At 36.9% G+C, this 55,576-nt stretch overlaps 1 protein-coding gene across 1 annotated transcript; it reads left to right on the forward strand.

The window, feature by feature from the left end:
* The first annotated feature begins 10,149 nt into the window (after positions 1-10,149).
* On the forward strand, positions 10,150-48,988 carry LOC149919153 (protein lin-12-like). Its single transcript, XM_090136212.1, has 7 exons — positions 10,150-10,294; positions 19,856-19,960; positions 20,241-20,380; positions 28,441-28,607; positions 35,238-35,491; positions 45,707-45,811; positions 48,839-48,988. Exons 1-7 carry the CDS (start codon positions 10,237-10,239, stop codon positions 48,841-48,843), a joined length of 834 nt encoding a protein of 277 aa, XP_089992338.1. The 5' UTR covers positions 10,150-10,236; the 3' UTR covers positions 48,844-48,988.
* Positions 48,989-55,576: the final 6,588 nt, after the last annotated feature.

The following is a 55,576-nucleotide window of genomic DNA, read 5'->3' on the forward strand; positions in this document are numbered from 1 at the left end:
TGTTCCTCTGCTACCCCAAAAGATGCTCAAAAATTGCACATTCCTAATTTCCCTTTCTCACGTATAATTAATTATTAATAAAATATCTTTATTTTATAAAATCTGATGATTTTATGAACAATGCAAAAAATAAGTTTCTCCCCTTTTTTCTAAACAAGATGTGGATGGAAAGAATTTTATTTGATCTGAAGGAATATTTGCTATCATAAGAATAGTATTTTCTGCTTTACTCCTTGTCCACTTGAAAAATTGGATAAACTTCTAATTCAATTAATTGATGTTATGCCCTTTTGTCTGCTCAGATCTGGACTAACTTCATTTGAATTCAGAGTTTCCCATGAATGAGTGTATCGTATTAGAAATTATGCATTTCAACCCTTAATGTCACTGGAATATGAATGAGTAGCAAAAACCTTGACCCATTATAGAGGGGATGGATACCTCCTATAATATTTGTTGTTGTGGGATGCTAAATTTCATTGGAGTAGTTAGCTTTGCTTATTTTTTTTAATCTATTGCTTTATATCTGTATGTGCATATTCATTACATGTCATAAGTGGATGCTTATAACAAAAAATCTAGACCTTCCAAGGTGTGAATGAGATATTCCCAAGGTGAGAGAGGAAGAGGAAAATATTCTTGTGCTAGAGTAGATCTGTTGAAGGGGCTCTGACTCTCCTAGAAGAAGTTAGAATAAATACTCTTAAAAGATAGAGGAGAACTCACTTGTAAACTGACTTCTGCATAAGCTGCGTTGCCTAAATGTGAAATAAAATGTCTTTTGGACTGTGTATGCCAAAACATCTGAGGGGTTATGAGTAGCAGATACAATTAACGCAGCAAGCAGGATGCTGGAGTAGCAGGAAGCTGACCCACATTTGTGGGTCTCTTACACAGACCCGGGATCAAACAAGTAACAGAGGTCAGATGCTTAGCAGCCATCAAGAATTAATACTGTGATAAAGCCTCTTGTCATAGAATCCTAGAATGGCCTGGGTTGAAAAGGACCTCTGTCTCAGTCCCTCTGCTATGTGCAGGGTTGCCAATTCTGCACTAGACCAGGCTGCCCAAAGCCAGCTCTAGCCTGGCCTTGAATACCACCAGGGATGGGGTATCTTGTAGTATAAAAAGGATGTAGGAAACTTCCATTTATGTATGCTGCCAACTTTAATATCTTTCTACTTAGATACAGAGAAACCAAACAAAATAATCTTCACTGAATCCTTGCTGTCTGTGACCAGGGAGAGAAACTCAGATGTTCTCACCCTAGAACCATTTGAAATAGAATTTGTACCCTTGGAATTCAGGGAGAGAGCTTCCAGAACTCTAATACTGAGGGATTTGTTGAGTGGGATGCCCAAGATGCAACTCATACAGTTTTAAACAGCAAGTTAGAGTAGAATTTATAAGAACGTGGAAGCTAACTTTAAAAACTTCCTGGGTGTTTTCCTTTTTTTCTTCTCATCAGAATATTTTGCAAAACAATTCCACTGCCTAAAATGACTGGTATGCTAAGTCGCAATGAGTTCCTTTTCTCTTTTTATCTGAAAAGGTTATTCAGGTTTATCATAGGATGATTAATGTTATGGAGTTTTAAATCTTTAGCCAGGCCTGGCCTGGCTAAACTTTTTTACAGCTATAGAAATATTCTTTTTATAACTTCTGTACACAGTTTGAAGGCAAATAAATCATAACCTTCTATTTCATTCAAAAAACAAAGACTGGAAGGAAGTGATTAAGAAGATGTCCATGAATAGCTCCCCCAATCCAGTTCACTAATTAGTGAAGTTTGCTAACTATGCACTATTTTTCGGTGTTCCTTGCAGTTATCTTCCCATTTTGAGTGACTGAGGAATTAACTTCACATACTGAAAAGATTGCAAGTAGATATTTTTCCTGATTGTTAGATAAAGATTTCTCTTTTTTAGAGTAACATTTGTCATGGCTGCATTTACATAGAAAGAGTGTTTCTTTTCTGTCACTTGGCAAAATGGTATGTGCTGAGTTGTTTAAATTTCATCATAAACAAGTTGCTCAATTTCCTTGTGTTGAGCATAACTGTAGGAAAAGAAAATAAGGAGCAGTAAGAAAATGCACATCATTCATACTGTATTTGTGGCATGAATTTGGGAGGGGGATTGGGGAAGAGAAAAGAAAAATAAGGATATTGAAAAATGGCATAAGTGTATGTAAAACATACCAAAAATTGAAAATATTCATACCTAGCTTGGTGGCTTGATCTGTATTTTGATTTGGGTTGGAGTTGAAAGCATTTGCTGAAGAAATGGGGGAAAAAAAACACACCTTTTTTAAACTCATCTTACTAAGCATTTGAAACTGATGAGGTGAGGAAAAAAAAGGCTGCTATACTGTCTTACCACAGAAGTACCCGTCTGTTATTAGGGTGATTTCAGTTCAGCTTAAAAATATGGTTTAATATTGCTGGAAAGCACTGGCTTAAGCAGCTGTGAGACAAGTCCTTGAGTTATCCTCAACACAATTTGCGTAAAATCTGGAAACAGTGATTTAGTTTCTGAATATTAATTTCTCTATAGAGTACCTCCAGCAGCAGGAAAAAATAAAAACGATAATGTATGCCCATTGTTGAATGAGGTATCTTTTAATGGCAATATTTACTTGCAGGTTTCCCAAGTCCCTGTATCTGCTGGCAAAATTTGGAGGAAAGAAGTATTATCAGTGATAATAGAATGTCAATTTAGGATATCCTTGGGCAGAGGAGGTATACATATATCCAAAGAGCTGAAAAGGACACATCTGTGGAAAATGAGAAAGTGGAACAATCATGTGATTGAATGATGTTAGCTTGTATGAGTCTAAGATGGGGGGTGCAGAGATTGCACCCCCCAAACTGTGGTGGACCCTCTCCCTTGCTATAGTCAAACCAAGAGATCCAATTTGAGAAGAGAGGAGGAATGGCAGCATATCCCAGCTCAGCGATGCCCATCCCAATTTACCTCGGTTCCCCAGGTGCCTCTATGTAATAGTTTTGAAGCCCTGAAACTGGAGGGTGAGGTGGCTGAGGATGAGGTGGGAGGACTGCCTCCAAGCTTTTTTAAGGAGAGGCAGTTGGTTCCACGCCTGAAGACTGCCTCCTCCAGTAAAGAAAGGATGGTGATAGTCATAGGTGACTCCCTTTTAAGGGGAACTGAGAGTCCAGTATGTCAGCCTGCCCCTACCCGGGGGAAGGCATGCTGCCTCCCTCGGGCCTGGGTCAGGGATATTTCCTGAAAACTTCCTAGTCTGATCCACTCCTCTGACTATTATCCTCTATTGATAGTCCAGACTGGTAGTGATGAGGTCACTGACAGAAGCCTGAGGACTATAAAAAATGATTAAGGGGAGTGGGGAGGTCAGTTGATGAAGCAGGCATACAAGTAGTATTTCCGTGTATTCCTCCACATAGAAGAGTAGGAAAACCCACCTTACAAACACATGGCTGAGAGGCTCATGCAAAAGCAAGAATTTTGAGTTCTTTGATTATGGGGTGGTCTACTTGGCACCTGGCATGAAGTCTGTCAATGGGTATCACCTATCTCAAAGTGGGAAACAGACCCTTGCCCAGGAGCTGGTGGGATTTGTAGAGAGGGCTTTAAACTAGATATGAAGGAGGAAGGGGATAAAACCAGGCCTAACAGAATTCAGCTGAGGGGCTCAGCTGAAGTGCATCTACACCAATGCATGCAACATGGGCAACAAACAAGAGTTGGAAGCCATTGTGCAGCAGGCTAACTATGACCTAGTTGCCATTATGGAAATGTGGTGGGACCAATGGGTTCCCATGACTAGAGTGCTACAATGGCTGGCTACAAACTCTTCAGGAAGGATAGGTGAAGAAGGAGGGGTGGTGGCATGGTTGTCTTTATTAGAGTGTGTTTTGTTACGGAGCTTGTGTCTGGGGATGATAAGATTGAATCCCTATGGGTAAAGATCAGGGGAAGGGCTGACAAGGCAGACATCCTGGTGAGTGTCTGCTACAGACCGCCGAACCAGGATGAAGAGACAGATGAGGTGTTCTATGAACAGCTGGCGGAAACTGTGCAGTCACCAGCCCTTGTCCTCATGGGGGACTTCAACTTCCCCAACATATGCTGGGAATACAACTTAGTGCAGAAAAAGCAGTCTAGGAAGTTTCTGGAAAGTATGGAGGACAACTTCTTAATGCAGCTGATGAGAGAACCTACGAGAGGAGCTGCCCCGTTAGACCTGCTGTTCACAAACAGAAGGTCTACTGGGAGACGTGGAGGTTGGGGGCTGTCTTGGACAGAGTGACCACAACATGGTAGAGTTGTCGATTCTTGGTGGAGTCAGGTGGGGGAACAGCAAAACAGCTACCTTGGACTTCCGGAGGGCAGACTTTGAACTGTTCAGGTGACTAGTAGGGGGAGTCCCCTGGTGTTCAGCCTTAGAGAATAAAGGAGTACAAGACGGCTGGTTGCCCTTCAGGAAGGAAGTCTTAAAGGCGCAGGAGCAGGCTGTCCCCCTGAGCCGCAAAATGAGCCGGCACAGAAGAAGACCGGCGTGGATGAATAGGGAGCTATTCTTGAGGCTCCAGGAGAAAAAGAGAATCTACCTCCTGGGGAAGAAGGGACGGGCAACCTGGGAAGAATACAAAGAAGTTGTTAAGATGTGCCGGGAGAAAATCAGAAAGGCGAAAGCCCAGCTTGAACTCAATCTGGCTGCGGGGGTAAAAGGGAACAAGAAACTCTTTTCCAAGGATATCAACAGGAAGAGGAGGACCAGGGAGAATCTTCATTCTTTATTGGATGAGGCTGGGAATGTGACCACTGAGGATAAGGAAAAGGCAGAGGTTCTGAATGCCTTCTTTATGTCTGTCTTTAAAGGTCAGACCAGTTATTCTCAGGGTACTCCATTCTCTGACCTGGTAGTCTTGGCTGGGGTTCAGACCAAACTCCCTTGTGATTCAGGAGGACACAGTCAGAGACCTACTACTCCAGCTGGACTGTCAGAAGTCTATGGGACCGGATGAGATTCATCTGAGAGTGCTGAAGGAACTGGTGGAAGCAATAGCTGAGCGCTTGCCATTATCTATCAGTGCTCCTTGTTGACTGGTGAGATCTCAGAATACTGGAGGCTTGCAGTGTGACTCCCATCTACAAGAATGGCTGTAAGGAAGATCTGGGGAACTACAGGCCTGTTAGCCTGACTTTGGTGCCAGGGAAGGTTATGGAATAGATTGTCTTGAGGTCAGGTACTAGATTGGGCTGCTCAGGGAGGTACAGGGGTCACCAGCACTTACAATGTTCTGGGAACATTTGGATATTGTGTTGAGGAATATAGAATCATAGAATCACGAGGTTGGAAATGACCTATAAGATCATCTAGTCCAACTGTCTTCACACTGCCACTGCTACCACAAGCTACTAAACCATGTCTCGCAGCTCCTCATCCAGACACCCCTTGAACACTGCCAGAGATGGCGACTCCACCACCTCCCTGGGCAGGCCATTCCAGTGCCTGACCACTCTCCGAGAGAAAAAGTTCTTCCTTAAGTCTAACCTAAACCTCTTCTGGTACAACTTGCAGCCATTTCCCTGGGTTCTGTTCATTGTCTGGGAGAAGAGGCCAAACCCCTCTTCATCACAACCTCCCTTCAGGAAGTTATAGAGTGCAATGAGGTCTCCCTTGAGCCTCCTCTTCTCCAAACTAAACAATCCCAGCTCCCTCAGCTGCTCCTCATAGGATTTGTGCTCCAGACCCCTCACCAGTTTTGTTGCCCTTCTCTGGACATGCTCCAGGGCCTCAATGTCTTTCCTGTAGTGAGGGGCCAAAAACTGAACACAGTATTTGAGGTGCGGCCTCACCAGTGCTGAGTACAGAGGGATGATCACCTCCCTGCTTCTGCTGGCCACACTATTTCTAAAATAGGCCAGGATGGCACTGGCCCTCTTGGCCACCTGGGCACACTGTTGGCTCATGTTCAGCCGAGCATCAACCAACACCCCCAGCTCCCTTTCCTCTTCACAATCATCCAGCCACTCATCCCCAAGCCTATAATGCTGCATGGGGTTGTTGTGGCCAAAGTGCAGGACCTGACACTTGGCCTTGTTGAACCTCATTCTATTCAGCCCAGCGATCCAGCTTATCTAAGTCCTTCTGAAGGGCCCCCCTACCCTCAGGCAGATCTGCACCACCTCCCAGCTTGATGTCATCTGCAAATTTACTGAGGGTACACTCAATCCCCTCGTCTAGGTCATCAATAAAGATTTTAAACAAGATAGGCCCCAGTACCGACCCCTGGGGGACACCACTTGAAACAGGTCACCAGCTGGACTTCACTCATTAACCACCACCCGTTGAGCACAGCCCTCCAGCCAGTTTCTTACCCAAAGGAGTGTGTACCTGTCCAGGCCACGGGCAGCCAGTTTCCCCAGAAGAAGCCTGTGAGAGACCATGTCAAAGACTTTGCTGAAGTCCAGGTAGACTACATCAACAGCCTTTCCCTCGTCTACCAGGCTGGTCACCCGGTTGTAGAAGGAGATGAGGTTGGTCAAGCATGACCTGCCTTTCATGAACCCGTGCTGGCTGGGCCTGATCCCCTGGACACCATGCACATGCTGTGCAATCTCCCCCAAGATGATTTGCTCCATTACTTTCCCCGGTATCAAGGTCAGGCTGACAGGCTTATAGTTCCCTGGATCCTCCTTACGGCCCTTCTTGAAGATGGGAGTCACATCAGCAAGCCTCCAATCCTCTGGGACCTCTCAAGTTAACCAGGAGTGCTGACAGATGGTTGAGAGCAGCTCAGCAATCACCCCCACCAGCTCCCTCAGCACCCAAGGGTGTAGCCCATCCGGTCCAATGGACTTGTGACAGTCCAGATGGAGGAGGAGTTCTCTGACTGTCTCCACCTCAATCTCTGGGGGTGCTTTCTGAGTAGCATCCCAGACTTCCAGATCAGGGCATAAAATGCCCAAAGGATAACTGGACTGGCTATTAAAAGCAGATGTAAAGAAGGCATTGAGGACCTCAGCCTTCTCCTTGTCCTCAGTGGCCACATTCCCTGCTGCATCAAGTAAAGGATGAGAATTATCCTTGGTTCTTCTTTTGCCATTGATATATTTATAAAAGGATTTTTTATTGTCTTTTACTGCAGTGGCCAATCTGAGTTCAAGTTGGGCTTTTGCCTTCTTAACTTCCTCCCTGCATACCTTGACTACTTCCTTGTAATCTTCCCAACTAGCCTGTCCCTTCTTCCAGAGGACATAGACTCTCTTTTTCTCACTGAGTCTCAACAGTAGTTCCCGGCTCATCCACACCAGTCGTCTACCCCTGCGGCTTGCCTTACGGCACTTAGGGACAGCCTGTTCTTGCGCCTTTAAGATTTCTGTCTTGAGGAGCGTCCAGGCTTCCTGGACTCCTTTACCCTTAAGAAGTGAAGAATATGGTTTATTGAGAACTATTGGTGATGGTTGGACAGTTGGACTGCATGATCTTGTAAGTCTTTTCTAACCTCAGTGTTTCTGTGATTCTAAGTATAGGTAGAAGATCAAGGAGAGACATACAGAAAGCCATCAGCATTGTCAAAGGGTTATAGCACATGATGTATGAAGAAAGGCTGAAGGATTTGTTTAGTCTTGAAAACAAACAGCTGAATGAGTGTTATAATTCTCTTCTTCAGTTGTCTTTTGGGTTGTGATAAGCAAGGTGGAGGAACACTTTTGTCTGATGTGAATAGCAACGGATTCTGCACATGTTGCAATGAGGAAAATTCTGAGTAGGTTTTAAGAGGAAGTTGTTCACAGTGAGTGTAGTTAAGCACTGTAGCAAGCTACCCAGAAACACTGTGGAATTGCCATCCTCAGAGCGCTTCAGACCGCAACAAGACATGATCCTGAGTAACCAGATTAAAGTTTTAAATTGATCCTGCTTTGAGTGAGGGGTTGGACTAAATGACCTCCGAAATTCCATCTCAACTTATATTGTTCTGGAATTCTAGGGGCTTAAAACATGTTAACATAAAAAATAATGTTTTCATAGGTTTGTTTGGGGAAGGTTTGTCTACTTAATGACAGAGGTAGATGTGGCAATCAATACAGTTAACTAAAACGTTCTGCTTTGCTTTCTTATATCTATAATAAGAGAATAGAATTGTTGAAATGGAACTACAAAGGGCATGAAGCCCAACTGTAGCCAATCCAGGGCTAAAAAAAAAAAAAAAGTTAAAGCATATTAATGATAGTATTATCCAAATACCTCTTGGTCACTAACATACATGGGACCTAAACCATGTGATGAGTAAATGCATTATTTCTAGTACTCAGTCTGAACTACTTCTGGTGCAGCTTTGTGCCTTTCCCTCATGTGCAATGGGTAGAGGCTGGCACCTTTCTCTTATTTTATTTCCTCTGGAAATTGTGAAGAACAATAAAGTAACATATTGGCCTCCACTTCTCCAAACTAGGCAGTGTTCTCATCCTCTCCTCTCCTTACAGGGATATGCCTTCCAGCCATTCTAGGAGCTAAAGAAATTGTTATTCTTTGACATTTGCGGTTAATTTAGAGTTTACAGTACTGTGAAGATGCCTAGAGTCTGTGTAGGTGGCTAAGTTCCTTGGCAGTTCCTGGTTCTTGAGATCAAGGTTATCAGTTTCATGAGCATTTTGAGGGAAATCATTACTGAATCAGGCTGGTCATTTCTTTTTAATCCGTCTTTGCTCTTCAGACTTAAAGATTTATGCTATTTTGCTCCTTTATGGTGGGGGAAGAAGGGGGAGAAGGGAGAGAGAGGAAGGGAAGAGAATCTCCTCGTAACATTACTTGCATTAGGGCTTTTTTTGTATTTTGCCAGTTATTATTCTGTACATATGTAGCAACGTATTCTTTGCATTTTCAATGCCTTTGTCCTTTGGGAACGTTTTCTTACTTGGATGATGTGCAGTTGCACACACCTCTGCCCCTTTGCTGGTCACACTGTGTACATACTAATGTAAAATATCTCTCACAGTATTAAAATAAAATTATTGTTCTATTTTTTATAGTGTTTTATTCTCCTTATATTTGGATTGAAGGGAAGCAAATATATACTAATCAAGGCACTTGAAATTTGAAGGTTGCACAGGACAGTTTTCAGAAGCTAATATGATCTTGTATTCCAGGAAAATATTTTCAGTGCTTTTTTTTTAGTTGTTTGTTTTATTTTACAGTACAAGCCAAGTCTTCTGCTGTTTTTTAAATGTTGTGTCTTCGTCCTTGAAGGATATTCTAGTAAAAAGACTTTTCCAACAGTTAGTGTTGTTTTCTCTTTTTAAAGACCATTGGACAACTTCCCTATACTGCTTGCTGTTAGTCACTCTCAATGATCTCCTAGTATGATTATAATATTGTGACATTTTGTTTCCAAATTATTAGGAGTAACAGAAAAGTACAACTAAAGGCGATTCTTGGAATATTAATTATCTGTTTGTTCTGATGTTCTAACTCCTTATTTTTGTAAATTAAGCTCTTTATCTTTAATTCTGTTGTCATTCCCCCCTCCATCCCCAACCCTCCAAAAAAAAGATATGTAATGGGCATGCGGTTTGTGCAGACTAACAAAAATATCTCCTTCACCCTAGAATGGTTTTTTAAAGGAACAGCTCCAGTCTTTTACTCAGATACTTCAAGTAGCTTCAAATCTTCCCATTCCTCTGAAGGAATTATTTGATTTATTTTATTTGAGATAGTCAGAGTATATAATGCAGTCTCCCGTATTATCTTGTCTCATAACTGGTTGGCCACCATGTTTATCTCATAGGCTGTCTTAGTATTACAGCCTGCTTTGACTTTCATCTCCATTTACCTTAAAATATCTTTCACATTAAGTTCTTCTCTTCCTGTGGTTCTATCATTACTGTCAGTAATTCAGCTTTTCCATTTACTCCCACTCACGTGCCTCCTTTTCCTACACTTTTTCAATATGGTAGATGTTAAAACTCTTTTGGCATTCCAGAATAATGGAGAATATTCTAAGCTGCATCTTTACCACTGTATTTTATTGTACTTTTAATCTGTAGCAACAGAGACGACAAACATATACGAACACACTGTGTTCCCCTTTCGTGTTTCAGGTGGTGGTGGTGTTTTTAACTCTATTACTAATTTTTTATTACCTAGTGTCTCTGTGCACCTGGCTGGACTGGAGAATTTTGCCAAGTTGCTGAAAATGCATGTTTAATTTACCCAAAGAATTGTTCTAATGGATCTACTTGCATTGATATGAGCCAACTGGGAGAGCAACCTTTGCTTCAGTGTTTGTGTCCTCATGGTTTCACAGGTAAGTATGTATTAGATAAGTAATACCTAATACTTCACTACCTAAGGTAATAAAATCAAATTGTTTAAATGGTAAGAATACACAGAGGAGACAGACTACAAACAAACTGAATGCCACTGAAAAACAACCTTAGACGGTTATAACTATCGGCCTGCCTTTTCACTTTGACCTTGTTGCTTGTATGGATTACTTTATTAGTTCTGTATTGGGTTAGTTTTTATTAGTGTGTTAACCTAAACTATAGTTTTGTTAATAACAATGCTATTTCACTAGAACACTTAGAGCTTTTGAGGTAACAGTAAGGCTTCTCTTGTACAACACAGTTTCCCAAACAGAGGTATTATAGTCTATTAAACATAATAAATGTATGCAAGTACTACAGTTTAATCTTGCTAAACACAGAGTTATGTCTGGGTTCAAGTAGAGGGGATTTCAATGTTCAGTTGTTGCTGGAGTCATATCTTATTTTGAGGACAATATTCTTTCTTTCACGGGATTACACTGTAAGAAGCTCTTTGCATTTTAATGAGTCTTTTTTTTCCTTTTTTTTTCTATTCATAAAAATTAAATATTCCATCCTTAATATTTCTTATTTATACATGTTTATATCATTTGTGTCTGAGACTGAAAGAAGGAAGGACAATTCAGTGATAATTTTGGCAGGACTATGCAATTCTGAATTATACAGCATCTGCAACCACAAGGGCCATTGCAGTTTCACATCTAATTGTTCTTAATTGTGTTTATAAATGATCAACAGTACAGCTGCAGCCTTTCCATTAACATTTATATCATATTTGGAGAAGACTTATCTTAGTGAAAACAAAGTATGACATGGTACAACATTCTCAGCTGCCAAATGCAGCACGTTTATTTAAAAAAGCAATTAAAGGCACTTCATTTTTGGTTTCATACTCTTTACAGAAGTCTTTACAGAAACTTAGTATATGCACCCAAATGTGATTTTTAAACTACTCTTTTTATCTGTTCATATGTAAAATATGCTTTGGATAACTAGGGGAAAAATACATATTTTTTTTTAAAGGAAAACAGGAGAGAATGAAAACTTATAAAATGTAGTTATTTTAGTGAATAGATAGCAGACTCATTTGATCTCGTTGTAAAGAAAAATAAAATGAACTACAATTATTTTTCTCTGAAAGGAGAAAAAAACATTTTTAATTTACAACAGCCCATGTAAACAACACAGATTATGACATTGAAACAATCCTTGTCAGCAGTTTATCAGGTTTTACACAGTAGACCAATAGTCCTTGAAGAAGCTTCCTGTAATTAATTACTAACTTTCTTTCTGTGTAGAGCAATCATATTGGCAGGAATTGATTGGGCATGTTGGATACTTCATTTAGTTAGTAGAAAAATCCTTTAATTAAAGTAATCTTACTACTGCTAAAATGGGCTGCACCCCAAGCAAACTTGCAGACAAGAATTTAAAATACTCTAATACTATACTTTTTACTTCAGTTTTTTTTTAGAAGTCTCATTTAAGTTTGTCCAGTAATTCATCTGCATTTTTTTCAAATTCCTACTAATTTCCACAGATTTATTGGAAATAAATATAAACAGATAAGAATGAAATTTGCACTACTGGGCTATGGAAGTGGTTTGAGACTCTCTTCCGTGGAAATAATCATTGATACCATAACTGCTAATGTCCAAAGGAAGACACTGGATGTCAAAGATCCCACATTTTTCACAATCTAGGCAAGATGGTGGTTACAACAGTGAACAAATCAATGATATGATTTAAGAAATGGGTTGTATTTGGTTAAATCCATATCTTAAAATTATTTTATTCTCCTGAATAGAACAACTAAATATTAAAATACAGAAATTGTTGGGAACAAAAATAACTCAGGTAATGCAATCTCCTTAATGGATGTCTAGAAATGTTTCCTCCCGTTTAAAATTCCTTTTAGAATAGGGTAGAGGTGAATAACATTAGTAAGGTGAAAGGCAAATAGTTTTAAGTTAGGGTATGGATTTTTATGGAGGTCTTATGCCTTAGAAGATACTAAGCTGAATTATGAGAAACACTGAAACATTAGTGTTACCACTCCATCAAAAAGATAAAACAGTCCAAAAATAAGAGGATGATGTTAAACCAGGCTGTCATACTTTGAGGCAGATGAACACTAGAAAACCTGTCACACAGAATGGCCTGGGTTGAAAGGGACCTCAAGGATCATGAATCTCCAATCCCCCTGCCCCATGCAGGGCCACCATTTAATACTAGACCTGGTTGACCAGGGCCTCATCCAATCTGGCCTTGAACACCTCTAGGGATGGGGCATCCACAACCTCTCTGGGCAGCCTGGTGTCATCAGCAAACTTGCTGAGGATGTACTCCATTCTGTCATTGATGTCATTGATAAAGATGTACCATACTTGTGAACACTCCAGGCAGACTGTGATCTAAAGCAGATAAAGTCAACTTCTTCCTCAACTTCTTTCCTTTCTGAAAGAAATATTTGGGCCTACTGAGTTTTTTTTTATGGTGGAAACACTTTTTCCCTACTTGTTTTGTCATGCAGCAATTGCATTAAAAAAAATTGAAAAACGGTCTGATATTTTAACATGAAATGCAGTATCAGTGTTTAAGTTCTGGCTGCTTTTTAAATAGGATATATCACTCCCAATGCACATTGATGTTTATAAATATGTTTGTATTTTGTAGTGATACAGTTTCTTTTCATTTCAGTGTACAGTGAATGTATTTGGTCATTATGAACAAGAAATAATTTTGACAATATTCTTGTTCATTGTTAGTTATATATTACTAACAATATATGTTTAACTTAAAGGTGCTGTAGTTTGTAGAAAAGCACATCATTGTCTATGGGTTTTTGATTATAAATTAGAATAAAATGTTCTATTGAAAAATCATGCCCTTAAACTTGACATACAAGTTACTCTAGCTGGTACATCTGCTCATGAACTCCAAGTATTATTTTTTTCTGTCTTAGGTAGTTGCAAAACAAACTACTTCTACCACTTTGTTCTCTTTCTTTTGGCATCCTATCAACCTGCCCTTTCTCATTTTCTTAAGGCATAAAACTCCTAAATTTATTCTCAGGGAATGTGTAGTGCTCTCACGGATATAAAGCCAGAAGAGATTGGCAAGGTAAAGAAACTCAGCAATGCATATTCTTTCCTTGTTTACTCCTTTGGAATAAGACTTAAAAATAAATTAAAAAAAAAAAAAATCTGGATCTCTTCTCCAGGGATAGTTTCATCAGTCTTTCAAGAAGAACAGCAATGTACTATTCATTCTTATTACGCAGCATGTAAGTCTGCTGTAAGTGACAAGGGAAACCAGGAGATTGCAGCTTACTTTCAACACCTAGGAAGACAGCTGGAGAGACAGTATGCTTTCAAATAGCTATACATCACCCAAAAATAATCAAAAACAGATGGGAAGTCTGCCTTTTCTCTGAATTCCATCTAAAACTTTTCAGAACAAATTGAAGCGTTTTTAAATGCTGTTACTGTATAATAGCCACAGTGATTTTTTTTGGCATTTCAGCTGAGCCTGTGTTGATTAGCTTCTCCAGTACAGCAGTTCAAAGCTTACCGAGGTGAAAAACTATTGACTGTTATAAAATCACCTGATGGCCTTAAAACAAGAAAAGATGTGTACTGTAGATGTAAAATGTTTAGAAGATGTACTGGAGAACTGAACAACACTATCACGCGGCCTTAGTGACAGGTTTACTTACACAGCTGATCTTTGTAACTCTATTTTATTTATTTAAAAGGTAATGGTCTTATTCATTTTTTTCTCCTGAATTCTTTCTATAGAGTGGAAGTACATTAGATGAGGTTTACAGTTCTTTGAAGAATTTATTATGAACATAGTGATACATGGAATTATCAAGTAGAATTCAGTCCCCTTTGGTATTCTTACATAAACACATACATAACACAAACACCACCATTTGACATAGTCTGTTGTATGTGCGCAGAAGCTAGATTTATGCTGATATAAGAACTAATTATTCTACCTTTTAATTATTTCTCAAGCTTTGTTCAGTTTTTTTAAACTTGAAATGAAATGCTATATGTAGTGTTACAACGTGGCAGATTGAAGGCATGGTTTCACCTGTTCTTATGTTTTTCATTTGATCTAAGCACTTTTCATAGGCATTGCGAGCCTGTCTGCTTTTTTAACTTCTTATCCATAACCAATTATCCATAACCAATCTACATTTAACCTGCATTCACATTGTAGGCTTGTACCCAGTAGCAACAGTTTTAATACTTCTGTCTTCACTCTACCAATATTATTTTCAGGGATTGTCTCTCTGAATAGCTCGGTTTTACTTTTCTTTTTCTTTTTTTTTTTTTTTTTCCAAATATATTTGCTTCTGCTTTTTCTTCCCAAGACATATCTGACTTTTAAAATGTTTAAAATATTTCTCTTCCTTAGATCTTTTTCTGTTCATATACCTTTCTAAGTGTTTCCTACCAATTCAGTATAAACTGTGTATATGATTATGTTGTTTAATCTAAGTCTAGATCATTTATAACAATATTAAATAACAGTGCTATGGCAACCCCCAAACATAGACTTCCATCCTAATGATGACATTCATCATTACTATAGATTTATAATCTATTAAAAAAAAAAAAAAACATAATTCTTGTGTCTAAATAATTAGTCAATATACTCAGGGATTTTTATAACACTTAGAAACTTCCAGTGTGTAATTCCTCCTGGATAACTAGAGAATAGGCCTTTTTAGGAGCAGAAACCTTGGCTGTGCAATTGAAGTTGGCAAATTTGGTACTCACATTAGCCTACTCTTGCCCATACCGCAGTTGTAACAAGAACACTGGGTGATAACTGGATTGTATGCTTTCTTTAGGCAACTCCAAGTAATCTTTCATTAAATAGTTTCTTACTGATCAATGTGATCTCTGGTCACTTAAGAGCTATCTCTACAGCTCCACACAAGTACAACAGAAAAATGTGTTAGAATACCTGGCCTATATTATGAAATCAAGGGCAAATGCTGTCATCCTCTAGCACAGTTAATCTGTATTCTTGACATTCCTCTGAGAAAGAGAACACTATTATCATTTTTTCATAGATGGAGGTTTGATATGCAGAGATTAAAATCCACATTAGCTTTGTCTAATTTTAAGTGGCCTAAGCTGAAAACGTGTAATAAACCTAGGAACTACACTTAGTTGTACAGTAACCTGAAAGAGAAAATAGAGAAAAAGGGGGAAAAAAACCTTTAAGTAACAAGTCTAATTGATATCTTCTAGTGTGAACATCTGGAAATACTATTTTTGAACATGTAATTTTTCCCTAAGAAAAAATTGTCAGCTACAAAACAGTGCTTTTCAACAGTGTCACCACATTAGCTATGCATTTTCACCAGCAAGGAACAAGAGCCTGTGTGTTGTGCTCATAAAAATATGCATGTCTTTCCAGAACATGGCTTGTCTTTCATGTCACTATTGCTGCTGCTGAATCACAGCACCCATTGATTCGTTGTGCTCACATCCACTTTTCATTCTTCATAAACATTCAGCATCAATGAATATCAATGAGTGTAATTTTTCCTGCATGTAGGAATTCAATTCCATAACTTTGCTTCATATGCACTTCCCTGAAATTAATTGAATTAGCATCCAGCCAGAAATATCAGTGCTCTACTAAATGCATTCTCTCCACCTTGCTCAGATAGGTGGAGCATCTTCATATCTTTTGGACTCTATGGGACAGGTGGGAGAGCTGCAAGATCTGGAGAGAAGAGAGACTGAAAGGATGGAGTTGTCTTTACCAGCTAGGTGGGGTGCTCACTCAGAAAGTCTCATTCTCTGTGAGTGGCTCTGTGTGTGGTGGTTCTGGATTTCTTCATAGATCTGATCCTAGAATCATTATATTCAACTCAAATCAATTAGCATTCCTGAGGAGCTAGCAGAAACCATTCCCATTTGATATTAACTAGAAAAACTATATCATTAAGAATTATTGCTATATTTTTCTTGGGCTTACTGTCTGTAATTCCTTTATCCCAGAAGAATGACAGCTTTTTAAAGTGTGCCCATATTAAATTCAAGTTTTAAAAGAAAAATTCAATGCTGTGCTATAAGATTTTGTAATTTCGACATTTAATTATCTACTTAAAAGCATATCATCAGAAAAAGGGTTTTAAAAATATTAGCTTCCAAACACAGACTTCAAATTTTAATAATTTAATAATTTAATAATTATAAATTATTTCTCACTCTCCCTACAAATTTCACAATCTAGCACTTACTCTTTGTTAAGAATTAATTTGAGGAGATAGAGGTCCTCCTTTATGAAATGTTTTGCAATCTGAGACTGAAAATCTTTGCTTCATTCTCCCTGTAAAAAACACTTAATCAGCCATTACTCAACTAGGGAGACCTCTACTGAGCTTCTAGAAACCTTAAAATATACATGATACTGATGCCAGATGTTTAGTGAAAAAACAAATAAAAATCAAGAGAAGACTTCTCCTCCCCCCACTCCCACTCTGGAATTTAATCTCTATAAAAACTGGATGTTTGCTTCATCCTTGTTAGTTCGTTCTTTTCAAAATATCACTTTCCACTCTTACCACAACTGTCTTTATTGCTCTCTGCACAGACCTATTGCCCTTTATTTTCCTCTATTTGTTTTATTCCCAAATAAATTATTAAAAACAACTTAAAATGGAGGCAGAGATTTTCTTTGCATGCAGCATTTAAGATTTCTTTGAGATGGTCAAAACTTTCCATCTAAGTAGCATTCAGTAAACTTTTAGGTAAAAACTCTTAAAAAGCAACTAAGAAATAAATATTGATGATTTTGTAGATAGCACCCTCCTTTCCAAGTATTTGTGAAAGCCAAAATTGGAGATGGAGGGTATTTTGGAAATAAAGTAAGCAGGACTTATATTAAGACCACATACTTTAATAAAACCAGTATTCACAGATTACTTCTATAATACTAGTGTAGAAAAATGTGCATTCTAAAATCTTTTGCCATTTAAGAAGGCAATATTATTCATTACCTTTTGTAACATTTTCTGAAACAATTCCTATGTTCTGAGAAGCATATATGCAGAAATTATATCTGCATCCAGGAGCTCACATGTAGAGGTCAACACTGAGTAGTACACATCCTATGTTGAATGCCTATGCCTAATAAAACTGTTCAAATGCTTTGTAATTAAATATTAGGATAGATAGTCAATGCTGTAACTAATTAAATATGATATATCTTTAGCAATTTTAAACTTAATTTAGTCTCAACAGATTGTTTAGATTCTATGTATAGTCAGTGGAGATTATCTAATTGTAAAATTCTCAACACATAAAACAATTAATTTCACCTATATTTGAAATTTCTCCTTCAATAACTTATTATTTGCTCCTCTTTTTGATGCTTACCTATATAGGGAGTCTAGAACAACAATACTTTTATATCAGAATTAAATTATGTGCTTTGGTCCTAAATAATTCTTAAATTTCATATTTCTGGTAACTACTAGGGACAGATTTTTCAAGGAGGCTATAATACAAATCCTGAATTCTAATGAAGTCAACTAATTTAAACTTGCTAGTTCAACTTTGTAACTTACAGACAGGAAGATGCTTTTACCATCTGCACATGTGAATTGTTAGGTCAGTTCTTTATTTCTGCTTTTTTTTTTTATCTCGTTCACCAATTCTACTTTATTTGGAAAAGCACAAAGATTAATTGCTATGTCTAGACTGATCTAAAAATACATTTACTACACAGTTAAACACAATTCCCAATGAGAATGAGGAAATATTTAGAACCACTGAATTTCTAGTGAGTCCAACAAAGGTTATTGTAAGTGAATTTAATGTCTGTCAAAATAGTTAAGTATAAAGTTGCTGGAAGTGGAAGAAAACATGTCTAATTTTTTAAAGTGCCTACAATGTAGATATCTGTATCAAGATTGTCAGTCTGTTATCTGCAGATCCTGTGGGGAAAAAAAAAAAAAAAAAAAAAACATTTTTAAGGACTCCAACCTTCTAATCTGATTTGCATCTAATGTTTAGGATGAGACATCAATTGCTAACAGTTCGGTTTTTTTGTGGCCTATAAATACATGGATATAAAGGCCAACATTTCAGCAGGCAAATCTTAAGTATTTGTGTCTGAAAAATGTATGTTTTGTTTAAAGTTCTGCAGGGGAAAGGAGTAGAAGATAGGAAATTGGAATAAATCAATCTCTGGCTTCTAACTTCAACTGTCACTAAAATATTTGCTTTCTTATGTTTCAGGTATTATCAAATTAGTAAAGTAGTTATAACTGCATGAGTTGCATTTGTCACTGAACTTGTTTTGTTCAGGGTTAAATTAAACCTTTAGTATATCAGTAAAAAAATGAATAAGGATATTTTAAAAATAAACAGTAGAGCAGTAAAATCCTTAACAACATTATTAACATCCCTCTTTGTTTCTTGCACCTGCTGAACTTATTCCTGATAGAAGAATAACATTCCTAATTGCACACAAAAATCTTGTTTCAGTTATATGAGTATTGAAGTTCTCAATTATTCAGCCCTCACTCACTATGAAGTGATAATTAGGCATTAAAAGCTAAGTGGATTACTGTGGGGATCTCTCCTGACATCCATTTAACACTTAATCAGATCTTAATACTATAAATTATGCATTTCTCAGCAGTATTCAGATTCTAATAAATTTTATAGCGGTTTGGAATTACTAGGTTTTCATGACCTCGCTGTGGCAGTGAAAATTTGCAAAGTTTGCTTAAAGGATTCAGTTTTTATAAGGATTTCAATTTTATACCAAAATAATTCTTTAACCTAGTTTGATCTATACTAATGTTTATTCACAGAGGCTTTTTGAACAATTCGATTTCACCTTCATGAATAAATACAAAAAATGGATCAAAAATTTCTATTGAATGGGGCCAAAGTTTACTTCCAGCTTTCCTTTCCCAATGTTACCTTCCTTACCTTAAGGAAATTAGTAGGAAAAAAAATAACATATTTTCTAGGAGATAACATAACTTCCTAGATACTTTTTTAGCCTTTCTTTTTGCCAGTTGTATTACATAAAATCATATTTTATAACTCTTATCCTAGATCCTTTTTTTTTTTTTCTTTTTTAAACTATTAATCACAGTAATACCAGATATGTTTAGTTACCTTTAGGATCAGTACAAAGTGAATAAATTGGAATTTTGTTAACATAAGATCAGGTTGTCCATAACTGTCTATATAATGTTAGTTATTGCACTATAGTAAAAAAACATTTGAAGCATCTAATTCCCTATTGTCTATATTTTTTAAATTTCAAAGCATGCATATAATTTTTTTATAAATGTTTAAGTTGTCTGGAACCTTATGCGAGGTTTTAAGCAATATTGCAGAAAAATGATTTAAAGCAATGGACATTTTATCAATGTTATTAGTATGGTTTGGTTACTTTGTTGCATTTTTGTTTGTATTTAAGTACATTAAATTCATTCTTAGCCTTGGTAAGATCTTTTTTTTTTTTTTTTTTTTCAACCCCAGGAGAATTCTGCAAGGTGCAAATTGATAACTGCAATTCCAGCTCATGTGAAAATGGAGGAACATGTGTTAACTATGAAGACCATTTTAAGTGCATTTGCCCCATGGGTGAGTCAATGTAAATTTATAGCATTTTCTGAGCAGAACAAGAAAATGCTATCAAAATATCTAAGTTTTAAAGGTAGAAATATAAAGATAATTTTAAAAATAGTGATATATCTGAATGTATGTAAATAATATTTTATGTAAAACCTCACTTTTTTGCTTTGTTTAGGGAATGAAAGTGCCAAATTACTTTAGTAGAGTGGTATTAACTTCCAACACCGCGAACAGACACAATGTCAATATTGTGAATGAACTGTGATTAAACATTCTCTTTGTGGTGTAGGTTTTGAAGGTGAAAGATGTGAACTGGATATTGATGTCTGCCTATTCTACAATATAAGCTGTGCCCCAGGAGCAGCATGCATGAATAAATCTCATGGATTTAATTACACATGTTTATCACCATGTATTGGAAACACAGAGGTAGGATAAAGTGATATATTCCCTCCAGTGTTTTTGGGAAACCAAACAGGTTATTCTAATTGCAGTGAGCTGACATTACCCCCAGCTTATCTAAACACAATACAAATACTCATTCTCATTATATTCTTATGTTAACCTTCTTTCCTATGTAACACGTGAAACCAAAAGTGCATGACGTGACTAATCTAACCACCACCAGACAAACTTCATGTTGTCTGAGCTCTGCCTGTCTTATTCATTATAGGTTTATTTATTGATGTCTCCTGTTCCTTATTTTACACTATGTAGTGAAACTTCTAAGAACTTGAGGCAAAAATTCCTTGAAATGTCCTGATGTGCTTAAAACATTAGAGAGAAGGCTGATGATGAATCGATGCACAGAGAGAAGGACAAAAAATGCATTTCTACAGACAAGATTAAATACCATGATCAGACAAACAACAACAAAAATTAAAACAAGACTACCTGTTCTGCAAGGAGAGATGACGAAAGGTTGAGAGATGACTGTCGGTTGATGAAAGACTCAACATGAGCAGGCAATGTGCGCTTGCAGCCCAACAAAGCCAACAGTATCCTGGGTTGCATCAAGAGTTGCATGACCAGCAGGTCGAGGGAGGTAATTCTGCCCCTCTGCTCTGCTCTCATGAGACCCCACCTGGAGTACTGTGTCCAGTTCTGTGGCTCCCAACACAAGAAGAACATTGAGCTGTTGGAGAGGGTGCAGAGAAGGGCTACAAAGATGATCAGAGGGCTAGAGCATCTCCCCTACAAAAGCAGGCTAAGAGAGCTGGGGCTCTTCAGCCTAGAAACAAGAAGGCTTATGAGGGGACCTTATAGTGGCCTTTCAGAACCTGAAGGGGGCCTACAGGAAAGCTGGGGAGGGACTTTTTATAAGGACATGTAGCAACAGGATGAGGGAAAATGGTTTTAAACTGGAAGAGGGTAGATTTAGACTAGATATTAGGAAGAAATTCTTCACCGTGAGGGTGGTGAGCCCAGTGAGGTTGTGAATGCACCATCCTTGGAAGCATTCAAGGTGAGGCTGGATGGGGCTTTGAGGAACCTGGTCTAGAGGGAGGTGTCCTTGCCTATAGCAGGGGGACTGGAACTGGATGATCTTAAAGGTCCCTTCCAACACAAACCATTCTATGATTATATAATATGAAAATGTAATTGGAAAACAAAATTAATCTTAAGTGCTGACAGAATATATCACTTCCCTTTAGTGACCCCTTCAGTTAAGTCACTGGTTTGGATAATATTCCTAATTCCACCGTAACAGGGTAGACTATATGCCCAGGCCCTTGAGTTACAGAGATTTTGGTATGTGAGCCCTTGAGTTACAGAGATTTTGGTATGTGATAAAATGAAATATTGTAGCTTCTTTTCATTATGATAGCTATTATACCAGCTATGTAGAGAATGCTATGTACCCCTTCCAAACAGCTGCTTACACATGATAACCAGTGTTTCAAAAGCTTAATTAATTCTTTTATTGAAATACATTCAACATAACAATATACTATATGAAGCAAGCAATGCATTTATGAAGAAGCAATCAACATTTATGTCACCTTGAAGTCTATGGGTACACCACTCACCAATGACTACAAAATGTATTACTGAAATACCCACCGGCTCAAAGGTTTGTATTTAAATTGTTCAGCATCTAGTAAATTTTAACAATTTCATAATTTAAATTGTCATATTGAGTGCAAATTTATTACACATGGCATAACATTATAATGATATAATAATTATTATGGCTAGTTAGGATGGAAAGCGATGGTGTGCCAAGGATGCTGATGAGAGCTACTGAAACATTTTATTGTAATACTTGCTTTAAAGCCCTCAGATATTTAATTTGTTCATACAAACATTACATAGACTGTATGGACTATACATACACAAGTATCTATCTCTTAATGTTCCCAACAGGCCACTTGTTTTAGCCCTAATGCCAATAATTAGGAAATTTTCTAATAGGAAAGGAAACTAAAATGAAGGAATTATATATCTGTTTTCTACTTGTTTTCTTCGCCTGTGGAATATACAATATTATATTTATAGTACTATTCTCTTGCTCGAAAAAATAAGTCTTTTTTTCAGTTCATTTCCATTTGTACCTTAGATATGCTGAACTGTTTTGACTCAGTTTGTGCAGTCAGCACAGTAAATCAAAAAGAATGTTAATATTCCTCATGTAAATCTAAGTTACCAGGTTCTTTTATCCTTTTATAAACATATAATAATAATAACATGATTTTTTTTTTTCCACTGGCACAATATTTAAAGTGTTTAGGTTATTTTTCTTTGAAATAAATGATGTCTACTCAGTATGACATCAAAAGGAAAAAAGAAAATATCCCTGTCTCATTAGAATGTAGGATATATGTTATATCCCCCACCATTTTTATTAACAGGAATTCATAGAGAATTGCTAAGAACAGTGGAAATAACAAATAACTGCAACATGCTAGTCCAAGGTGGAGTAGGCAGAAGAACAAGCTTTACTGTGCCTTACAGCATAGCTACGGGAATAAGGTAATGCCTTAATTAAAATCTTATATATATCTAAAAGAAAGAGACAGTTCCCTTTAGTATTACATCAGTTTAATTCTTTCTTTTGTTATCAAAACATACGACAACTCAGTAGAGAAACAGGCCAGTGAGTTGTCTGATTAAATTCATCCTTGGAAAGCATACAATAGGGATAAGCTAAAAAGACATTTACTATCAAAATCATTGTCAAAGCTGGTAGCCCTATCTCAGGTTTTAGTATGACAGCCAGTTAGTGAACTGTGTGCATTTTTGATTTTCCACATGCATTTAGTTGGTTGCTCACTACAGGCTAACAGCCAGAAAGATATTCATTTCTTCAGCAGAGGTTAGCATGGTGTCCACAGGACATTCCTGGTATTTATTGTTTGGGGTTCCGCCCTCACAAATTCGTCTATGTCAAAAACAGGCAGTGACAAACTTTGAAAAGATTCAGGCAGACATACAAGTGTCAGTAGATAAACAATGATACAGAGATTTTTTACTGGAAGCTAATTATGAACAAAACATTTAATTTTTTAAAATAAAGTGAAGTTTAACATAGGTGAATTTGAGATGGAGTTAAATCTATAAGAAGTTAAATAAAGCAGAATGCCTCCTTCCTACTAATTATATTTTTCCTTTTCTGTTTTTCATATTTTGGGGGAGGTCTTTTTAGCAAATATTTCTTGAAAATTAAATGTTTACATTTTAGTGAGTTTTTTGTTTATTGATTGGTTTAAGGAAATCATTTTATCTACCTAAAGTATCATTAGTCTAGGAAAGAGCACAGGGCAGATGAATCAAAATTACACTTAGAGAAAAATATGAGTATCTGTGTGCAGTTGCATTGCAGTAACAGTGTCTGAAGACTATAATAGCTATATGTCTGAAATGTAGATTAAAAAATAACAATCAGTTAAAAAAATAAAATAAAAATAATATAAAAATAACAAATAAAATAAAAAATAAAAATCAGTTTCATTTAAACTGTAAGGAAATCTAAGAAAAGTATTCAGGCAGAACTGTTAAGAAGTAATTATTGCACTGGGATGAGATTCCTCACTGCATTGTATCTAACAGTGGACAATAAGTGTCACTTGGAGAATACACAGCCATGTAAGTGGAGTTACTTGCCTTGCTAAAATAAAAAGAAGAATAAAAAGTAATTGTGTAACAATTATTTTCCCTTTCTGTAGTAACATTTCTTGTTTGAAGGAACTGATTCTGCTTACATTTTTTATCAAGGCAACATACTAAGGTATGTTTATTTACAGCACAAGCAGTATCATCACAGAAGTGTGATGAGACAGACGACCACAGTCCTTTTTTTATCATCTCTTAAACAGTAAGATTTGTGTTTAATTCTAGCTATGAAAAAGGTTGACTTTGGGGAAAAAAAGTTATTGATGGGAGTATATAATTCTTTCCAAAAGTGGTTGTTTTTTTGTTGTTGTTTGTTGGTTTGTTTGTTTGTTTTAATTTAAAAGTATGTACTCTATAAAAATGTGACATTTTCTGAGAGAAACTAGAAAAACACAATGTGCAGGCTTTTACTTTGATTTCACTATCAGATTAGTTTAGCATTAATTTCTCTTAAAATCCTGTATCATCTTAGCAGAAAGTATTCAAGATTTAAACTGATAGAAAATTAACTTTTTCAGATGAGATAAAAAGCTTTCAGATAGAGAAAACTTAAAATTAGATTACATGCAAAAAATATATTTCATAGATTTAATTCAAATTTAAAGCTGTTGCAGGTTGCACTAAGATCTTAAAGAACAGCAGTTTCACAGTATAAACTATTAAACAACATTAAATTAAAGTGGATGTTGCGGCAATATTGAAATATAACTTTAGTCTTAATTTTCTAAGGTTTTTCTAAATTATGTCATAGAATCATAGAATGGCCTGGGTTAAAAAGGACCACAATGATCATCTAGTTTCAACCCCCCTGGTATGTGCAGGGTTGCCAACCACTAGACCAAGCTGCCCAGAGCCACATCCAGCCTGGCCTTGAATGCATCCAGGGACAGGGCATCCACAGCCTCCTTGGGCAACATATTCCAGTGTGACATTTCCCCTGTCTTAGTTTAAAATCATTCCCACTTGTCCTGTCACCATGCACCCTTGTAAAAAGCTGTTCCCCCTCCTGTTTATATGCTCATTTCAAGTATTTGAAGGCCACAATTAGGTTTCCCCAGAGCCTTCTCTTCTCCAAGCTAAACAAGCCCAGTTCCCTCAACCTGTCATCATAGGAGAGGTGCTCCAGCCCTCTGATCATCTTAGTGGTCCTCCTCTGGACCCGTTCCAAAACCTCTGAGTCTTTCTTGTACTGGGGGCCCCAGGCCTGGACACAGTACTCAGTATATTAAAATATGTTAATATAAGGCCTGGGTATACTTCATAAAGAAGATATTTAGGATTTAAAAACTCTGTTAGTGTTAACAACATTTGTGCTAACAGTTTTGTGATTTTGTTCTACTCTTTACCTTCTTACAAGTGTCAGTACTGCAATGGATCGCAGAATCACAGAATCACAGAATGGCCAGGGTTGGAAGGGACCTCAAGGATCATAAATCTCCAACCACCCTGCCACATGCAGGGCCACCAACCTCCTCATTTAATACTAGACCAGGCTCCCCAGGGCCTCATCCAATCTGGCCATGAACACTTCCAGGGACAGGGCATCCACAACCTGTTCCAGTACCTCACCACTCTCTCTGTAAAGAACTTCCCCCTGACGTCCAACCTAAATCTTCCCTCCCTCAACATAAAACCATTTCCCCTCATCCTGCAGTTATCTAACCTTTCGAAGAGTTGATTCCCCTCCTGTTTATAGGCACCCTTTAGGTACTGAAAGGCTGCAATGAGGTCACCCTGCAGCCTTCGTTTCTCCAGGCTGAACAAGCCCAGCCCCCTCAACCTGTCTTCATAGGGGAGGTGCTCCAGTCCCCTGATCATCTTCGTGGCTCTCCTCTGGACACTCTCCAACAGCTCTCTGTCTGTCTTGTGCTGGGGGCTCCAGACCTGGACACAGTACTCCAGATGGGGCCTCACAAGAGCAGAGTAGAGGGGGAGAATCACCTCCCTGTCCCTGCTGGCCGCCCTTCTTCTTGTGGAGCCCAGGATCCCATTTGCTTTTCAAGCTGCAGGAGCACACTGCTGGTTCACGTTAAGCTTTTCATCTATCAAGATCCCCAGGTCCTTCTCTGCTGGGCTGCTCTCAAGGACCACTCCTTCCAGTCTGTATGGATGCCTGAGATTCCTCCGGCCCAAGCACAAAACCTTGCACTTTGCTGTGTTGAACCTCATCAGGTTCACCTGGGCCCACCTTTCTAGCCTGTCAAGGTCCCTCTGAATGGCATCCCTTCCTTCAATCGTGTCGACTGCACCACTCAGCTTGGTATCATCAGCAAACTTGCTGAGAGTGCACTCGATTCCATCACTGATGTCATTGATAAAGATGTTAAAGAGCACCGGATCCATTTAACTGAGTTCCCAGTTACTTACATTTTATAGCCCATCATTTATATGATCATCTTTTGCTTTGTTTTGTTTTGTTATTGTTGTTGTTTTTTTTTTTTTTAATGGAGGAAATCTTAGAGCTTACAAGGAAGTAGAAAGATATAAAAATTAAATCAATGGGAGTTGAATGTACTTAACTCCACAGTCAGTTTTTCACAGGTGCTGAAATTAAATATTGTTATCCTAAAGGAAAGATTAATGTTATACTTGACCGAGTACGTGCAAACATCAATGAGTGGAATAGGTTGTTAGAAGAATATTAGGTGTTGAAAACTGTTACTTTTTCTTGAGTGTAAGTTGGTGTTTTTTTTTTTTGTTTTTTTTTTTTATTAACTTTGATAAAATAGTAAGGCTCAGCTTTTTTATCTAAGCTTAATTAAGGTGCTTAATTAAAAAATTAAGGAGAGACATCAATCAAAAAAGTGAATACTTCTACGACTGTACGCATAGGACATTTCTTTGCATTTAGGTAGAGCTGTGCTCCTCTTCAAGTAGTTGTCCAATTGAAAAAGAATTCCAAGTTATGTCTGAAAATCAGTACTGAGAGCACAGCAAAAATCTCTCAATTTTCAGGTCAATTTAAAACTTAATCAAAGACAAATGAATTTTACAGGATTTCTGGCAAGAACTGTTATTATTACAAATCTTAATGGCATTTTAAAGAGATTCAGACTCAATCAAACTGAAGTACTAGTGCATTAGCTCGTCTTCTAGACACCGTTTTCTTTAGAAACCAATTGATTAGAAAGAGAGGTCTTAATTGCTTTGAAAAGAAAATGTAGTTATCCATTTTTACTCCTGCATATTTTTCATGGAAATGGAGCTACACCTCAAATGAAAATAAAGAAAGGAGTGTTCATTTCTACTTAGAAGTTTCTGTGATGTTTGGAGAATACAGTGGACACTGTTTTAGTAAGTGATGTTGGGGGGTGGGGAGGGGAAGCTAAGAGAGAAGTATTTTTCTGGCTTAGAGCTATTACTTTTTCATTATACACACACTGAAGGAGAACATCAAGATATATCAATACTATGATGCATTATACGAATATTTTCAAAGGAGGTTATGTGTGGGTTCAAAGGAGGGGTGAGCGTATGCAAGGCATATGAGGAGTGGCTGAAGTCCCTGGGGATGCTCAGCACAGAGCAGAGGAGCTGAGGGGAGGCCTGATGGCGGCTGCAGCTCCTCACAGGGAGCGGAGAGGCAGCGCTGAGCTCTGCTCTGTGTGACAGCAACAGGGCCCGAGGGAACGGCATGGAGCGTGTGTGTGGGGAGGGGCAGCTGGGGATCAGGGACAAGTTCTGCACCAGTGGGTAGTTGGGCCCTGGAATAGTCTCATCAGGGCAGTGGGCACGGTCCTGTGCTGATGGAGTTCAAGGAGCATTTGTGCAGCACTGTTTTTATTATTATTATTATTGTTGTTGTTGTTGTTGTTGTTATTTTGTTCCTCTTGTGTGAAGCCAAGAGCTGGAATCAGCAATACTTGAGGGAGTTTCCCTTCCAACACAGGATATTCTGTGATTTCATGATATATCAGTATCTATTAAAATAAACAGGTTCAAGGTTGTGAATCAGAATCATTATGACAATTATTGTCTGTTTTTCTTGATAACCACAAATTAAATTAAATTACATCACTGTTTTAAATGCAGAAACATCTGCAGATTATTTCACTATCACCTCTCCTAAAGTGTTTATATTCTAAAGTGAATTAGGATAAATGTCACTGTTAAAAGAATCATGAATGAGTGTTTCCAACTAATTAATTCATACATTGATTTAGTAACATTCAGTATTTTACATTCTTAGGATGTAAAATGTTTTGTGATATTATAATTCTTAATAAATAATAGAATATTAAATAGCAGTATTTGTAATCATTGGTTATTCAGCTAAGCTGTTTTGAGAAGCAAAGAAACTAAACCAACAACAAATCAACAACAGTCAACCTCTAGAGAAAAGCCTCTTCATATTTTCTTGTAATTCTTATGTTCAGGTGTGTGCAAATGGAGGTAGCTGTTTCTATGATGAAGGCAACCAAAGATCTCACTGTGTTTGTGCTCTTGGGTGGACAGGACAGACATGCCTGGAGAACATTAATGACTGTGAGATAAACCAGTGCCAACATGGAGCCACATGTGAAGATGAAGTGAATAAATACAGGTACTGATGTGATGTTAGAAGTTTATTAAGCACACTTATTGGATAAGATAGACTGTTTTGTCTGAACTATTACAAAGGAAAGCCTCACAAATATTTATATTTCTGGACTAAGAAAATAAACCAGCTATGCAAAATCTCAAAAAAATAAACCATCCACTTTAGCAAATGGTAAAGACTTTCAGGAGCCTGAGTGTGGCATGGAATAATTTTTCTTATGAAATCTGAATGATAATTTTGAAGAAAATGGTTGAAATTTTGTGACTTTTTTTTTTTTTTTTTTTTTTTTTTTTTTTTTTTTTTTTTTTTTTTTTTTGTGATATTGGCAAAAAAGGCTGTTGATGTGGTCTACCTAGACTTCAGCAAAGCCTTTGACACTGTCTCCCACAGTATTCTCCTGCAGAAGCTGGCAGCCCGAGGCTTGGATGGGTACACTCTTGGCTGGGTAAGGAGCTGGCTGGAGGGCCGGGCTCAGAGAATGGTGGTGAATGGAGTTATATCCAGCTGGCGAACAGTCATGAGTGGTGTTCCCCAGGGGTTGGTGCTGGGGCCTGTCCTCTTCAATATCTTTATTGATGACCTGGATGAGGGCATCGAGTGCACCCTCAGTAAATTCGCAGATGATATCAAATTGACTGGAAGTGTGGATCTGCCTGGGGGTAGCAAGGCCATACAGAGAGATCTGGACAGGCTGGAGAGCTGGGCTGAAGCCAATGGGATGAGGTTCAACAAGACCAAATGCCGGGTCCTGCACTTCAGCTACAACAACCCCAGGCGCCGTTACAGGCTTGGGGTGGAGTGGCTGGAGGACTGCGTAGAGGAAATGGACCTGGGGGTATTGATTGATGCTTGGCTGAACGTGAGCCAGCAGTGTGCCCAGGTGGCCAAGAAGGCCAATGGCATCCTGGCTTGCATCAGAAACAGTGTTGCCAGCAGGAGCAGAAAAGTGATTGTTCCCCTGTACTCAGCACTAGTGAGGCCTCACCTCGAGTACTGTGTTCAGTTTTGGGCCCCTCACTGCAAGAAAAACACTGAGGCCCTGGAACGTGTTCAGCCTGGAGAAGAGGAGGCTCAGGGGAGACCTCATTGCTCTCTATAACTTCCTGAAGGGAGGTTGTAGTGAGCTGGGGGTTGGCCTCTTCTCTCCTGTCATTAGTGATAGGACCAGAGGGAATGGTTTCAAGCTATGGCAGGAAGATTCAAGCTGGACATTAGGAAGTATTACTTTTCAGAAAGGGTGGTCAGGCACTGGAATGGACTGCGCAGAGAGGTGGTGGAGTCACCGACCCTGGCGGTGTTCAAGGAAAGACTGGATGTGGTGTTGAGGGACATGGTTCAGTAGGAGCTATTGGTAATAGGTGAACGGTTGCACTGGATGATCTTGTAGGTCTCTTCCAACCTTGGTGATTCTATGATTCTGTTCTATGATTCTAAATCTGTCAAATACATGCTTTCTTTTGTGATCTGTAATATATAGATTTTGAATATAAGACTGCAATATAAACTAGAAGGAAGCATAATTTTTAAATTAATTGTCATATTGTCATATTCTTTCAGTGGTGGCTTGTTATAGCATTGCTAAGACAAGAAAAGCATGGAGGGTATCCAGCTTTGTTTCAACAACACTCTCCTCCCACTTTTAAACTGTTGCTTTTTACAGAGCAATCAGTTACAGTTTTGCAGATTGAAAAAGTGCATTTAACTGTCCGTGATTTTTCTAACTTTTTATTGACTGTTTCTCCACTCCGTTTTAAAACTCTTAAAATTTTAAAACGGTAGTGACATATAGATGTACATACATTCAATATGAAGAGAATTTGAGTTCACCGTGGGGAGCTGCTCTGGATGAAAGAGGGGCACTAGGTTTCAAGCCTTACAACTATGATACAGATAGAAATACAAGCAATCAGAGATAATAGGAACAACATAATAAGAATAACATATTGGAATAAAATCTCCTTTGTTTTAGTGAGCCTCCTCTTAGAACTAAAGTGGCCACAATCAGATTTTCACAAAGCCTCTTATTAATCCAAATGAATTACTGCACTTCCAGCTGAGTCTTTGCTGTTTGAGATATTGTAACTAAATCCAAGCACATTTGAATTGATATATTCCTCCAAAAAATATGTTTTGTATTGATTTAGCTGCAGATATGATGAATGTGGCAGATTCCATGCAATAGGCCAACTTCATCCACATGCCAGAAGATGATCTTGACCACCACTAGTAGCTGGAATCAAAACAGCAGTCAATAGAGTGATGACATGCGAATTAACCTTTGAAGAAAAGGTTCAAGACACAGTCCTCAGTGGGTAAAGTGATGTGCACTGTCTTTCAGGATAGGAGAAAGGTGATCCTTCTGGGTTTCCTAGAACCTGGACAAGCCAGCCTTTATCAAGGCTCAAATTTACAGTCAGACTAGAGAAGAAAACAACCTTTTCCTTGTAATATTATAATACCATGTCCCATACCAGTGTGAAGGCTGTGGAACACATTGCCAGTCTTGGTTGGACTGTCCTACCACACCCAGCAAATAGTCTGGATATGGCATCTTCTGACTTCCATCTGTTAGGGCCCATGAAAGATGGAGAAATACTAAATAAATGCAGATAATCTGCTGGGCTCATCTTAAGTGTGTTTTCAGTGACAATATAGAAAATAGTTGGGTTATTTAGCAAAGATCAATATAGATATAATGTATCTCCTGTCTGGTCTTCGGCTTTTCTCACTTATTTTAATGATCAATTAGTTGGCCACAGTTTACTCAGTGGCCAAGGTTCTACATCACTTCTGTGCAAACAGTCTGAAAGTGCACTATGACAGCTGCTGTGCCTGGCTCACTTATATGAACTTGCCTACCTACATAGCTGCTGCTCTAGGTTTTAGGAGATAAAAAGTTACATCTTACTGGTACTTTTAAGAAAACATTACAGCTAAACTGTAACTGTCCATACTCCAATGACATGTTACTCATTAGACTGAATTCCATGCCTGAATTATCTGCCTCTGTCCTTTACATTTATTTCATGGACGTACCAAATTACTGTGCATTGTTAATAAGGTTTAGGCAGTACAGTATCGGTATCCAGCAGACAACACAGTATGTGTAGGAGTAAAGCAATCCATAACAGGGCAATTGTGTCTTTGGTTTGCTTTGGTTTGGTATCTATATTTATAGAAAAAAAAAAAAAAAAAAAAAATCAAAAACACACTGAGATGTAGGTTTTCTTTCCTTGGATATTTTACACTCAAATTTTCTTATGGACAAAAGGAGCATATACAAAGCTGAGAAATTACTCTTATTTCCATTAATGTTTTAAGAGTGTGATGAATCTCGTTTTTAGTCTGGTGACCATAATTCATAATCCGAATTAACCTAGAAGGGCTCAAAAATAGTAGTTAAAATTGTTACACAGAATTTCATATTTACATTTTTTTTTTGGTGTCATTCTCATCCTTTGTGTTAGTCCAGTTTCTAAGGCTGACAGTCTTCCTTTAGAAATTAGATGGTGGGTGTTATTAGCTTCTGCAAGTCTTTGCTGGGTGTCCCCCCTCCCAGCAGAGCCATAGAGACCCATCAGGGAACTACAGCAGGGCAGCAGCTGGCGCTGGGCTGCTAACAGGACTTAAAACAGTGAACGACATCCCAGGACAAGGCCAGGCTGACTCCTGCACTACTTTAATGCATATTTGCTTAGTACAATTTACTGTTACATGTTCAAAACATTAATGTCAGAAACAACTATTATTTTTTAATTAACAAAAAAAAAAAATTAACAAAAAGTACATTGCTAATGTGACTAGTTTAGATTTTTACCTCATAAAAATTGTCTTTTTTTTTTTTTCAAAAAAAAAAGATAATCTATAAAGCACAGATTTAAATTAATGATTGTTATTAATATACTCATTTATAACTATCATCACTGATAGCATGGAGTTGGAAACATGAAACTGAAATTAGAACATCCTTCACTAATTTTGTTTCTGTGTAACTCTTTTGTGATCTTGAAGATGAGCTACACTAGTAATAAGAAGAAGGAAATTAAAGAAAATTCCTTCTTTCTATCCTTTCCAGCAAATCTGTAAGTTAAATATTCTATTCATTATTATGGCAAGCTACATTTTCAAAGTATGATTGTACACATAAAAATAATTACTTAAAATGGTTTTTGTGTCTATAGTTAACTAGAAAAATAGAGTGGCTAACTACATACAACTTCCTGAAGGGAGGTTGTGATGAGGAGGGGTTTGATCTCTTCTCCCAGGCAACAAACAAGACATGAGGAAATGGCCTCAAGTTGTACCAGAGGAGGTTTAGGTTAGACATAAGGAAAAACTTTTTCTCTCAGAGAGTGGTCAGGTGCTGGAATGCTCTGACCTGCCCAGGGAGGTGGTGGAGTTACCGTCCCTGGCAGTGTTCAAGAGGCATCTGGATGAGGAGCTATGAGATATGGTTTAGAGGCTTGTTGTTGCAATGGTAATGGGAGAACGGTTGAACTAGATGAACTTGTAGGTCTTTTCCAATCTTGCAATTCTATGATTCTATGATACCTTCCATACCAAAGCTTTACTGTTGGTCAGTATAGCTAGAGAGCTAAAGATAACTAAACTTGCACTTGCTTTGCATGTGCATGCTCAATGAGGATAACAATCTATGCAAATCAACATTTTTATTTAGCTATAATGCAATTCTGTGAGATAATCTGAGAGCTGTACTCCTTTCAAAAGGAACAGAATCATCTGGAGCACTCAAGAAGAAAGAAGGGTTTATTCTTTGTGAAGGATTGGCTAAGGCCAGAATGAAAAATATGGTAGCACCTACTTGAGTAGGTACTGCAGTGTAGAAGCAAGGGATCCATAAAGCAAAAGTGGTTGTGATGTAGAATTCTTAATCTACTGGACTTACTACAAGCAAGTTTGGCCCGTGAACTAAAGACTCTAGCAGCTGGAGTACATTAGCAGTTCCTTGAGAAGTGCATCTTCTGATTTAGTATCATCTGAAATGAATAAAATCACTGTTCTGCCGTGTGAAGTAAAACACTACAGTTTTAAACAGTCAGAACACATGATAAAATTTTCTCCTCTTCTGATCTAAAATAGTTATATCAATGCACCTTCTGACAATGAAAAGCAGAAAGCCAGGCTTGTTCTTATGAAATTTTTTTTCTTAGGAAATAAGAAGACACCTGAATTTTTCTGCAAGGAGCCAGCTGAAAGAAAAGGAGTTGTTATTCTTGTCAGGCATACACTTGAAAATATATTTTTTTCTCAAGCTCCTCATTTTTCTAGGTACTCTGAAGCTACTCTTGAATTTTCAGAGCAGTAGTAGCAGTACAGATTACCTCCGAAGTAAAAATGAATAAAAATAAAAATAAATAATTGGTTTAAAGCTTAGGAGCTATTCATTTTACACACAATAGTTTTTTTCCTCCTCTTTTTTTTTTTTTTTTTTATTCAAAAGTATTTCATCTGTATTATGACAGATGGAGATCCCATAGTATCTCTAGTTTGTATATAGATTAAGATTTTTTGCTCTTCAAATTCTTTCTTGCCAAGAAGAGTTGCAGATAAAATTAGAGCTTAACTGAACAGAGAAAAATGTGTATCACTGATGGAGAGGTTTATAACTTCCTTAGTCCAAAAGTTATACTGCCGAAAACTTTTGTGAAATGACATTCAAATCAGTTCCCATCATTTTATCTTTTCTGTATTCAGAGTCTTACATGGAGTCTTTCCCCTACTGAATTAAAATTGTCCTCTTGAAAATGTGATGGGGACATACAAATACTGAAATGGAAATTTCAAGTAGTCTAATATAAAAATGGAGGAATAGCAAGCAAAGAATGAAGGAAAAAGCCTCATAAACATTCACTTCTGAAAAAAGTAGACTTTCTGCCAGATGGATTGGTACAGAAAATTGCTATAATCAAGGCTTCCTTAAAGTGTTTCCAGCTACTAAATAACATCTCTGTGGATTGTGAATATCTAAGGTTATCAGCTGTTTCTTCTGTTAAATAACACCTATAAACAGGATAAGGAAATGATCAAGCAGGGAAGATATTGCTGAATATAAGAGCTTTGGAATTCTGTAAAATGTTAATCGGCTATGAAATAATAAAATAATCCAATTTTGTTTACATTTATCAAAAAAAAAAAAACAAAAAAAAACAAAGGGAAGCATAGAAGTAATCTCTAATTTTACATGTTATACTAAATTGTGGAAATAATAATCAGTTCCATTTCTCTGAAGTTATATTGACTTTTTCTCCAATTACAGACAGAAATTACAACCTTTGCATCTAATGGTAAAGCACGTTTATATTGGATTTATGTCTAGAGAAAGCAGGATGTTTCAAATTGTCTTTATTTCTTTAAATGGAGATAAACCTGGTAAACCTCTATAATACTTTTTTTTTTTTCCTCCTCACGATGTTGTAGCAAGCAACTAACTCTTGTTACTACAAAAATCCTTAAAATCCATAATACTGGTAGCATATACTAGATTTTATTTGAATATTGTCATTGGAAGTTTGATTTTAAATGCTGATATTTTGCCCCATCTTGACTGTAATTGTTGTGTTATTATGTAGTTCCATTAATATCAGAGATCATCTTTTTTAATCTTTTCAACAGGTGCATATGTCCCCTTGGTTACACTGGCACTTTCTGTGAAATTGATATAGACAACTGCATTGGAAACCAGTGCTCTGAGTATGGCTTCTGCCAGGACCACTTGCATAATTACAGCTGTATCTGCATGGTTGGATATGGAGGACCCTTCTGTGAAGTTGAAATTAATGAATGTTCAAGTTCACCTTGCAAAAATGGGGCTATCTGTATGAATTTAATTGGCAACTTTTCCTGCCATTGTGCTAAAGGATTCAAAGGTAAGTTTTACTGGAAAGCCTTGTACTGCAAATGTGATTTTCCAACTCTACTTCAACAATGCTTATAAGTCCTTTTTATAAGAAATATGTGTATATATGCATAAGAGCATATATTTACATGGTTTTTACTTGTAAGAGTTTTAACTGAATTAGCATGGAAATTCTTAGATTGTGTCTCCTAAGTACTTCAGTGAATTCTTCCTATACTAAATGTAAATTTCTGAACAGGAAATGTGATGCTTTTGGCAATAAAATGTTGGTCATGTTCCAGTACACAATTTTAATTGTGTTAGTTTACTTTCCCTATTAGGCAGCTTAAGGTGTTGTTGATTTAGTCACAAACACAACTTCAGAGTATCCTGATGGGAATTAATGTTTTGGTACAGAAGGGGAAAATCCAATCATGAGGAAGAATGAGATCAACAGTATCATTACTCTGTTTCAATACACAGCTACATATGAATTAGTTGTTTAAACAATCTCAGAAAAGACAAGTATTTTACAGCATCTGTCTATTTTACACATCTGTTCTAAGACAAGAGATTTCAACATTGGATTAGATGAGTTCCATAATGCTGATAATGTTTTTTGTTTTGTTTTGTTTTGTTTTGTTTTGTTTTAAATAAAGATTTTCTGTTTTGCATGAATGCTTGACACTCTGATTTCTGTTAAAAACTGAATATCATCTTGGATACAGGTTTCCTACCAATACAGAAGTGTTTAATTATATATTTACTGTGAGTTATGCTATCACTACCAATGATTAACATAAATAGTATAATAGGCAGACAGTCACCTGTACCATTTGATAATTAATGTGGTTTTTTTTAATCTTTAATTTACAATTTATTCTTACAAATTAGTGAGCGTACTTGCTCCAGTTCAGAGAGACATTTAAAGCATGTGTGATACTACAAAGCTGCTGAACATCTGTAGAGACCCAACAGTGGCTGAGAACACAGTGAGGTGCTGGGTGGAGCATTTCAGCAATAAAAACAACATGAAAGAAAAATCATGTTCCAGGCAGCCATGCACAGCTGTCATATCATGAAATGAAGAGTGTCTCAACCAGCTCATCTGCACAATGATTATGGCCACGGAATTGTGTACTGAGCTGAATATCAGCTTCAATGCATTGGAAATGATGCTGGCAACATTGGAATATGGTAAAGTTTGTGCTCAGATGTGTCTTGTGTAAGCCCAAGCAGGAAGAGAGAGAACACCACATTGAAGTTTGTCAAGCCCTGTTGAGCTGAAGGTGAGAATTTCCTGCATCACACCATTACTGGTGCCAAAATATGACGCCACCACTATAAGCCAGAGTCAAAATGGTAGCTCATGGAGTGGCAACGTGTGAATTTCTCATTGAAGAAAAGGTTCAAGACGCAGCCCTCCGTGGGTAAAGTGATGTGCACTGTCTTTTGGGATAGGAAAGGGGTGATCCTTCTGGATTTCCTGGAACCTGGACAAGCCAGCAATTCTGACTGATACATGGCAATGCTAACCAATCTGTAGACTCAAATTTCAAGAGTCAGACCAGAGAAGAAGACAACTTTTCTCTTGTAATATGATAATGCCACGTCCCATACCAGTGTGAAGGCTGTAGAGCGCACTGCCAGTCTTGGTTGGACTGTCTTACCACACCCATCATATAGTCTGGATTTGGTGTGTTCTGACTTCCATCTGTCAGGGCCAATTAAAGATGAATTGCCTGGAGAACATTCTCCTAGCAAAGATGCCCTCACAGCAGCTGTGAAACTGTGGATCCCCTCCACTGGTGCACATTTTTTTGAGTGTGGCATGCAGGCTCTTGTTCATCACGGATGAAGGTGCATAGTTAACATTGGTGACTATATTGAAAGTTATTGTTTTATAGCTGAGTATTTGCTCTATCGGTGTTATTATGCTCTTTATTCAAACACATCCTTCATTAAAAGTACACTTGCTTGTACAGGAGGACAGCTGCTGAGAACTCTTTAAGTAGATAAGCAATATTACCTCATTGTTTTCTCTTGAGGATTTTTATCTATATGATATTGATTGTTCTGTAATTAAGATTTGGATTTTTTTTCTGTGTTTATACCATGTCACACTGATCCTTTATTGCTTTATACATGTACTAGAAATGAATAGCAGTATTAAGACTCATCACGAATGTAGGCCTTTCAGTAGCTTTTTAAAAAAGTTTCATATTTTAAGAAACTTTTATTACATATGCTGCTTCCCAGTTTTCTCTCCTTTTTCTCCAGAAGGGGAAAATAACATATGGGCTTTTAAAATATCATTGTGTTACTTTTAACTTCTGTACTTCAGTGTGGATTTTTTTTTCCTTTTTTATGCTGAAAATACACATAACATTTAGAGTCTATCTGAGGAAGCTTTTAATTGTTTGTACTTTTAAGAAGTTATTCATTATTCTTAAGTTGTTTAGATGTTGTTCAAATAGTTTCATCTTTCTGTGGTATACGAGAAAGGTGTGTCTTTTATGTTATCATTAAAGAAAAGTCTTGAAGGGAAAACATAAGTGGTGTGAAAATCTATCCTTATTATAGAAGTTAATTTAACTACTAATACAAGTAATATACAGAAAAGCTGATTAACACTGTATGTAACAGAGATTGACTATGTTATTATGTAGTTGCAAGAGCAAGGCATCAACATGTCATGTTTTTCATTTGTGTTAGTATATATGCTACTGTGATAGCTGTTAATCAAACTCATTGTAATATTATGATTATTCAAAAGTTTTTCTAAACAGAAAAAATGGGCACAGAGTCTGTCTTTATAAAGATCTTTAAAATTGAAAGATTGCATACCCTTAGTTCCCTCTTTTCAAGTTTAGACCAGTAAGTTCCTTAATAATGCCCATAGAGAGATTTCCTAAATTTCTAATTCTATGCATCCTCAGTTACCTTAAAATTCTATCTGAAGAAAAAGAAAAAATGAATCAGATTCAAGAATTCAGTGGTGGTGTATGGAAAATAGAATGACATAGACACTTAAGTTCTCAGATTTGTATCAACTGTCAAAAATTCAGAAGAAATATGAGGTTTTATTCTGTTTAATTGTGATTCTCTTCATGATTCAACTTGTCTTGTGAAATATTTCCCCAAGAATGCAAATTAAATGTGGTATTTTGATATTTTTGCATGAATTCAGATTTTCAGAAAAATGTTAAAAGTAGTGATTACAGTTTTAAAAAATGGATTCAAATACATTCAAATACAGATATTTACATGTAACATGTATTATACTAAATAAATATTCTTTCTAATTATCATCAGTTTTACTCTAATGTCTGAATATTTAACTTGAGAACAATATGAAGTTAAATTTATTCTTAGATTGAGGCAAAATATTAGTTTTGTAGATATTCTAAAATGTGTAAGAATAGTCCAGTTAGTTCAGATGAAGTGTGAGGCTTGGATCTTCTGTCAGCAGAAATAAAACATCCATAGCTTAAACTACTGAAGGGTGCAGACTTCCAATGTCATAATCTTACAAAGTTGCTGGTACTTTCAGAGTAAAGGAATATTCAATGAGGTTACATCCCTTACTTTTTGAATAAAAATAGTCTCCTTATTTTATCTTATATCTCCAGTTACACTAACCTGAAAATTTCAGAAAGTATTCATTTCCTAAAATAGCATGATTACTTTAAACAAAGTATGTTATGGTTTTATTGCTAATGCAGTACTGCATGTACCTGCTAGGTTTCTAAGTCAACATCTGCCGGAGGTACTAAGTTATAACTCTTTGCAAAGATTTTCAAAGTTCCCACAGAATGATCTGTTTCCTCTGTGTCATCAGTGCTCTTGCAGAAAACATAGCATTAGGCTATATTTACAAGAGTGACAGGCTTTTCTGAGCATCTCTAATAATTTTTTAGGTATTTTAAGAACACTGCAATTTTATATACGGCAAGGAACACTGTGGAGTCAAGGAAAGTAGACTTAGCTCATTATGAGATTTAACATTCTGCCTGTACTTCATTATTTGATGACACAAACACTGTAAATTGTAAATAGTAATTCAGACCTGAAGCTATGATTTATTAAATAACCAATTGAATATCATGTTCTACTACTAATTATCTTTAGAAATGTTCTATTAATGTTAAACTTAAAAGTGTAAACCCAGAAAATATTTATATGAACATACTTTGATGATGAAAGTAATTTGTAGCTAATTAGTTCTTCTATCAGATATTCAAAGAAGTTTTTCATCATCAATTTCAAATGTGTAGCTAAATTAGCTGCATACTGAAAAAGATAATGGCTGCACAATATGTGTCCAGCTTTTCCAGCTGTTTTCCTGTCTAGCATGCTCATAAAACATAATCTCACATTAACCTTATAGATTCTTTTCTTCTCTCTGAATCATTTTAAAAAATACTGTTCAGATATTGCCTCCCTACTTGGAAGTCTTGAATTCTTAAATTTCCCAAGCAACTGTCAACAAGAAGTTTGAAGACAGGCCTTCTGCCAGGTGCAACAATCGGTTTAGTAACACTCTTAGAGCACATAACCACAAGAACTAGCTACTGTCAATAGATCACAGAATGTCCATAGGTTGCTCTGAAGGCAATGGTTTTTATTTATTTCCACGGAAAATATCACAGATACAAAGAGCAAAATACTAGTATTTGATAGAACCAATTCTCAGCAACAAAATGCTATTTTTCTATATTGTCACCACCATTAGCTATAGATTTTTGCCACCGAGGAAAAAGAGCCTGTATGCTGCACCTGTAAAAAAACTGCACCAGCAAAGGTAACCCACTGTTTCAGAAGAGAAAGATTGTCTTCTTCACTGGTTTGACTCTTGAAATTTGAGTCTACAGATTGGTTAGCATTGCTATGTATCAGTCAGAATTGCTGGCTTGTCCAGGTTCCAGGAAATCCAGAAGGATCACCCCTTTCCTATCCCAAAAGACAGTGCACATCACTTTACCCATGGAGGGCTGCGTCTTGAACCTTTTCTTCAATGAGAAATTCACACGTTGCCACTCCATGAGCTACCATTTTGACTCTGGCTTATAGTGGTGGCGTCATATTTTGGCACCAGTAATGGTGTGATGCAGGAAATTCTCACCTTCAGCTCAACAGGGCTTGACAAACTTCAATGTGGTGTTTTCTCTCTTCCTGCTTGAGCTTACACAAGACACATCTGAGCACAAACTTTACAATATTCCAATGTTGCCAGCATCATTTCCAATGCATTGAAGCTGATATTCAGCTCAGTACACAATTCCGTGGCCATAATCATTGTGCAGATGAGCTGGTTGAGACACTCTTCATTTCATGATATGACAGCTGTGCATGGCTGCCTGGAACATGATTATTCTTCCATGTTGTTTTTATTGCTGAAATGCTCCACCCAGCATCTCACTGTGCTCTCATCCACTGTTGGGTCTCTACAAACATTCAGCAAGTATCAGTGAATGTCAGTGGGTGCAATTTCTTCTGCATGAAGGAATTCAATTATATACCTTTGCTTCATATGCATTTCCACATAAGGTGTCATTTTATCTCTGCTGCCATCTGTAACACAGCAACAAAATATAACCAAATATAACCAAAAGTTTAACCACTACTGTCATGACATCAAAATCTGTCTCTGACATCATGGGCCAACATAATAAAAGAGGAGGAATTACTTTTGGTGCAATCCTTTTACAAAATGCACCTTTACACTCACTACATGTTCTTTTGATTCGAAGAATGTGTACTAGAACACGAGGGTTCTTCTGACTCAAGAAGAGAAAAAAAAAAAAATAGTAGTTATTTTCCTAGCCTTTTCTGAGGGAATACAGAATTTTAAAAACTGCACTTCTAACATTTAGTTGGTAAATCACATCTGTTAACAGTGTACTTTTCAGTGGCTAGATAGCAAAAGTAGGAGGAAAACAAAACTGATGTGGAGGGGATGGTAATAGAAATCTGTGGAAGCTAATGTCTTAGATGTGGATGTAAAAAGTACTGCTAGTTTGAAGCAAACAAACAAAAACAAAAATACGGAAACCAGTGAATAAAGGTATGTTCAGCTGGAATGTTTCAAAATTTTCTAAAGCATTCTGCAAGTATGAATAGGTAGAGGAAAGTTGTACATCAGTCAGTGATTTTTCAAATGTTTTTGTCAGTTGTACAAAAAGTATTCTCTATGCTTGATAACTTAGATAAGGCTGAGTGGCATGTAATTGCTTCTTTGTCAACTGAAGTCATTTAGCTGTAATTACAGCTTCCAGTCATGAAAATCAACACTACTGTTATCAGAGTAGGGTTTTATTTTTTTTTTCCGAATCCCCTTTTAAGTGAGAAATGTAATTCACTCACATTGAGCATAGCCACAAATAAATAAAAGCAAAATACTGGATTGCTTTGCACCACAGTGTAGAACATGTATAACATGCATAGCATTGTACCTTTATTCTGTTGCACTGGTCAAGACATTTACATTTGGGATTAATTATCTAAATTCAAACTAATTATTTTAATATATGGAGTGTTGCATTACAGATTAATACATTAAGAAAAAATTGTATTAATAAAGTCCTAAAAGAATGGTGGTAAATGTTGTGATATTAGAAATGAAATTTAGTTTCCAATGTCACTAATAGGAATTTCTAATCAATAGATTGACAGATATTTTTTTCAAATAAAGTCACAAAAAATAAATTCTCTTTCTCTGCATCCTATCTCATATTGACTGAATCACTTCTTCCTGTTAGACTTCAGTGGGAGAATGGTTTTGACTCTTTTCCTAGATTTTCTGCACACAGTTAGATTTTGTCACTGCTCCTCAGCACAGCTAAAACTCCAGTGTTCATCTCAAGCTTCAAATTTCTCCAGCCTTCATTATTTCATCATCCTCTCAGGATTCCCCAGGCATTGTATTTCAGTCAAAACATGGCCACAGAATTAACCTTTTGGTTTGTTCATCAGTTTGTGATTTTGCTTTTAAATTCCTCAAAGGATTAACTTGACAAGTCCAAACTATTTTTTGTTATTTTTTTTTGGAAATACTGCACAGTTCACAGCTGCCCTCTCTGTCTTTATTCCATTCTCTTATATCCTACTATCCCATCAGGACTGCCAGCCTAACGGTACCAATTTGTGGTACTGTTATAAAACTGTTGTGTCTGTCTCTGCTTAGTGTTCATTTCATCCCCTAAGGACTATTTTCTTGAGGCTGAATACAGAATATTCTATATGGCATCCAATGTCAACATTTAGGGACCTGAATTTCACTGTAAGTGCTCAGCTGAAAGGTATAGAGCTCATTATCAGAAGTTGAGATGCAATTGACTGGTACCTCAAATCAAATTCTCCATCTCTCCTGCTCCCTCTCTCTAACTCTATACAATACAATACTATACAATAAATATAAAAAGAGATGGTTAAGAATTGTCCACATTTGTGAATGTGTTGGTACATGTATTTTCAATTTATGGTACTCTACAGTTCACAACTGTATGCTGAAGAATCAAGAGGAATTTCCCTTAGACTTACTTTAAAAAATAAATAATTAAACATTTATCCATTAGAAGCATGCCACAACTTAAAAGAAGTAAAAGAATCTGCTTCAGGTATTTTTTTTTTTTTTTTTTTTCTTGCACATAGTGCTGTTTCCAATGGTTTGTGGCTAGATTATTTACTACTACAGGACACTGTTCTACTCTCCACTTCGCTATGGAGAAGAAGACAGTCAGTGTGTCTTCAGTATATCTCTTAAAAGAAAATTACCTTATTCTGTGACAGTGGGAAAAAGTTTGAACTAGAATATATAAGAAAAGAAAATATTGGAATTAGATCCAAAAGGTTGAATATAGTACTGTTTTTTTTTCAGAACCTCAGATAAAGTCCACAAATATAAAAAGAACGTTAAAAATGTCTTATTTTGACCAGCTCCAGATGTCTGTATTCCTGATGTCACAGAATCACAGAATCACAGAATGGCCAGGGTTGGAAGGGACCTCAAGGAGCATGAATCTCCAACCCCCCTGCCACATGCAGGGCCACCAACCTCCCCATTTAATACTAGACCAGGCTCCCCAGGGCCCCATCCAATCTGACCTTGAACGCCTTCAGGGATGGAGCATCCACAACCCTCTCTGGGCAGTGTGTTCCAGCACCTCCCCACTCTTGTAGTAAAGAACTTGCCCCTGACATCCAACCTAAATCTTCCCTCCCTCAACTTAAAATTATTTATCCTTGTCCTGCTGTTATCTACTCTTTCAAAGAGTTGATTCCCCTCCCCTCTATAGGCTCCCTTTAGGTACTGAAAGGCTGCAATGAGGTCACCCCGCAGCCTTCGTTTCTCCAGGCTGAACAAGCCCAGCCCCCTCAACCTGTCTTCATAGGGGAGGTGCTCCAGTCCCCTGATCATCTTTGTGGCTCTCCTCTGGACACTCTTCAACAGCTCGCTGTCTGTCTTGTGCTGGGGGCTCCAGACCTGGACACAGTACTCCAGATCGGGCCTCACAAGAGCAGAGTAGAGGACAATCACCTCCCTGTCCCTGCTGGCCGCCCCTCTTCTGATGGAGCCCAGGATCCCATTTGCTTTTCGATTTGCAAGGGCTCACATTGAGCTTTTCATCTATCAAGACCCCCAGGTCCTTCTCCGCAGTGCTGCTCTCAAGGACTGCTCCTTCCAGTCTGTATGGATGCCTGGGATTCCTCCGGCCCAAGCACAAAACCTTGCGCTTTGCTGTGTTGAACCTCATCAGGTTCACCTGGGTCCACCTTTCAAGCTTGTTGAGGTCCCTTTGATGGCATCTCCTCCTTCCACCATGTCTACTGCACCACTCAGCTTGGTGTCATCAATAAACTTGCTGAGAGTGCACTTGATTCCATCACCGATGTAATTGATAAAGATGTTAAAGAGCACCGGTCCCAAGACAGCCCCGTGGGGAACACTGCTCGTTCCCAGTCTCCACCTGGACATAGAGCCACTGGGAGCTCACCTGACAGCCACGACTTTTCAAATATGATGGAGAACATCAGAGCATGCTGGGCAACATTCGGCAGCTGCTGCTATCAAGTGGATTGTTCCTCAGTTTACTGAGTTACTTATTGTTCTTGGTCTCTATATATGTGTCCCATTTTTTCTTGAGATTTCTCAAAATATTGAGGCCAAAGCAGAGCATTGTTAGATGCAGGAAAAAACTAATAGGAGTCACTCTGACAATCAGTTTAAGTGGGGAAAGGAATCTCGATGCTACTATGGGCTTCTTCAGTTTCTTTATTTCTAGTTGATATGGAAGATAGCTTGAGTGGCAAAATGCAGGTTTTGAAAGCTGATTCTCTTTGATACATGTGATTGTATGAGAGGTCGTATATGTGTCCTGAGGATAAGAGATCAAATATTTTTCTCAGTGCAAAGAACACAGGGCAATTCCAGAATTCTTTCTATTCAGACACTCTTCCATAAGGTTTACAGAAAGATCCAGTTGCTTTCTACACTGATGACCTATGATAGGCACTGAGCATATTTTGTTACTTGTTTTGTTGATTGTTTTTTTTCCCCACATTCTTGTGGCTGGAAATACCTTTTCCTGTTACAAATCAAGGCAACACCTGTGTAGACTACCAATCTACAGTTAATTATGCTTCTTGCCACAGCTCTTAATTATTTCATTAACTAACACCTGCATTTTGTTTCTTTAAATATTATTCAGCGACTTATTATCCTCTATCTTTATGTTATATAGAGAAAGGAGTATCTAGTATTATAGTACTGATGATCTTTTGCAGAATCTAGTTTAAAGTTTACTGTTACACTTAACTGTAAATTGATGTTGGTCTGCTACTCATATGCAGTGATGCTTTACCATTCTTTTTCAGAGGAGACAAGGAGTGAAATGAAAGAAAACAATTGACATAACTGAACAAAAATTGCCTGAATGCAGTAATTTTGTATAATGGGAAAAACCTCCAGGATTGTGCATATCCTTACTAGGAAAGCTTTCTATTTTCACAGTTGTCATATTTTCAGGGGGCTTTCTTGAAACTAATAAAGTAGAAAAATTAATGACGTAAAGGATGCCTATCAGTGTCTGTGTGTACTCAAGTAAGTGCACTTTGGCCAGTGAGGTCAGCATTCAGACTATGACAGTCAGGTAATCCTTTTCCATTATAAATAAATCCCTATAATTTGAACAGGTCATCATGTTTATTTGTTTATTCATTTATTTATTTTAATACAAAATTACAGGAGAAACATGTACTGCTCATGTGAACAAGTGTCTAGACAGACCCTGTTGGAATGGAGGAACCTGTGAAGAGGACATGAATGGCTTCAAATGCAATTGCCCTCTTGGTAAGTGCTCATATATATTTTTAGTACAGTTGTTATTTTGACACTGTGTGTAAGTTCCACGTTTATAACTTACATGCTATGAAATCTCATATGGTTAAAGCACCTTCTTGCATTTTGAAAGTTACAGATCTAGTTATTTAAATTAATGAAAATTCAGATTGTATCAGTGAGTGCCCATGATGTGACTACGACCAACTTAAATATATAAATGCAACAAAACTGGAGATTTCTAATTATTTAGTGTCTATTTATATATTTGACCTTATAGCCACACATTTATTGATGAAATTATACATTTTAGACAGTAAAATATTTTGAAATTTACAAATCTCCAAAATCTTAGTCTTTGGAATCCAATTATGTCTGCTGCACTACTCACACCTAATAGAACTGAACACTGATATAAAGTATGCATGAGATCAGTCAGGTTGCCTGAGTATGTGCATTTTGTGCCATCTGAGGTGCCCTTAAGTATCTACAATATTGCATGAGACTGGCAAATATAGTGCTGGGTACAAAAGACATACCAGACAAATCAGGCAGCAACTGTATTGAGCATACAGTGTAAATAAATAAATAAATAAATAAATAAATAAATAGATAGATAAAATGTATGAACATAATGCAACAAAATAAAAGGAGAAAGAAATGTTGATGCTGAATATTTTGTTAATGATATATGATGATAATATTGTGACAGTGATATATATCATGATGATAATATCTTGCTAATGATATATACACTAAATAATTTGTGATTTTGCAAGTTATTGTATGCATGTTAAGAAAACATAGAAAACAATGTGGTAGAAATTCTGGAGATTACAAACCCTGAAGCTAAGATCAGTAGGCTTTCTCAAATTTTTATGAGCATAAGGGCCAAAGGAGGCTGAAATAAAGACTGATAAGTTTACCTATAAATACAGACAATAAACTACTGATAAACTTTATAGAAAGGTTTTCAATTTTGACATGTATATTCAGGCATTGTTAATGTGGAAAACAAATTTAGAAAATCTGTTTTTATATATGTGTATTCTAAGAGGGCTTACAGAAGTACTGAGGTGTTTAGAGAATAAATTAATAGAATCTGTAAAACCTGAAAATGTCAGAATGATGAAACGTCTTCAACCATTCCTCTTAAGCTAAACAATTGTTTTAAAAGCACTTTAAACTTAGTATCAAAAGATCTTTATATGTTTCACAAGTAGTATTCAGTTGAATTTGGAACCGAAGACAATATTGAGCTACAACTTCAAATGCAAGGCAATGTTTTTGTGTTTGTTGCTTCATATACATGTGTATTCAACTATTACTGAATTAACACTGTAGATAAAACTTATCATAAACAGTTTTTCTTGTGTTCTTTTCATATGAGGATTTTCATATTCAATATACTGCTCTGTTATCTTCTGTTTACTTCTCATTTGCTAACACTCTTACATGTGGTGGAACTTTAGACAGAAGTATCCGTCTTGTACTTCTTTGCACAGATCTGACAGGAAAATGCTTTTCACACAGTAGAATGTGTCATTGATAGGAGAGCAAATTATTGTGACCTTGTCTCAGTAACTCATTTGCACCTCCTTCTTTAGAGATATGAGACACTGTAAACGGGGCTCATCCAATGAAATTTTATTATTATTTTTGGTGTGTGTATGTGATTTGGATAATACATTGATTTGTTAGGAACAATGAGGTTTATGTAGTAGACAGAAGAAAAAAACTAGAGTTTGATTCTACTGACTCCAAAAATACTATAAATAGCAGTGATTCTTTGTCATTATCAAAGGATTGAGTAACTGTCAGTGAAACAGAGGTGATAAGTTATTCTTGAAGATAGTCAGGATTTTCTGTACTTGCATTTGCAGTGACATTAATAATGTTATGAGAAGCTGAGTTAGAAACAGCAAAAACTGTGCAGTGGTGTACATACCTAACAATGAACTAAAAAGATGAGAGTTTTAAGCGATATATGAATTCATTTTTTGCTTGTGGGTAAATTAATTAATATCCACAGTTCATATTCTTGATGAAGCTGTAGATAAGCAAATGCATCTCTCAAAGATATTGCAATGATTAAATAGAAAATAAAAATCACTATATTACTGGATATTTTTGCTGCTGTGTTGGTCCCAATAAGAGTGTCAATTTGTAAGATAGGGCAGCTCACTCTAATTAATCCTTAAGTGAAAAATAACAATTTATTCTTTCGTACTTTCATGTGAAAAGTGCCATATTTGTTTTCTGAGACAACAGATCCACTCAGAATATGGTCTTTAATAGCAGAGTTTTAGCAAGCAGCTAAACAAATAATTTTTAAAAAGTCTCCAGATTAATAATATATGTATTCAATATAAAGATGTAACAAATAACAGAGAGTTTGGATATGCCCTAGTTATCAGAGTCTGCTAAATGAGCACATTTGGACCCACAACTGTCTTTCTGAGCGGTCTACCATTAACCTCATTTTTACTGCCCATTTTTACTACCATTTGTATACTTTGGTATCCGTGAGACAGCTTTTATCTGTTCACTTTTCTGCTTTGTTCCCTGTTGTTGAAACAGTTTCATACTGTATCTTACTTTTAGGTTCCTGATGTCTTTCCACAAGAGAGCTGTCAACATTATCAAATATGCTAAAAATAATGAACAGAAAGAGCTTTGCATTGTACATGGTGGGGATTCTATTTCTGTTTGTACTAAAATTATTTTAGCTAGAATCATAACTCCATTTTCCTAAACAAAGCTTAGAATAACTCCGTTGGACAATAAATATGTCAGTAGCATGTCATGTAAGAAAGCACTAACATTACTTTGACTAAAAACTTCAAAGGTGGGTTATCATTAGAAGTTATATACTTGTAATGAATTTAAATTCATGAATTAAAGCTCACTTGTAATGAGCTTTAAAATATGTTTTTCCTTCAAAAAATGCCATAACAGTAATGCCGTTTATTTGGGGCTATTAGAGCGTAAGTTATTTTGATGTATAGTTTAGAAGTAAAATGATGAATTTCCTTTTAGCTTAGGCTTCATAGTAGAGGAATGCTGCAGAAGTAGAGGAATGCACAGAGTTGGAAGGGACATCTGGAGACCATTTGGTCCAAGCTATGCTCAAGCGGGACACTCAGAGCAGGCTGCCTTGAACCGTGTTAAGGCAGCTTCTGAAGATGTCCAAGGAGGAGACTGCACAGCCTCTGGGCAGCCTGTGCCAGTTCTCTGCCACATACAAAATACAGAACTGCTTCCTGGTGTTTAGACAGAGCCTCTTGTGTTCTAATTGTCTCTGGCTATCCCTGAAAAAATCCTGGTTCCGTGTTCTTTGCCTCCACCCTGCAGGTATTTGTACACATTCATGATATCCTTCCTGAGCCCGTTCTTCATCAGGCTGAACAGTCTCAAATCTCTTAGGCTCTTTTTTATATATATATATTGTGGTGTATGATTATCTACCATGAATTTCTTCAGTGTTTTTTTTTTTATTATTATTATAATATAAAGACTACATCCTCTGATAAGGGCACCCTTTTCTGGGGTATAGAATATACCAATTGAATTTCAGCTCTCTATATTAATTCCTTTCTGAAAGAATAGCTTCTGGAAAAACAGGTAAGCCTAATAATGATCTCTACCTCTTACTCATTATACGGACTATTATGGGTACTGCACTGTGTGACAGGTACATACATTTCTTGTGCAAAGGCAAGTTTTCAGTTCTTGAATCTGGAATGCAAAAACTCATGTTTTATATATCTAGGCCAGAGAGACTAGATAGTGCAAAGTGTATTGTATGTAAACTGACAGATGTTGGCAGTGGAGGGTCTGCATGGGAGGAACGAGGGCTGCCCTGTGCTGGCTCCAGAGTCCCAGAGCAATGCACAGTTGAGCCCAGTGGCCTAATTTTTGTTAGGGAGAAATATCTGCATGTTTCATTAATGATGAGAAAACATCCATAACTACAAGTACTAAGGAAAACATGATACACAATACAACTATGCCTCTGTGCGATCTTTTACAGGACTAACAGAAAAACTGATCAGTATTCCAAAGTTAGTGTACTAAAAGCATAAAATAACTCTGCCCTCATCAATGAAAGGAGCGACAGTGATTTCAGTGATGGTAGGTACACACACAATTTAGCATGTGATACTGAATCTAATACTATGTTGACTCAGCACAGAGAGATTTCAGTTCTTCACTGGATCTGTCAAGAAACCCAAAGAGCGTATAACTGAACTAACTCAGTATAGTATTTGAAACCATGATGTGCTCCAGGATTTGTTGAGATTATTGTGTCCACAAAACTTGTTAGCTAGCAGTGAATCAGGATTTTTAGAAAGAAAATATTTTCAGTGGAGAGTGTTAGATCTGTTCTTGTTTTGAATAATAACATACACATTTGCAGAAGTTAGGCATTTATTGCCCATGTGTTTTACTGCCTTGTTAATTCATTTTGTGTTATACTTCATTTGTATGTCCCAGACTTCTGTTTATTTTTAAATTCTCTCCTTTTTTTTTTTTTTTTAATTGTCATTTTGATAATTCTATTGCTCTTTGAATTACTGTTGCTTTCTTTGCCTTTGTGTTTGTTCTTTTCTGAAGACATGTAAAAGTTGTCCTTTCTATTCTTCTCTCAATGGTACTTAGTACTTATTTTGCTTGATATAATAAATATTTAGAAACACTTATTTGTGGAAGGTACACTCATACAGACTAATTAAAGTTCAGTGTCTTGCAGGCAGGCCAGTTAGCAAGCATTTTTTTCTTTTATTTTGTCATCTGTATATTAGTATTCCTTTTCTGATTATCTTGGTAGTTACTTGTTTACTTTACAACTCCTTTCCTTTTACTTTCATAGATGAATCATCTTAACTGACTTTTTTTACTTCACATGTTACATTTATGGTAAAATAAAGTAATTTCAGTAGTTCAAAATTCTGGGGACTGTTTATCTATGTTTTCTTTTTCCTTCATTTCACTCCAGGCAAAATATTGTCTAGAATGCCTTTTATGGAGAGAGTGACTAATGCATCTTTCTCTTATAAAATCTTTCAGCTGGCTGAATGCAGGAGTAAAATGGGAGTTTTCATTTTTATATATTTCAATATAGATGAATATGCCATTAGTTATTGACTACAATCCAAAAAGTTCTTAACATAGCATTTTGTTGTGAGAAATACAAAATCAAGGATGACTTGAGGAAGATCAATTTATTAAAAGAACATAAATATTAAGCAGCAGCTAAGTAAAGTTGTAGTAACAAAAAGATTAAAAACCAGCTGTTTCCATGACAACCTCCTTTCCTGGAGTTTCAGAAAGCATTTCTGCATTATTCCCGTGCCACTCATCACTTTCATTGTATGTTATTTCAATGACTAGGTATTTCTATTTTATCCTTATAAAAAAATCAGATTAAATACATGATAGAAGATATTTATTTACTTTTTTTATAGTAGTATAAGTGAGACCTGATTTATATTAAAGAATTCCATACTATGTATTTTATGTATGCTTGTATTTTTGCTACAGGTATTAACCTGATCCAGACAGTTCAATAGATCTTGTTTTGTTTTGTTTTCTTTACTTCGGTTGATTTTAAGTGTAATTGTCATTGTTGTGAAGAAGCTAATCTGAAAATGGTTAAATATATTAAGTATTGCCTTTCCTAATTTAATTACTAAGACAAGAGGAACAGAGGTGGGATGAACATTTTATTAGAGGTATCCATCTCTTGTACCAGAGCTTAGGCTGAGAGAGCTTAGATTTAGAAAACTACATTTTAGACAGTGAAATTGGGAAGTAGATGAAATGAGATGAATCCCAGCTGAGAAGTTTGGGATGAGATGAGATGAATCCCAGTTGAATTTATTTATTTATTTATTTTCTATCACCAGAGATACTGCAGTAAAAGTGAGTGGTCCTCATTCTTAGTCTGACACCTTTTCACCATCTTTATAACTCAATTTTGGGGGTGGTATTTTTGGTTTGCACACTTTTCTACTATGTTTTTCTCATTGTACCTTAAAGTTTTCAAATGGAATTCATCTATTTTAATAAAGCACAATTATTTTTAGATCCTGACTTAAAAGGATCTTAAAAGGAGAAGTGGCAATATGTGTGTGTACTAGAACTAAATGTGAATCCTTACAGAAATAAAATTAAGAAGTTATGTGCAATGGGTTATAGAAGCAGAATTTCAGTCTATATGTAACAATGAAAACATGTTACAATAAGGCACCATTAAAAAGTTCAGTAAAATGAAACCTCACAAAACCTATCACACAGGTACATCAAGTTCAACATAATTGGCAGTCCTTTGTAAAGAGTAACTCAGGTCTAAAACAGGAAAGCTACTGTCTGGTGAGGTTCATTGATAACATTTCAGGCAAGTTGCACACTATCTATACACACTATACCATATGTAGAGTATCATAAAAAAAGAAAACTAATTGATAGCATTATTTCTTGCAAATAATTTCTTAATTTTCAAGGTAGTTGGCAAAGGCAGATACCCAAAAGAAATGCAACCAAAAATGCCTTAGACGAGATTCATACAGTTGACTGTAATAACAGTAAAATCACAGAATCACAAAACTGTAGGAATTGGAAGGGAACTCTGGGGATCATCTAGTCCAACCTCCCTTCCCCACTAAAGAAGGACGCTCCGCAGCCTCTCTGGATAGCCCGCTCCAGTGCTCTGTCTGTCTCTCAGTGTATGAAGGTTTTTCCTATGTTTGTATGGAAAGAATTTTCTGTGTTCCAGTTTGTGACATTTGTTCAGTTTTTGGTCACCATTGAAAAGGGCCAATCCTCATCTGCTTGACTCCTGACAGTTAGATATTTATAAGCATTGATAAGATCCCCTCTTAATTATCTCTTCTCCAGGCTGAACAGTCTGAGGTATCTCAGCCTTCACTCATATGGGAGATGCTTCAGGGCTCTAACCATCTTTGTGGCTCTTCATTGGACTCTCTCCAGTAGTTCCCTGTCTTTCTTCACACGGGGAGTAAAGAACTGAACATAGTACTCCAAATGTGACCTCACTGGGGCAGAGTAGAGGGGAAGGATCACCTCTCTTGGCCTGCTGGCCATGTTCTTTTCAATGGATCTCAGGATATGTGGCCCTTCTTGGCCACAAAGGCACGTTGCTGGCTTGTGGCCAACTTACTGTCCACCAAAACACCCAGGTCCTTCTCTGCAGAGCTCCTTTCCAGCAAACATTACTAAAGTCACACAGGAATTGAAGGTATCTGTCTGAAAGATAGATTTTGTTCTAGTAATCTTTAATAGGTTAGTGCATTCATATTAAGTGCTGGGATTTCTTTGTCTTGGCAAAATATGGAAGTCGAAACTACAGTTGCTAAAATTTGCCAAATGATTTGGGGCAGATATAATTTATATAATATTTAATGTTTGTCCTTTAAGTATTGTCTGCTAGTGGAGGCTTAAGTCTTAAAAATACATAAGTTTTTCATTCTTATACTTGTGTTGTATTTTATTTAATTCCAAGAGATTTTAAATTCCTTACTCACAAACATCCTAATCATTTGCAATTGTATACCAAGTTATCTTAATCTTCTGTGTGGAAAAAAATTCATTATTAGATTTCTGAAGAAAATTTATTTTGCTCATATATAGTAAATTCAAAAAATAAATCTCAAACAAACATCTTGCTTATTTCTTCCTACCTCTTTTCCACTGTGGTTCAAAGCTTTTATGAAGCAATATATAGAAGTTTAATTATTGTACTCAAAAGATATGATTTGACCAGGACTGGGCTGAAGTTTAATCCTTTATTCCATAACATACCCAAATGTTTTGTCATCCAGCTCTTTTGAGCTTGTGCCTCAAATTCTAGTTGTACAATAAGCATGATAAGAGTGACACAAGCAAGCAACTGATTTGACTTAGTTTTACCTAAGATGGACAGAAATTCATGAGTCCAATTTAAATATTCACAATTAGCACACAGCTCAGTATTTTATATTGATAGAGGAGAGAAACAATAACTCCTAGGACTCATTTTGCTCAATGTTTTAAGTGTTTACCAAGTGCTAAGTCTGGTGATCCAGAAATGCTTCTGTTTTTTTTATCACTGCTGTAGAAGTCATTCGGAAGACAAGATGTGCACTGGATAACATTAATATCCATATATGGATAACATTAATCTGTGCTGTAAATATTTAAGATTAGTAACGCAAATCCTGCTCTCACTTGTTAGCTAAGCAACTCTTGCTGTTCTCTCTCAGATATTGTAGTTAGCTGTTCTTTTCTTTCAAGAACACATTGTTAAGATTTATTTATGTAATGGATTTGTCCCCGCCATTTTCATCTTGCTTAAATTTGACAGTATATTTAAGGTAGAGAAACATGGTACAGAAAATATTTTGTATCACTGAGAGTTGAAATACTTATAGCAGTGGTTGCATATTTGAGTGTTAAGATATCTTTACCATAGGCCATTAGTTTTATTTACATTTAAGATAATAAATCTATAAAAGCAGCTCCAAAAGCAGTGCCTGTTATTTTATATTGGACCACAATGTCAGAATTGGGTGTTGGTGTTGGTAGCTGGGAAAGTGCTCTATCAAGTAGTGTTATTGTGTATTTTGTATCTGTTGTAGTTTACTTAGAAAAAAAAAAAAAAAAAAAACACCACAAAATACATTACTTTCTGAGCGAGCTATGTAGTTTTAGCTGCGTAAAACATACATAGCTGTCTGGACCCAAGGATACTGCTCCCTCACAAAGCTCCCTTACAAGTCAATGAAAAGAAAGAGTGGAGCAGCGTTGTATCTTAACCAAAAGAAGCAGGAGAGCTTTCTGCTTGTTTTTTATCTACTAGAACAGTGTCTTTTGAACACTGTTAACCATGGAACATCCACCACCTTGCTAGGAAGTCTGTTTCAGTGTTAGACCACCCTCACAGTAAAGAATTTTTTCCTAATGCCCAGTATGAACCTCCCGTGATATAGCTTTGTGCTATTTGCTAGCATCCTGACATAGGTTACCAGGGAGAAGAGATCATCACTTCCCACCTCTCTTCACCTCCTCCTGAAGTTGTATGGAGCAGTAAGATGACAGACATCGATTCAGACTAGACAACACAGGTGTTGCCAGCCTGTTGGCCCTTTTTCCATATTTGTTGACCTCCTCTGGATCCTTTCAAGTACCTTAACATTCTTTTTTTAATTGTGAAGTCCATAACAGTACACAATATTCAAGAGGAGGCCACACCAATGCTAAATATAGTGGGAGAATTATGCCTTTTGACCTGCTGGCTATCATGTGCTTAAAGCATCCCAAAGTGTGGTTTGCCATCTTGGACAATGGAGCACACTGCTCTCTCATGCTGAGCCTACTGCACCTAGTATCCCCAGATCCCTTTCTGCTGAGCTTCCCAGCCAGTCATCTATCCATTGGGAATGCAATAAAGTGAGACATATCAGTCTATCTGCCAAACCCAGTGTTTTCCTTTGTTGAACTTCATGCCATTAATTGTCCAATGCACTGATGTATCTAATATCCCTATGCAAAGCTTTCGAAGACACAGCAGAACCTCCAAGTTTAGTATTGTCAGTGAACTTACTAAGGATGCCTTCCAATCCTGCATCAAGATAATTGAAAATTAAATTATTCAATAATTGAAAATAAATTATTAAAATGCTAAAAAGGTCTAGCCTTAGAATTGAGACCTGGGGAAAACTGCTAGTGACTGTCCACCAGCCAGATGCAGCCTCATTGACTGCAGCCCTTAGAGCT

The sequence above is a fragment of the Phasianus colchicus genome, chromosome 2, assembly GCF_987193195.1.
Source record: "Phasianus colchicus chromosome 2, bPhaCol1.hap1.1, whole genome shotgun sequence".
In the NCBI taxonomy this organism is placed as follows: domain Eukaryota; kingdom Metazoa; phylum Chordata; class Aves; order Galliformes; family Phasianidae; genus Phasianus; species Phasianus colchicus.

Excerpts from the sequence above, each read along its gene's own strand:
- LOC149919153 (XM_090136212.1), top strand. The coding sequence starts at position 10,237 with ATGAGCCAACTGGGAGAGCAACCTTTGCTTCAGTGTTTGTGTCCTCAT. Across the intron at positions 10,295-19,855 it reads GTGTCCTCATGGTTTCACAG|GAGAATTCTGCAAGGTGCAA; the intron begins GTAAGTATGTAT and ends TTTCAACCCCAG. Across the intron at positions 20,381-28,440 it reads CATGTATTGGAAACACAGAG|GTGTGTGCAAATGGAGGTAG; the intron begins GTAGGATAAAGT and ends TCTTATGTTCAG.